Here is a 60,948-nt window from a genome sequence, read left to right as displayed (position 1 = left end):
CTATCTCAACCAAAAACCAAGACACGTACCGGTGATCATTCATTTGAATCATGTGCACGCCGGATATGGAACACTCTACCTCGTGACATAGGGAAGCTGGTACACTCCAGCTTTTCAAAGCAAATCTGAAAACATACCTGTTCAAGTAGTTTTTATCATGCTCTTATCCAATTGTCATGACATATATTATGCTCTGTATTAGTTTATGGTTCATGTACCTGTATATATTCTTTTGTAAAGCGCTCCGTTCTTTGCGGGGAGCTCAATAAATGCCTATTATGTTATGTTATGTCATAATACTGTGGTAGTTCTTTTTGCTATCTTCTGTAGATATCCTAATACTGTGGTTGTTCTAATTGCTATCTTCAGTAGATAGCATAATGCTGTGGTTGTTCATATTGCTATCTTCAGTAGATAGCATAATTCTGTGGTTGCAAGTATTGATATCTTCAGTAGATAGCATAATTATACCGTGGTTGTTGTATATTTGTTATCTTCAGTAGATATCATAATACTGTGGTTGTTCATATTGCTATCTTCAGTAGATAGCATAATTCTGTGGTTGCAAGTATTGATATCTTCAGTAGATAGCATAATTATACCGTGGTTGTTGTATATTTGTTATCTTCAGTAGATATCATAATACTGTGGTTGCACGTATTGCTATCTTCAGTAGATAGCATAATGCTGTGGTTGTTCATATTGCTATCTTCAGTAGATAGCATAATTCTGTGGTTGCAAGTATTGCTATCTTCAGTAGATAGCATAATTATACCGTGGTTGTTGTATATTTGTTATCTTCAGTAGATATCATAATACTGTGGTTGTTCATATTGCTATCTTCAGTAGATAGCATAATTCTGTGGTTGCTCGTATTGCTATCTTCAGTGGATAGCATAAAACTGTGGTTGCACATATTGATATCTTCAGTTGATAGCATAATACCGTGGTTGCTAGTATATTTGTTATCTTCAGTAGATATCATAATACTGTGGTTGCATGTATTGCTGTCTTCAGTAGAAATAAAAATACTGTGGTTGCACATATTGCTATCTTCATATCATAGATATCATAATACTGTGGGGTCACATATTGCGATCATCAGTAGATATCATAATACTGTGGGGTCACATATTGCTATCTTCAGTAGATATCATAATACTGTGGTTACTCATATTGCTATCTTCAGTAGATAGCATAATACTGTGGTTTCTCATATTGCTATCTTCAGTAGATAGCATAATACTGTGGTTGCACGTATTGCTATCTTCAGTAGATAGCATAATACTGTGGTTTCTCGTATAGCTATTTTCAGTAGATATCATAATACTGTGGTTGCATGTCACCCTGCCCAAATCATAATGATATAATATCCTGGCAGAACAAAAGAGAGGCAAACCACCTTGATATTGGTTTAAGAATATTCAAATAAATACTGTTTTATTCATCTGAAAAGGCACATAATACATAGGAAGACATTGATGAAATAAATAATTATGATGACTTGAAAAGATAACATAATTGTCAACATTTGACAAGATACAGGGTGTTTCACAATACTGCAACTTTAATATATTGTTATGAGTAATATTGCAATGTCAAATTCTTAAACATTATTTTACGTCCAGTGGCATACCAGTCTATTTCCAAGGGGAGGTAAAGTTGCTTAGTAATCCTGCTGATCTGAGAATTACTGTGTGATATGTGACACAATCTGCTCCATGGGGGCCAAAGGAGGGATTTTTGAAAATTGTGCTATTAGGCTATCATATACTGAAAATATCAAAGGTCTAGCATACTTAGTTCTAAAGTTATGAGGTTTTGTGATGTGTATTTTCTTATGTATTTTATTGTTTTTTACACCATATTGTTGCCTTTATCTCAAATTTGCCGCCTTTGGCCCCCATGGACCAGATCATGTCACATATAGGAACAAATGCACGCCAAACATGTGAAAATGTACAATTTTCATGCTACGAGGGTCATCCAAAAAGTTCTACCTCCATCATCACATTTCTGTTATTTTACGTACCAGGCAATTGAAATTACCCACAATTATACGGTATTATGCTATCTACTGAAGATAGCAATACAGGCAACCACAGTATTATGCTATCTACTGAAGATAGCAATACAGGCAACCACAGTATTATGCTATCTACTGAAGATAGCAATACAGGCAACCAGATATGCTATCTACTGAAGATAGCAATACAGGCAACCACAGTATTATGCTATCTACTGAAGATAGCAATACAGGCAACCACAGTATTATGCTATCTACTGAAGATAGCAATACAGGCAACCACAGTATTATGCTATCTACTGAAGATAGCAATACAGGCAACCACAGTATTATGCTATCTACTGAAGATAGCAATACAGGCAACCACAGTATTATGCTATCTACTGAAGATAGCAATACAGGCAACCACAGTATTATGCTATCTACTGAAGATAGCAATACGGGCAAACCACAGTATTATGCTATCTACTGAAGATAGCAATACGGGCAAACCACAGTATTATGCTATCTACTGAAGATAGCAATACGGGCAAACCACAGTATTATGCTATCTACTGAAGATAGCAATACGGGCAAACCACAGTATTATGCTATCTACTGAAGATAGCAATACGGGCAAACCACAGTATTATGCTATCTACTGAAGATAGCAATATGAGCAACCACAGTAGTATGCTATCTACTGCTGAAGATGGCAATAAGAACAACCACAGTATTATGCTATCTACATTTCTGACGTATAAAATTTGTATTCACATCTTAACAACCAAAAATCAGATTTTAATCAAATAATTTGTAGCCAATATTTAAAGGAAATCTGTACCATAAACTAATCAATGGCTAATATAGTTATATACCCCTAAATTAAACATACCAGACGGTCTATATGAATTTCGGAATATTCCTAACAAAGAAAAGGCACTTTTAATCCTTCGTTACTGCGATTCATGGAAGCCGCCATGATAGCTGCTTGCTAATCATTTCTGCCACAAGCAGTAGCGTAACCTTTCACACAGACCCACGGCGAGCAAGGTGTTGCTATGGCATTCGCGACCCCACTGCGAATTTTGGTTTTTAGTGCTATTTTTACCTTTCGTTCTCAAAAGACATTGTTGATCATAAATATTACTTAAAATACATTTTTTTATGTTTTTCTGTAGTTTTATGGGTAAAAATTGTCGCATTTTTTTTTGAACGAATGTTGAATCTGAACTTTGGTAGTATTAGCTTCGTGTCACCAAAGTTCACGAGGGACGAGGCTTGTGGCACAGATTTCGCTGGTTTCAATATCGGGGTACCGTTAAGAAAAAAAAAAAATACATCGGGTATCAATATGGCCGCCGCCATGGATTGCAAAATGACCGTTGATCGTCGAAGGAATTAAGAATTTCTCCTTTATTTGTACGTATATAAGCTTGGGACTTTTACTGTTTGTCGTTTTTATTATTACTGCAACTATATAGCCATTGATTAGTTTATGGTACAGATTTCCTTTAAGAGTATAATCATGGGTAATTTCAATATCCTGGCACATAATTATGATAACAGAGATGTGATGATGGAGGCAGAACTTTTTGAATAACCCTCGTATAATGGGCTAAAATAATACGGCATGGAACAAGCCAAAAGCACATTGCAAAGTTTGCCCATCAAGTGTTTGTTGAAATTGGAGCAACTTGCCCCCCTCCCACCTGTCTGTATGCCACTGGTTATGTCAAATCATATTATGTTGGTTCTCTATAACGTTGGATTACCACACACTGTTGAGTTAGACTTGGCTCTTTCTGAAGCCCATATAAACAGGGAAATAGTCCCAAGTACTAAAGTTCTAACAGACAAATTAATTATTTCATTAAAATATATTTCATAATACCATAATGTGCTTACTATCGAGCGCTTTTAAAACCTGTAACCACGAAGAGCCTCATCCACAAAAGTGTAAAGGGTTTTGAGCAAATCATCGATACACATAGTTATATATGAACAAGTAAACCTGCAAATTAGCTCAGTTGGTAAAGCGCCGGACTATGGTACAATTTCATGTTTTCAAAAGCACTTGATAGTAAGCACATATGCTAAATATCGAGTTTTTACGGTAATAAACATTTAAAAGAAATGGAAAGAAATAATGTACCACCTAAAAAATGGTAAAATTGCAAGGATGAAAATATATGTGGCCTACTATGGATAAATGAGACATTTCCAAATCTAATAGGATCAGAAACTGATATAGTTGGTGAGCCAGATAGGTTGGGCGGTACCTCACAAAGTTGCACTGCTACCAGAGATAGTTGGACATAGTAGAACTTGAGTAGCATTTGACAGGAAAAGGCTATCAAACTTTACACAGGATCAAAATTCAAACTTGCTCAAAATGTGTCAAAAAGCATACCAAGATTTTCACCTAGAAAATGCAGTTTGACCTATCTAGGATGTACCATTCTTGAGTTATTACAAAAAAAGGTCAAAGGTCATATCTTTGGCTCTATGGGGGTAAAACACATGAAAATGCTCCTATTTGGATTACAAAAGTTTCATGTTACTTTTAATATAACAGTTCAAACAAAGATAGGTTTATGGTCTGGCACCATATTTACTAAATATTATTTGTAACCAGAATCTTCAGATCATGTCATACTTGTTCCCAAATATCAAAAGTACAACCAAATTTGAAATGCCTCATTTACCATTTTGCACACAATATTAATTATTATTATTTATATAAGGCTTTTTATCGATATATTTTATCTGTATATTTTCCGAATTTGTCTTTGGGGAAGGAAATAGCAGAAAACAAGAAGGTCAAAAGGTATGCTTACATTAATTACAACAGGCCTACGCATTGGTTAGGCCCGGTGGCTAAGTAAGCTTAAATTTTCATTTTACCGCAGAGAGAAAGCCTGATATAAATAATAATAATAATAATATTGAATGGCTTATTTTCGTGTGATACAAGAATATATTGCACTCGATGGAAAAATATTGCACTTGTCTTCTATCTCGTGCAATATTTTCTTGTATCACACTCAAAAGCCATTCAATATCATAAAAATACACAAACATGATCTGTCATATCAAAGCATGTAGTTGTAAATCCATAGATAACCAAGCAAACACAAAACGTTTTACAGAAAACTTTCAAATGTCATGTTATAAAGGGGATGCTTGGGAGGGTTCTTAGTGGAATGTGTGACAGATTAAACGTGGGCTGTATTTTCAGCCATTTTCTTTAGATTTGAGGTGCATTTTCAGCCATTCTGGTTTACAGATGGCCCTCAATTTCATGAAAAAGAAATTTTCTTGAAAATGCGTCAACTTTTCATTTTCCAAAATATGGTATAATTTTGGTTGTTTTTCAATTTGGTTTAAATTCAGGTAATTTTTCGGAGTCCTATCTGCACATCCCCACTCAAAATAAAGTTAAGACCAAACACCCCACACCAAGGGGTAAGTTTGAAGACTTGCTTCAAAACATTTTTACATAATATTAGTTGTTGATAAAGTATTTTGCAAAAATTGTTGCCAAAAATATTTTACAATAATATTTTTAAAATGTTTTTGTAATGTTTTTTCATATTAAACATTTTGAAAATGTGTTCATGCATGGAAAAACAAAATTGTTTTTGCGGGGGAAGAAAATATATATGAAAACAGAGGAAATATAAGTGCAATCAATTATTTAAAAACATATATTAATATTAAGAGTTAAGAAATCTAAATGTACATTTTCAAAGACATCTGACATGTTTTAGTATGATGCATCAAAAGTTAGATTTAGAGTTTTTAAAACAAAGACGATACGGACAAAGAAAAGGCCGGTCTCAGAGACGACTGCCTATAATACCAGATACTATGAATAAATTTTCATTTAAAACAAATTTTTGCACTTATTTTTATTAAAAATTTGGTCCACTTTTTAACTACTAAAACTAACTTAAGGGGTACTACACCCATTGATTTTTTTTTTGCATTTTTTTTGCATTTTGTGAAGAAATTACAAAAAAAATTGGACAAAGTGGTATGCAAAATGAAGGGCAAATCTTCTCGCTTTATTGGTGGCATCGGTATCAACGTAGCTTACATGCTTTTAAAAGTAGAAGCCAAAAGGTGGTACATCACTGATGATTTAAATTCACTTCATTTTGGAAAGCTTAATATCAACGGATTTCGTTAAAATTTTGGATATGTGTTGCTAACACGTTAGGGAAATAAAGTTGATATGTAAAATGGGAATAAGTGGTTCCTGATTTCTTTTATGACTTCATGAACTTGGTGCTCCACAACTATCAAAAAAGGAACTGGTTAAAATGCTTCTATTTTCAATGTTGAGCTATATTTTGTATTTTTAACTTGCAACATTATTTCACTGAAACTTAATTAAGCCATAGGTAACAGGTTACCACAACCATACTACAGCAATGTTGAAAAAATTGTATTTCTTGTCACCTATACCACCATATTGGGTAGTTTTCCGTAAGCTTAGCTTTTGTGATTTTGGTAACTATTTTATATTTATTTGTGAAATCCATCTCAACTAGGCATTCTAAATTGTACTCACCATTTACATCCCAAGGTATATTAGTATATCCACCTTGCACTTCTCGATATATATCCAGTTAAAGACAGAATATCAAAATTATTCCTCATTATGATACATTTTGTATCACAGACTCTCACATGTGTATTCAAAATTGATGCTTAAATTTGACCTGAACCAATTGACCTATAACCTGACATACGGTGACCTAATAGCCTTTTCTTCTCCTAACAACACATCAATAACAACATCAATATCAAATTGACTAATGACTATGCATCTATTGTGTAAGTGTTTATTTAATTTATTCAGTGTTATATATTTTGCAAGCACCACTAGAATTTCTATAGAGAGTATAACAAAGGATTTAATGTATTCTATTCATGTACCCTACTTGAACATGTTGAAAAGAATAAATTATGGTTTGTTATGAAACACGCATCTGAGTTACCAGGATACGGTAAACAAAAAATATATGGGGCTAAAATGACTTACTATACAATGGTTTAAAAACACCTTTTTTATTTATTTTTTTTAATTTTTTTTATTTCACATGATCCGTGCATATATCGCCTCGCTATAAATGAAAAAATATTTTTTTAGACCAATCAAACCAATATATGGGTGTAGTACGCCCTTAATGATGGAATTTTCCATTCTTTGAGAGTGAGAAAAGTCCAAAAGAAAGGAATTTTGTAGAGCTGTGCATTAAAAACAAATTTATGAGAGGCTGTTCACACCAAAGAAATTGATAAGGAGAATGAGGACTTCCTATATTAAGATGGCGGTTGTGCAGACTCTCTGTTATCTATTTTTGTGATGCACACAGCTAGACAGACATTTTAGAACATAATATACCCAATGAAATAACAATTATAAGGAAACAATACACCAGAAGAATACAAGAATGCAGTGGAAGCAACATAGGGGCATTTTTCCTCCCTTGCACACAGTGAACACACACACATAATTAGGCCTTGCCGCCTAGTCAAAACAACACAAACATTGAAAATGTCACTATTTTGGGTAAAAGTTGTCAAATTTTTCTCCCTAGAAGTTCACTGCCCTTATACACCCGTCTGGAAAAATAATCTCTACATGTAGTGCTACCACTGCATGAATGTGACATTGAATTGAAATATAGAGACACTTATTTTGAAAACCAATATAATATAGGAATGAATTCAGAGGGTGTAAAACAAATACATAAACAATGGGCTATTCCAATTGAAATCCATATCCCCTATGAAAGACACAACCTTTATCTCCCACACAGAGGGTATAGATTTCAAATAGGAGTCACCCACTTAGATAACTCCATTTGAAATTCACACTCCCTGTGTAAGAAATTAAGGTCATGTCTTCCATAGGGGATGTATGGATTTTAACTGGTATAGCCCAATTGACCTTTTCTGAAATTTTCAAAATCCTCTACAAAGAAACTCAAACTGAAATGTCAGAGCACTACAGTCTGGCACCCTTTGACGTTACCAGGGGTGTATATGTAGCTTGGGAGGGGCTCCAGACGCTATGCTGGAGGGGACACCAAATTGCCCGATTTGTGTATAGCAATACAAATTTGAACAATTCGATACCCCCTCCATAATGAACGGCAAAAGACAAAATCTTTTGTTACTTCCAACACATTTCAACAAAAATTCAAGAAATGTGCATCATGCGTACACAGCTGTAGCAGATCCAGGGGGTGTTTATATAACGCAAAATCAGTCCAGTTTGGACAAATTTATTTTGGGGGCCTAACAGCTCCAGTTTTTCAAATCCTGGATAAGCCATTGCACAGAATAAGCATGGGTAGTATACCTGATACTACAATCTAGACACACTGAATTCACGTCATCAATGCGCATATTCAAACAAATGTGCAGACATCATTTTGATTTCTTTTGTAGAGAATTTTGCAAATTACCAAAATGGTCAATAAGTTGGTTACACAAAATTAAGAACCAAAGAGATTGATAAGACACAGAATATGACATACATCCAGTGGTTGGTTCACAAACATTCTTCCAGCAACTTTTTGTGCATTAAATATGTAAACCACTTTGCAGCTGGCTGTCATAAAGCACTGTGCAAACAGGTGTACAATATACAATCAGTACTTTCAACATGGGGGGAGGGTAACAAGGGTCAACATCCCAAGGGCTCCCAGCTGAAAGAAAAGGGCAAAATTGAGTCCACTTGCCTTTTTGGAGCACCATATATTGGTGGATTAAAAAAAAATAGAGCTCTGTATCGACCCTTTTCACTGTCACCTCAAAAGGAGGTTTTACCCTCAAAATGTACCTTGCATGTTCGTACGCCTTTCATACACATGTTTAATTACCGTGTGCATGCATTCCAAAAGCCTTGCAACATGTTGCCAGAAAAGTGTGAACAACAAAAATACACTTTGTGTGCATGCAATTGCAGGAATAATCTCGTTTTTAGAGTAAAATGTTGAATCCATGCAAGTGGTCACACACCTGTCCTCCCAAGCAAAAATGCAGTAACTGCCAGTAACTGCTAGTAAATACTTGGCCTGGATACTTCCTTTTACTTTTTAAGCAGTAAAAGGACTGTATATGATGTGTTAATTACTTGTGGAAACTGCAGTCTTATTTTGGAACTGACTAATTCCACAAACTGGAATAGCCCATTGCAAATACTAAGTTTGTGGAATTAGTCCATGGACAAAAAAGATAACAGACTTCGTACAAGCAGTCAAAGTCTCTGCATCACACGATAATGAGGGCGATAACAATGATTGTTCCAAGAAATGTGACAGGCAAAACTGCTATGCACTTACTGCATATTTTTACGGTCTATTGCTTAATCGTTAAGACACGCAATGCTCTAGGCACACAACACTGGCGTGATTGTTAGACACAGCACAATCGAACAATTGACCCTCATGAATATTTGTGAATTCACAGCATACAATACACGGGGACTGTTGATACATGGTCTGTAGTAGTCTGTGAATTAGTCCTAAAATAAAATTGCAGTATCCACAAGTATTTAACACATTAGATACTAGCCTTTGTTGCTTTTACTGCTTCAAAAGCAAAATCTGCATTGGGCTATTCCAGTTGAAATCCATACACCCCCTATGGAAGACATGACCTTAATATTCTACACAGGGAGTGTGATTTTCAAATGGGGTTACCTGAATGGGCAACACCATTTGAAATCTACACTCCCTGTGTGGAGGACTACATGTAGGTCATGTCTTCCATAGGGGGTGTATGCATTTCAACTGGATAAGCTTTAGCATGCAACGTAAATAAATCATATACGACGTGCACACAGTTGTATAACATGCTTTTTTGTTGTTGAACACACACACCTTTCCTTTCCTTTGATGCACAGATGAACTAAATAGAATAATTCCTGCCTATTATGTACTGACCAAATATGTTGCTTGAATGGGTTATTATATATACAGAGGTATCACCGCTTGTAACCAATATACTTGAATGATGTCAAATTTATGTCATAAGTATTTTAGAGTTGCATTGCAATTTACCTTTTTGGTAAATACCATAAGCCTTTGCTTATTGATGTGCTTATCCTTACTGCACACTTCATGGCATAGAAATGCGCAGTACAGAATGTTTGCTGAACAATATGAACATTGTCAGATAACATTATCAGGGGGTCTATCCGCAAAGGCTTATGGGCCTTATCGAAAACGTGAATCCACTGGTCCCTATTTTATAGTCAGGCCTAAAAAAATGTCAAATCAGGAAATTTCCAGTTCCAATTTCTCTTATACAAGAAATGGTGAGAAATTTTGCTACCTGCAATCTCAGAAATGTGTTCAAACACTTTACTCCAATTCCGATGTTCTTAGTATAGTGCGCACACAATATGATCATTGGAAACTAAGAATGATAATATAGTGTTCCCTTAATGTTTATCTTCCGCATTCCATACCCCTTCCCCCACCAATCAATGTTGGGAGAAAATATGGCGACATTACAACATTGTACAGAGGTAGAAGGGGCCATATTCAATTAGGCCTATTAAGGGGTCGGATAACAACATTTGCACAGTATTTTTTGTGGGACATGAGAGCACATCAGGCATATCGAATTGCATTCTGAATACAAGGAATGTCCTTCTGATATCAAATAATTTTGACTTTTTGAAATTGGCGATATAATACACATTTTATGGCAAATTATTAAAAATTTATATTTTTTTTAATTTTTCATTTTTAAGACTGGTCTGCTGTATAAATCAAATAAGTGTTGGCAGACTTCAAAAAATAATTTTTCTTCAAACTTTGTGCATGGATGCACCTTGGGTCGAAGTCAACAGGAATGACATTCATGTCGCCTCTGCACCTTTGGTTGCCATGGCAACCGCCAAAATGTAAATTTGCCCAATGTTCAGCATTTTCAGCATTTTAACATGTTACAAAATGTAGAAATATTAGGTCAGATTTCAGGATGAAGGAAATCATGTTCAGTACCCTTCTTTTATACAGTGAATAAGATATCCTTCTTCTCTATAAAAATCATGTAAACACAAACAAATCATTTTCAGAAGTGGGTGAAACCATTATGTAAAATAGGGTGTTTTTCATTATTTTCGCCATGCCAAAACTTGTGTTGGGAAAATTGATGTAACCCCAAAGTAACACTTTTCTCACAATTATCTGCTCAGGGTAAGTAGATAAGATGTTGGTCTAGTAATATCATGAAAAAAAAGTTTTTCTGAAAAGGCAAAGCTACTGGCAACACTGGTGTTGAAACCAATGCAAATCATATCACACCATGCACTTAATCCAAATCACAATACTATTAAATTTGCATTAAATTAACAAGAGAGTTGTCTGTTAAAATCAGCATTTCCATTGTAAATAAAATCTCAAACATAAAAAAAGTGAGGTTTCTGGCAACACTTAGGCAGAAATACTTGATACTCATGCACTACAGTTGGTAATGTCTTCATACTAATATCATAAAAATGCATCATCATCCCCTAGGTGGATAAAAGCCCCAGCAAACACAAAAACGTTTTAAAAACGTTTTAAATAAGTTATATTTTGGCTTTAGGTTTAGGTAAAAACGTTTTAATAACATTAAAATGTCGGGTTATATAAAGGTTATGATAACGTTTTAAAACGTTTTGTATGAAAACACACTACAACAATATTTTTAAATGTTTTGAAAAAATGTTATTGTAAACTATTTTTGCAAACATTTTTGCCAAATATTGTGTCAATACTTAAATAACATTATGTTCATATATTTGAACCCAGCAAACACAGAAATGTTCTTAAAATGTTTTTTTCAAAACCTTTTGATAACATTTAAATGTCGGGTTATATAAAGGTCATGAAACCGTTTTTAAAACGTTATTGAAAATATTTTGGGCAAACATTTTTCGTAAAATATTTTTTTCAACTCCCAAAATAACATTCTGTTTAGAATGTTTTGTATCAAGTTTTCAAGAATGTTTTTGGAATGTTATTAAAACTTTTTTATACCCTTTATATAACCCGAAATTTAAACGCTTTAAAACATTTTTGTTTGCTGAGCAGTAGATTATCAAAAATGTTTTTAAGGTTATGAAAACGCTTTTATAATCTTAATATACCCTTTATATAACCCGACATTTAAACGTTTTCTGACAACCTTTTATAACCTTTTGCGAATGATGTCGAAAACGTTTTGTGTTTGCTGGGGCCTTATTTTTCATAATATATTAAATTAAAAACCTGAAAATTGTGCAATTTTCCTGGCAACACTGCTACCACGTATTAAAATTACTTTATAACAGCACCTGAAAAGGCAACGCTACTGGCAACACTGGTGTTGAAACCAATGCAAATCATGTCACATCATGCACGTAATCCAAATAATAATACTAGAGTGTTGCATAAAATTAACAAGAGAATTGTCTGTTAAAATCAGCATTTTCCATTGTAAATAAATCTCAAACGTCAAAAAAGTGAGGTTTCTGGCAACACTTAGGCAGAAATACTTGATACTCATGCACTACAGTTGGTAATGTCTTCATACTAATATCATAAAAATGCATCATCATCCCCTAGGTGGATAAAAGCCCTTATTTTTCATAATATATTAAATTAAAAAACTGAAAATTGTGCCATTTTCCTGGCAACACTGCTCCCACGTATGAAATTTACCAAAACTTTTTTTTCATGATATTACTAGACCAACATCTTATCTACCTACCCTGAACAGATAATTATGAGAAAAGTGTTACTTTTGGGGTTACATCAATTTTCCCAACACAAGTTTTGGCATTGCCGAAAATAATGAAAAACACCCCTATTTTACATAATAGTTTCACCCATTTCTGAAAATGATTTGTTTGTGTTTACATGATTTTTATAGAGAGGAAGGATGTCTTATTCACTGTATAAAAGAAGGGTACTGAACATTATTTCCTTCATCCTGAAATCTGACCTGATATTTTTACATTTTGCTACATGGGAAAATGCTGAAACTGCTGAAAATTGGGCAAATTGACATTTTCGCTGTTGCCATGGCAACCAAGGGTTTAGAGGCGATATGACTGTCACTCCTGTAGACTCTGACCCAAGGTACATCCACACACAAAGTATTAAGAAAAATCATTTTTTGAAGTCTGCCAACATTTTTTGAAAATATCTGATTTTTACTGCATAGTGTTCTTAACAGCCCTCGAAGTAAAATTATAAATCTAACGATATTTGGGTAGAAATCATTTGAAAATTTTGACCTTTCATATTGAAGATGCATTTCTTTTTGAAAAAAATCATTAGATTTATAAATTTTACTCTGAGGACTGTTAAATGTCAAAAATATCCATTTTTAATTATTTGGCATAAAATTTGTATTACAAATTTGATATCAGAAGGATATTCTTCATATATCAGAATGCAATTCCATATGTCTCATGTGCTCTTAGGCCCCACAAAAAATACTGTGTAAAGGTGAATGACCGACCCCTTAAGTGTTTGAACAATATTTTCTGAGATTGTGGGTGGGAAAATTTGCTTAACTTCCACAGATATAAACGTTTTTTTCTGGGCCTGTTTATAGCTAAAATTCTACCTACAAATCACCAATATGTTTCTCATCATAGTTCTGACTTTGCCTCTTTCTTCTTATTAGATGTAGGCTTCTTCTTTCCTCGCAAATCTGCTGGGTTGGGTCGTTTCTGCTTGACTGTTTCTCCTTCTTTAATTTCTTTAACTTCAGGTTTTGAAGGTTTAGATCTGGTATCTTCAGGTAATTTACCAGTTTTTTTAGTACCTACACTCTGAGCGCAACGGAATCCTAGATTGTCTGACCCTGCATCGGCAGTGTTGCTCATCCTGGAAAACAAAATATAAACTTCTGCGTCAGCATACTAGAAGAACACAATCGCGCAAACTACATGACCGAACCTTGACCTTGCCTAGCAACAATGGTGTGATTGCTCAATTCTCAAAAGCTGTGTTTGCGTTGTACGATCAGTGACCTCACATCAACAAAATCACTGCTAGAGCTAGTAAGGTCCTTGGATTTGTGAGGAGAAATCTCCATTCTTGCCCACACGACCTTAGAGCCATGGCTTTCAAGACTCTGGTATGTTCACACATGGAGTACTGCTCCACGGTGTGGGACCCCCACACTAAGGATCTGGTAGACCAAATAGAATCCATCCAATGAAAAGGGGCATGTTTTGTTTTCAAAGATTACAGGTGGACAAGTAGTGTGACAGACATGTTGACCAAACTGGAATGGGCACCACTCAAGGAGAGACAGGGAACATCTAGGTTCACCATGCTGCATAAAATCAACATCAGTCAGGTTCTTGCAGCCAGTCCAGACGCGCAGCTCATCCCGGCTCAACCATAGTAAATCCTTCAAGAAACTAAGTGGCAGACCCAACTACTACAACTTTTTTTCTTTTTTTCCAAACACCATAAACAATTGGAACAGTCTACCAGAGCACATAGTAAACATAGAGGACACAAATATATTCAAGGAAACCCTGGCTAACTACATCAGCCAGCAAAAAGACCTGGACTAAATTATATTCTTGCACACACCATATTTTCTCAGTTGGCTTCGAATGAGAAGCATTGAGAATATCCTTCAGATTCAGATTCAGTTTTAGTGTCTGACTGCTCTTTCTGAGTATCGTGTAAAAAGAATTTGACATCACCTGGGTCATGTGATGCTATGCAGCTTGATCGGTGAATGAAGTGCCGATATGATGATGACATTATATATAGTATGATCAGAAATTCTGTTTTATGTAATGTTAGCCAAGGCAAAAAATCTTGATATCAGCAAGAGACCTCTGAGACTCCTACCAGCCTTCTTACCATTGTATTATCAAGGAGCTTATGGTTTTGAAAAATAATAGGTATACTGTATGGGGCAAAGTATATCCAATATCATTTTTAAAATCTTCATTTATTTCTTACCTTGTACTAACTCTCAGCTGGTGGTTAAATTTTCCATCTTTTGAATCTATGTAAGAACCACCACGTAAAACATAAGTTGAATTGGGGTCGTCTGCAGGACTTGTCTGTGCTGTTTCAAATCTGGTACTGGTCCATTCCCATGTGTTACCAACCATATCATGAAGTCCTATATTTGGAAAGAGATACAAAAATTAGCACCAATTGATAATTTTTGTGTATTTTTTGTGAGTATATATTTAAAATGGTACAAAATCTTTCACATAGAAATACCATTATCATCCACAGTGGCATAGCGTCAAAAGGGGTAAGAGGCAAATATGGCTGCCTAAAAGTGAAATTTTGGGAAAATCCCATTGAAAATCCCCATTAAAGTGAAAATCTGAAAAAGTCAAATTGAAAATTGCAGGTGCCCCAATCAGGCTCAGTCTCCCCATTGCATGACTCAGGCTATACCACTAATTGGGCTGAGCATGTGTATGCTTACATTGACTAGCTGTATCAAAATGATTGGTACCCATCAGTTTTCATTGATAATAGATGAGTCTGCACATCAAACTTCAACTTAAGATCCAAGTAATTTGCAGACTATAGTAAGAATTCCAATTGAATGAACGCAGCTTTCAACAGCTGTACTCGATACAACCGCGATCGTATATTGCGTATTTCATACTACAACGTGAAAGCACGACCTTACAATGCTAACCAATCACGAGTGCGTTGGCATGGTTGGATTCACTACCGCGTTATTCACGCAGTGTACACAAAAAAATCATCACGCTATTGAAAGCTGCGTTCATTCAATTGGAATTCTTACTATAATTGTATATGAAGTCAACTATAAACTACACATTCTGGACATTTCAAGAGTATCCAATATTGCATTTGCAAGAGGCAGGCTTTTCAATAAACATCAAAATTCATAGGTACCCACCATTTTGATACAGCCTGTATGCATGTGTGTGATATCACAGCTTTAGAATCCTGTGGGGACAAACCTGGCTGAACTAGTATCAGGTTGCTTGGTACCCATTCACATTTGAACAAACTTAATAACAACAAATGTGTACACACACCAATTTATAATGAATAATTTTGTCAATATTTCAAGAGATTACTGAGATATTGACTTGGAAAAAAAAGTCTGAAATTAATTGGCAACATCTGTAGATTAAATTCAGACTTCCGCTCTCCCCATGGTTCATTTAGAATTGGGTAAATGAATCATGAAAGTTCTCCGTCCTTCGGAAGGGACGTTAAGCCGTCGGTCCCGTGTGCAGAGAGCCATACCTGTACATGTATCTCACAGCCAGTTTCGGAAAGAGTAGGGTGTTAACCCCTGACTGTTCCCAACCCGTCCCGGTATTCAAATGGACCCCAATGGAAATAAGCTTCAATAGAAGCTTTCTTAGGTTATCCAGGGTTGTCAAAAATCTGAGCAAATAAATAAAAAAATACTGCATCTATACTTTAACCACTCTGCATAATCCACAAGAGCTTTGAGTCTAGAGATATTCATGTAAACCTGGAGACTCCAAAGTTTCTCCATGTACTACGATTTGAGGCCAAAATGGTAATGGCATCTGGCAGTAAAAAGTTGTCAAAGTCCCCCAACAGAAAGCCCACTGATCTCTACTTACCATACTCATTCTGTGGAGGATATGCATCTACAGGAGCCAGTCCATGGTAGCCATCATGTTTGGTATTCTTCTTAGGGAATTTCCCCTGCCATAGATTGAGTCTGTTCTTCTGCCATTTGTCACCCCATGGGTATGTTTTTCCTGATCAAAATAAAAGTAGTGAATTAAATAATTGTGAGTAATTAAATCATGCCGACCAGAAAAACTCACTTTTTGGTAAGATGTTATCACAGTTGTTGTGACCAAAACCTTCAGCTAGGTTGCTTAACGACCTGATCCCAACCATGTTACACATTAAATAAAATACTACCTCTCCTGTTGAGAAGTTACTTTGAACATGCAAAGATGCACCGCCTTTGTACCATAAAACATGCCATTTTTAAAGTAAAATACATGATTTAGTTAGTTTGTTGTTGTTAGTGTGACACACTTGTATCTTTTTGGATTAATCCTTTGGTTCCCTGTGCTGGTCAGTTGGAACAGAATTGAACAGTTTTACAATTTTTCTGTAAGTTATCTCAATCAGAGTCCCTTTCACTGACAATATGCTTTAGCATCCATGAAGCTAATATGTACAGCAGGAGGCACCCTTTCTTACCTTTTAAGCCTCCCCTGGCAGCAAACTCCCATTCTTTCTCTGTCTGTAATCTCCATCCTTCCCATTGAAAATAAACCTTGGCATCCATGAAGCTAATATGTACGGCAGGAGGAAACCTTTCTTACCTTTTAAGCCTCCCCTGGCAGCAAACTCCCATTCTTTCTCTGTTGGTAATCTCCATCCCTTCCATTGACAATAAGCCTTAGCATCCTTGAAGCTAATATGTACAGCAGTAGGCAACCTTTCTTACCTTTTAAGCCTCCCCTGGCAGCAAACTCCCATTCTTTCTCTGTTGGTAATCTCCATCCCTTCCATTGACAGTAAGCCTTAGCATCCTGGAAGCTAATATGTACAGCAGTAGGCAACCTTTCTTACCTTTTAAGCCTCCCCTGGCAGCAAACTCCCATTCTTTCTCTGTTGGTAATCTCCATCCCTTCCATTGACAGTAAGCCTTAGCATCCTGGAAGCTAATATGTACAGCAGTAGGCAACCTTTCTTACCTTTTAAGCCTCCCCTGGCAGCAAACTCCCATTCTTTCTCTGTTGGTAATCTCCATCCTTTCCATTGACAATAAGCCTTGGCATCCTGGAAGCTAATATGTACAGCAGTAGGCAACCTTTCTTACCTTTTAAGCCTCCCCTGGCAGCAAACTCCCATTCTTTCTCTGTTGGTAATCTCCATCCCTTCCATTGACAGTAAGCCTTAGCATCCTGGAAGCTAATATGTACAGCAGTAGGCAACCTTTCTTACCTTTTAAGCCTCCTCTCTGGCAGCAAACTCCCATTCTTTCTCTGTAGGTAATCTCCACCCCTTCCATTGACAGTAAGCCTTAGCATCCTGGAAGCTAATATGTACAGCAGTAGGCAACCTTTCTTACCTTTTAAGCCTCCTCTGGCAGCAAACTCCCATTCTTTCTCTGTTGGTAATCTCCACCCCTTCCATTGACAATAAGCCTTAGCATCCTGGAAGCTGATATGTACAGCAGGATAATGCATCCTTGATTCTATGCCGGAACCTTTACCTTCAGGCTGAAATATTATTTAAAATTCTATGATTAGTATGGATTAGTAAATATAAACTAGTGCGTTGTCGACATTGGCACGTATCCCGACATGTTGACATTTTTACCACAATTCTAATTTTTTTTAAAGTTGAAAATAAAGAAGAAACAGGCCCTAAATTTACTTTTGCTTCTATTGAACAGCCAGGGACCACTGAATTTTCTGGTTAAGCATGCATTGCTAGCAAAAGTAATTAAAAATATACAACTTTATCAAGATTTGAAAAAAAACCCATTAGAATTTTGAACGTTTTTTTAGGAGCAGTGGTTCTCCATCAGTTCCAAACTTGAATAACAAGTAAATTTAAGGTCTCTAATTTCTTTATTTTCAACTTAATTTTTTTAAAGAATTGTACATATTTTTTTTGGCAACATACTGTCGACATTGGTACACAAAATATATCGACATAGTTCTAATGGTGCAGACGATGGCACTAATATAAACTGACCATGTGTCACTTATGATTATACCGTGTGGTTGCTATTAGCATAGTGCATTTTATTACATTTTCACTCACTCAAAACATTAAGACAGGGGTGTGCCGCTGGATTTTTTTACCAAAACAAAACGGCTGATTTTACAGTTTTCGACCAATTTTTCTCAAATCGGAAATCATAGGGAGTTTTTTCTCAAATCAGGACCCATGTTTGATTTTTTTTTTCACTTAAAAAAATGGAAATGGAAATAATTTCTTCTGTTTCCTATTGTTTTGGAAACCCTTCAACTGCTAATATCTTTGGAACAAAGTGTCCAATTTCAATGTTTTTTTTCCAAAATGTAGCTTTGGTAATACTTTATACATCCAAGTAGAAAAATTAAAATTGAATATGCCCGACTTCAGACTGATTTTGCTTGATCACACCACACCTGTCCCAGAAGCAAACTGCACATCCAAAATGATTGGTGGATGGATAGCTAGCTGACACCCTGGTAACATACCTGTCTCCAATATGCTCTTTTTACTGGTATCCAATACGGTGCTCCCTGAAATGACAAAAATAAATGGAATCAAAATAATTTTGTGAGTATACAACTAAGCTGATTGTCAAAAGCCTCGAAATCCACGCTGGTGGCGACGCCGCTCCCAGAAAAAAATTGAAGTCTCAAAAAAATTGTTTTTTCTTTTAATTTCTAAATTTTTTTAAAAAGTTTTCGGCGAAAAACCACTGGACCTATTCTACATTTCAAGAAGGCCTTATCACTAATAGCTGCCCTACACACACACATTTGCTGATTTATGCATTCTATCTTGTATATTATAAAACGATGGCAGCTATTGCAGATGAGGCCTACTCACACTAACCCTTTGATTCTCCATACAATACATACCTGAATTCTTTCTGGTATTTCATTTTTAATTTCTTCTGGTACAAAATCATCAAATACAAAACTCCACTCGTATTTCTCTGCATCTGTTTTGTACTTTTTGGCTCGTACAAATTCCCTTGGATAATAATGAGACAAAGAAGAAATTAAATAATTGTCAATGCCAACGCAAGACGCACACTTAGCGCGCGACGCGAGGTAGCGCGTAATTGCTGTCTCTACCGCATACGCGATCAGCACAGTTTACAATACAACGCGGCTATGCAAGCCCGTTAATTGCCGGTACTGATAAAGAGCTGAATAATACGGCTATATACTGTACGGTAATTTATCAACACTGAACAATACAAAATTATATTATTTGGCTATTAACCAATAAAATGTCGTTATTCATGTCTACTGAATGATAAGATATGATATGATATGATATATTGAGGATGTCCTGCTGTTGTCGTCATCAAATGTTACAATATGACATTACCAGAAGAGAAAACAGTAATGTTGACCTCGTACCGTCATGCACCATACACCACAATCTATCGCCATATTGATTAAGCTACCTGAACTACTTTTGCATGTAAACTACTTTCAAGTTCAAGGGCAACTAAGGCTGGGAGTAATATCTTGGAAACAATTTTACACTTTACTCAGGTATCCGCCAATAAATTACATAGGGTACCTGGACACAAAATGGGCTCATCCATTTAAAATCCACACTACCCCTGTGGAAGATTTGGAAATATCTGCCACAGGGGGAATATGAATTTCAAATGGAATGAGCACATTAGGCAGTTCCATTTGAATTTCATACACTCTTTGAGAAAGATTCAACCCGAGTCTTCCCCTGAGGGAGAGTGAGTTTCAAATGGAGCTGCTAATGTGTTAATTCCATTTGAAATTCCTACTCCCCCTATGGAAGATATTTCCAAAGTCTTCCACAGGGGTAGTGTGGATTTTAAATGGAATAGCCTGCTTTTGATATTCCCTTTGACTCACCTGAATGCATAATTGGTGACAGGATATTTGCTAATCTTGAAGGGTTTCACTTTCTCATCATGGGTTGGGCCTTCTCCATCTTTGGCATTCCGGGCATCTGTTCCCATGGTGAATTCTCCACCTGGTATATCTACCATTTCTTCATACTTGGTGTAATCTGTGTGTTAAGATGATAAAGGATAAAAAGAGTGGCTCACATAGCATGAATGACCAGTGATACTGTTACAAGGCAGACCTTCGTTTCTAAGGATCGTGGTGGCACTGGCGCTCCTAGAACGCTCGTAAACTGGTAATCGGGAGCGCAATCGGTAATGCTCCTTAAATTTCCTACCTGGTTAAACCCCCGAAAAATTGTGGAAAATTAAATTGAAAATGCTCCCTATTTTGAGCATCGTAACCCAGCTGTCAATCAGAGTATACACAATAGTTTGTTGTGAATTAATATTCATTACCCCTACATAGTGAGGTTTCAGCCAATCACATCGGCTATATACATCATCTGATTACGCCTCCTTTCTATATACCGCAAATCTGGGAAAGATTGACCTTTGGAACAAGGTCTGGTGAATGCGGAAAGTTGCTTACTTCACCGTGTATAGAGTACAGTGTACATATTTTCAAGGCTCGCACTGCGCCTGTCGGTACTCCGCGCACTACGCGATAGCGCACCGCACGTGATACGCACCGCGAGCACGCGTTAGCGCGCCACGCGCACGTGATAGCGCGTGGACAGAGGGACGGACGGACGGACACGCCATGATTAGAAAAGAAATTTGCAATTTTTGTAATCACTACAAATGTAGAAACATGATGAGGTAATCCTTAAATTTCCATTATTTACTACATCATCTACCCCTACAACTAAGAAAAACTGCTGACTATGATCAGCAGGGGATGTCAGACATTTTGAGAGTTTCAATTTTGATTATTTCCATCTTAATTTTCAGATAATTGACTTTTTTTATGAAATGACATCCATGGGTATTGGGCCTGCAATTTAGGGATAACACACATTGCAGTACTACAGTCCAGATAATCCAATTGCTTGAGAAATCTAACCTGCTCACCGATAGCTTCACATTCGAGGCTAGAGACCATTGCATTTGAAATCTAGTCGGATTCGCTGCCAAAGCAAAGCATGCCACCGTGTAAAGCAACGGAACTTCAGAAGCAAACACAGCTGATCAACGATGGGTGATCACATTAAAAATATTGCTAATTGCATTTCAACAAAATTTTAGACTGAATTCAAAATATGCAAATTTTACAAAAAAGATACAGTTGACTGACATGAATCATCGAAATAACTTTCATGCAAATTTCAACATTTACACAATAAATAATGTCAATGCTAAAATAACAATAACAATAAAAAATGTCAATACTGTCCGACCGAAACACGATATCAACAATGCAACATACTCTAGCATTGAAAGTGTATAAACTATCGTGTGCAAACTCGCAGCTAGAGCTCTCGAGTAAACGATATATGTGACTCCTCGCCACAACTGAGCCCGGATGTCGCCAGTGCCACTATTGAGATATGCTCCATCGAACTTAACAATAAACAATAGGAAACAAAGGATTTATTGACTGTTTTATTGATTTTTCACTACTTAAATGTCAAGTACTATAGACATGATATACATCATTTTAAAGCTAATTTAAAGCAGAATATTTTGGTTGAATATCTCAAAAATGATGATTGGCGACTTCCGGGCTCAGTTGTGACGAGGAGTCACATATATGTGAAAATAAAATGTTTGTGAAAATACGGTGCTAATTACAAATCCATAATGAAACAATGACTACTCCTGATTCCAAAAAATACAGCACTATTTTTTTTGGAATTAAAAACATATGATCTTGTTTTGCCAAATGAAAAATAGCTAAATCTTAATCCTTTAGTTACAATGTAGTTCTAACTGGTAATAAAAGTCCAATTTTAATATTTTTGTAATTGAAGGGAAAATGATTTGGCATAAGTCTAAGCATTCAAAATCTTGAGTATAGGCCAAGTGTTAGCTCACTTTAGTATGTTTTGTTATTTTTTATAATTGGTTATGAAAAGGATTAGAAAATGTGTTTTCCAAAATTAGAATGCATAACCTGAAATTAGTCTTTGCACAAGTCTTTGGGCTTGATAGTTACTTACTGCATATAAAAAAAAACACTCTAAAAGTGCATGTTTTTGGCCCTTATTTCCAAAAATTGACCAAACATTAAAATTTGACTTTCATTGTCAGTTACAACTTATGAAAGGATTAGGATTTAGCTATATTTCAGTTGACAAAACATAATATTTTTTTAATCCAAACAATTTTGTGCTGTATTTTTGCTGCTGCCGATGGATACTGTCTACTGTATACATAATATATATACATGTAGTATAAATAAATAAATGGAAAGGTCATATAGCGATTTGACAAATTATTTACATAAAAATATGCATGGGATGAACATATATACTTTCGTGCCAATCCTACTCCGATTGGAGCAAAGTACACTTGTTGGGGTGTGCGATGTACTGTTGCCATATGGTTTTTAAGTAGCTTCATTTGGGCTACTTTCCTTTCATGGACTTTTAAAATTTCTGGTTCTGAAATTAACAGTAAAAAGCGCAAACATAATCCTTTGCAAAAATGTCACAAAATACAGTATGTCTACAATGATCAAAATGCCTCAAATATTACATTGGAACCTAACATATTTTCAAAACAAAACAAATTGTTTCTTTATTTATTTACTTATTTAATCTTTCTTTAACCAGTGTTCCCCTTCAGTAACTGTTTTAGTGGGGTTTTTTTGCAGCACAGTTTGCCAAAACATTGGGGCTGCTACATGTATCAATTGGGCTGCTGTCTACATGTACATGTATCCATTGCCCAAAAGTTTTCGGCAATACAATTAACTGTATAGCGATTAAAAGAAACATTGCTAAAGCTCCCCAACTAAATTTGTCAGCCACAGTGCTTGTAATGTTGCCTTTTTCGCTTGATGACCACTTTACGCAACAACAATAAAATGGCTGCTACACCATCTGCAAAAGGGCAAGAAGATTTTAAAGAAGAGTTCTTAACCTGCTCTATCTGTGCCGAGCTGTATGACAGTGCGGAGCGCAAGGCCAAATTCTTACCATGTTTGCATTCTTTCTGTAAGTCATGTTTACACAAGCATGCCAAGAAACGGCAGATATTTGACTGTCCCCTGTGTCGAAATGAAGTACATGCACCAGATGGCAAGGTGGATAATCTACCAGCTAATTTTATCATAGAGAACCTGATGGCGTACAAAGATTCCTTCAAATCTTCAGTTTCTTGTGGCAGCTGTGATGAGGAAGGAACTGTGGCTGAAAGCTTTTGCCACAATTGTAAGTGTTTCTTGTGCCATGCGTGTGTTCAAAGTCACCAGAAATTGCACCTTCTACAGGACCACAATCTGGTGACAATGGAGGAGCTCAGAGAAAACATGTACAACCCAAGAATTCAAATTGTATACTGCCAAAACCATCCAGAGAAAAAAGTTGACAATGTTCTGTTCTCAAGAAAAGTGCAAAGTACCAATATGCGATATTTGTGGACATATTGATCACCGTGGACATAACATAACTAAGCTTGCAATCTCTGATATCGTCAACATTGTCCTGCAATCATGTGCACGGTCACAAGACAGAAATCAAGAACTAATCAAAAAGCGAACAGTTGTTAAAGCGCTTAAAGAATCGCTGACAAAAAACTTCAACAAGAAGAAGAAAGATTTGGAAGAATCAGAACAGAATCTCCACAACAAGATACACGCCCGATGCCGTGATGCCCACAAAGAGCTGCAGCAAATGTATGACACAGAAATGCAAAACATAAACAAGAAAATAGAATCTATTGACTCTCTTTCCACCCAGATGAGTAGTGCTTGTGAGTTTGCCACCAAGGCCTGTGATAGGAGTGCCCAGCTACATGTACTATCCACTCACAAGCAAATAATGAATCGACTGAATGAGTTAGAAAATACGCAGCTACCTGAAACAGAATCTCTTAAAATGGACATAACTTTCACAACAGCACACTATACCATGATGCTACTTATTACAGTGTTTTTGTCCCACCTGTGGATGTTGAATCTGCGACCACTATCTTTGAGAAAAATGTACTGGAAAATGGTTATGGGTGCCATATTATTAGTATTTCTCATTCTTGCAAGCATTTACTTTCCTACAGCATCAACAAATTTTCTGCAAGTTGATCCTGCTCATAGTAAAATAGTAGCTGAAACTATAAATGGGAAGCATATGATAGAAAGCCCTAGTTATCAGGATGATCGTATAGTACCTGGCCCTTCTCAATGCTCAATTCAATTGCATCAGAACAAGCGTGAAGTGGAAGGGTGGATGTTATATAAAGCCACTTTGCAGACTGTTGACTATTACGGCAAGCATATTACTACTGGAGGAGCAAGGATAGATGCTTCACAACTAAAGTTTCATCTTGATGTACAAGATAATAATGATGGCACATATGAGTTTGAGTACTATCCCTCCTTTGGTGCAATTCATATTAACATATATGGTAAACCCATGAGGGGAAGTCCTGTCAATGTTTTGTTAAAACTTGAACCAAAGCTGTGTACAATTCAATCAGAATCAATAGGATACCAAGGCTATCGTAGAAAAGCTATTGTACAAACTGTAGATTCTAGTGGGCATCCTATGAAGACTGGTGGTGCAGAGGTAACAGCTACAGACTGTATGAAATGGGACCTTATTGTGGAAGATAACAAAGATGGTACATATGAGTTTTACTATGATCTTAACTGCCGCGTAACTGTAACCATTAATGGGGAACATATCAAAGATAGTCCATTAGAAAGAGGAGTAACACACTTCTCTGTGTTAGAAATGGTAGACTCTTTGCTCACTAAATACCGGTATCATTAACACCTGCCTCAAAAGGCCCCATGCATGCACTTTTATTAAAGTGGTTGTTTAAATGCTAAAATAATGTGCAGCAGGGCTCAAAATACACAGGACGGGATGGGACCGGGGGTGTTAGTGGTGACTTCAGCTTTTACAAAGTAGACCCTCTAAACAATATTTGTCAAGGGCAAAAAAGTTTAGGTTTAATGTTATTAAATGGAATTGAACAAATGTTGTTTAACCCTAACACAGACCATGGTTTTTCGCTATCGGAAGGCAGAGAAGGAACAAAAGAGGAGAGAAGATGAACAAAGATTAACTTGGTACCCCCAGGATTTGACCCTGGGACCCCTTAGGTGCCATGCACATGATCACTGACCTCATGCAGCACGGGTTTCGCTGGCCCGGCCAGCAATGGCATCATGTGGTATGCATACACATACGCGCATTGCTTTTCCTTGTAAGCTTTTATAGCATTAGGGTTAATATATGTGGAATAATGTGACTCCTGGGGACATTAGGGAGAATACAATACATGCTTCATTATATGTGTAAGGTGCACTATCTAATGCAGGCCCTCTCAACAGGCAGCCCGTGCGCCACTTGTGCGCTTGGAGTCAGTCGAAGTGGCGCACTGTAATTTTCATAATTTTTGCACATAAATCTTGAACAAAAAAGGGGTGAAAAATACCCAATCTGGGCCTTTAAAAAACCTTAAAATCCATACCATAAGCTTCCGGGGGTGCTGCCCCTGCACCCTGATAAAGCACTGGTCACTGCACCTTACCCACTATGGGCTACCTCGCAGAGTCCTCCCTTGACATGTTGGCACTTCATGATCACTAAACTTTACCAGTTGACACTTCAAAAGAGCTATACTGCGCCAATAAAGTATCCTTACATTTGGAATTTTAAAAATAATCACAATTTCAACACTGAACAATATTGGGGTAAATTTATTTATTAATAGATGCACTATCTAATCCTGCACATAAAGACACCACATTTAATCCAATGTGACCTCAAGAAGTAAAGTTACAAGCAATTGAACAGACGAAGGTCCAGTTTTAAAAGTGACAAACTGGCCTATACAAAGCGCAAAAAGATTCCAACAAGCGAAACAAAGAGACAACAGAGTTTCTTCAATGAAGCGTTATTTAAAGCAGTTTTTATTTCAGTTTTTACCTCTCTGTATTTTTCAAAACTTTCATTTTATTTGTCAGTTCTTTTGTTTTAGTTTTCTTTTGTTCCCCTTTGTTTTAAATTAAAGCCAAACGCATAAATTAGCCATTCACCACTCTCAAACCAGATGTCTAGTCTGTGGAGTTTTGAATAGGCCAGTTTGTCACTTTTAAAACTGGACATTCGTCTAATCAAATGCTTGTAACTTTGCTTCTTGAAGTCACATTGGATTCAATGTGGTGTCATAATGTGCAGGATTAGATAGTGCATCTATTAAAAAAACAAATTGACCCCAATATTGTTCAGTTTGGAATTTGTGATTATTTTTCCAAATGTAAGGATACTTTATTGGCGCAGTATAGTTGAGAAGGCCTGATCTAATGCTTCTGACTGGGGTGTACATTTCTGTACACAATCGAATCATTACAAACTAATTTCACATGAATCAACATAATAGCATTCCGATTGAAATTAGGAATGCCAACTCTCTTGCCGATTTCAAGCGTTTATTGAAGACTTATCTTTTTAAATTTCCTACTGTATAGTGCAATACATTTGTGCTGGGAATTGTATTATATTGCATGCCCTTTTTAAAATCTTGCTACTGATCTGTACCATTTTATATGTTGTATTTTTAACATTGAACTCAACTGTGTATTATAGACGCTTGTATTAACTGGTTTTTAACATGTTTTTAAGATGTAGTTTGTAATAGGTTATCTTTTTAAAAGCGTACTTTTAAGCTTGTATTTCATTCTGATATTAATTATGCATGTTTATAATTTGATTTTGCTTTGATGTTTTTTTTTATTGTACAGCGCTTAGGGGCCTCTGGGCATCAAGCGCTTTATCAAATGCTGCTTTATTATTATTATATTATTAATTTATGTGACAGACATGATCTGATCCAACCTTGCCAAAGGCATTGTGAAATTGAGATGCAAGCAAAATTGGGAAGCAAAAAAGTAAAGCAATAAAATACATAGAAAAAAATGAAGATTGTAAAATCTTGTTATTGTTAGGGAACAACCCAAAAGTTTGATGAAGTCCTATAAACGAAAAAGAAACTTGGTTTATACAAGTCACTGATTGGCCTTTTTAAAGTTATGCAAATGAGGTGAACTTGTAGTTTAATATCTGGAGTCTTTATATATTTGAAGTCAAAACAAGAGGTTGGTTCTTTTAATTGTTTTAATTAAACTGAACAATTGTGATGTCTGGGTGTGATGTCTTTCATGTCAGCATGTTAAGGTGTAGCGTAAGTGACATCACACCATAATTATGTGACCTTATCTAAGTAAACATTTTTAGGGTGGTTGTTGCCTCCACTTTTCAAATGTATTAATATTTTTTGCCAACACACTGAGATTTTAGCATGAAGAGGTCCTTTTAGCAGTTCAAGTAGTAGTATTGTATTTTGCTCAAATTTTGACAGAAAATTTTGTAACGTGTCATTCTGTGTTTCATAAAAGTACATCAACTAGGGGTTAAACCCTATCAAAGTATACATTTTTGGGTGGGCCATTGCCTCTACTTTGCACTAATAAGGTTGTTTTTTTAGATAGGTGCTATGCTTTGGATGTTACATGTTTTTAAGGAGGTGCTACTTTTTGACAACTTTTTCATGCATATTTGGATTTGCACCTGCTTTAGACTTACCCCTACTGAAAATTAGATGCCATATTTGGAAAGATTGGACTTTTTCCATTTAGAAAATGTTTACTTTTGCTATAAAGTTATGAGTGTTTCAATGCAAAATGATGCATGATCCTTCAAATTTACCAATGAAACGCAAAGGAACACCACTTCATGACACACGGCCATATTTTATTGCATGCATAGCTGTCCGGGATATTTGTGTATGACAGGCAATGCATTGAATACTGGTAAAAAGCAAAAAAACATGATAAAAGTTAAAAGTCTAGTGCCGCGGGATTTTATGCACCTGTCAATTTAAGGCTATCTTGATGATAACCCAATGACAATGTTAACTACGGTTTTGCATGTTTTGTGCTTAAAGTGATCTAATCATTGATAGATTCTTGAAGTTAAGATTTTTTTTTTTTTACATGTACATTATACATGCATGCATAAACTTGCGGACAGTCATGAATGGATTGAACTGCTCAGACAAAGTCAATCATCAATCTAGTTGTAGTAACTACAAATTTCAAGCGTTTGAGGACTTGTTCCAGGGGTAGACATAAAGAGCAATAATCTGCTGGCCTTGGGCCAGCTGGGAAAATTTCGGCTGGCCCAAGGGCAAATCCACTGGCCCAGATTCTACTTCATCGTGTTTCTAATATATTGTAACATGTTATGAATTCATAATTATGCCAAAATCCCAACTGGCCCACTGGGCCATCCAGACGAAAAATCTCCTGGCCCGACAAGAAAACCACTGACCAGGGCCAGGGGGCCAGTGGCTTTTTCTAATGACCCCAGCTTATTCTCAAGTTGTAGATACTCCCATAGGGTGCCTCCAGGTTTTATTTTGGCAAGTTTGCATTAACTAGTATATCTAGTAGAATACAATGTACCGGTACTCACTTTAGAAACCTGTCATTGATGTATATTATCTGTGATTGCTCAACTTATTCTACGCATCAGCTTTTGTCCAAAGAAATATTTAAAAAGATGATTTTTGAGTGATTTTTATGAGCAGAGAAAAGTCCACTCCACGACTAGTCTACACCCATCGAATGTGTGTCATCACCCCTCAGATCGGCCCTCAGACACACACACACAGGCATAGAGTTATGCAGTAGCATGTTTTGTTGACATTTTTTGTCAATGTTTACATCAATGACAGAAGTACTCCCATAATTGAAAACTCAAATTATACAATAGGACATCAGTTGGCAATCTTAATGTTATGCAATCAAGTTTACAACACATCAGTCTTACAATGGGCAGAAAGTCACTGAGTCATGCCATTCAAGTACCAATATTGATTACTTCAAGTGGCCTACAGATATAACCCTGTGTGATTTCCATGTTATTTTGCAATAACAAAACCATGTTTTCCTTGATTTTGGTATGAAATTGAGCAAATAGAATTCAATGTCATGTCAATTTGGAGTTATTAAGGGCAACTAAAACTGATGTGAGGTAAGTTTTATCTGTTTGGAATCTGTAAATTCTGAAGGAATTACTGCATTGATGTAAACAAACCAACTCATGGCCCATATGAACATTGTGTACTTGTTTTCAGACTACCCTGTTTTCCATGGGTGACTGTAGGAACCCATGGATTCGATCATATACGACTAGTCTATATATGAATATGGCGATGAATGCACATTAAATTGCGGCGACACATACACGTAGCTCCTTTGAACTCACGGTCGGAGCCGTGAGTTCCAATTATTGGAACTACATGTATAAATCATAGGCCTTCAAACACAGGCCTATGATGTAATACATGCATTGTCATGATTCTACATAACAAGCACGATTTGAGGTTGGTGATTCGGCATATTTTTTGAGTTCCACAGGAACAAGAAACAGGATCAAGAAACACAAAAAAGTATAAAAAAATATAAAAAATAATAAAAACCAAAAAGCAATAATATAGAAGAAAACAATTCAAAAAGCAAATTAAAATTCATGAGCCACAGCAACAGGGGAACAAAGCAATTAAAAACAAATACTGTTTCACTAAACCAGCAAGAAGAAACAGTGCCAGTGGCTGACAACTTTAACAATAAAAATAAAAGAAATTGAAAGACCATTGGAAACAATGGAAAAATACTTTAAAAAATCTTCATGAGGCATGGAAACAGGGGAACAAGGTAAATAAAAAGAAATAAAATTAAAATAAATTTAATTAAAAAAAATCTGTCAATGATTGTAGTAATCAGAAAGACACTGTTGAAAGACATGCATGTTTAAGCTTACCTCTGCTGCTGGAATCCGAATCATTATCTGCAGCATATACAACAAGTAATTGAATGATTGTGAAGACAAGTACAACAGTGAGGCAAGCATATTTTATTGCATCCATTTTTAACAATTGTCGAGAAATAAAGATATCAGAAACTTTATGTTACACGTAAATTAATGATACGTTGCAATACTGCAACAGCTTGCGGAAACTTTCAATCATGAATCAGCCTGGGCCTGTGAATATAATTAGCATCATCTCTAGAAGGCAAAGTCTAGAACGCGCAATTTGCATGCACGGAACGATGCAGAAGCTCAGTAGCTGGTGGATGATACTAGTTATAGGCAGCTTGTAGTCAATTAAAGGAGAATGACTCGATTTCTTCGGAAGGGAGTCACTGTTTTTTTTGTTTTTTGCTCCACCAAACAGAGGGGATCATAATTTTATTTCACAAAGAGTGGAGGCGGGGTATAAAATGACACATAAACCGGGTTTGTGACTATTATTATTAAATGCCATGTAAAATATTGATCAAAATTTACATCGGGCCGTAGGCCCTATAGGCCTAAATAAATGTTTTGGTTCTCGCCCACATGAGGATTTTTATGAATAAATGACGGAGGAGGGAGTTTTTTTTAATGTGAGATTCTGAGAGATACCAGTAAACTCCCTAGAGTAGGGCCTACCATAAAAAGATTAGGAAGTGATCCTCGTTCTCCAATAAACTTATACAGTCTTACATTTCTTGAAAAATATAAAAAATATCTGACAAATTCCAGAAATTGAGGCGGGAGGGGACGAGAACCAATTTTTATTCGGCTTTAGTGCTTACTAGTTTAAAAATCATGATGGCCGTAGGGGCCTACTAGATCAGTGGGGAATAATGGATATAGGCCTAGGCCTACCCATATGGGAATAGGGACCCGGGATGGGGATCTTTAACATAGGTCTCCTTTGAATTTTTTCAAAGGAGAACCAAAGTAAGAGGAACACATTTATAGCCTGAAATCACATTCTTCGCGCTCCTGACAATAAGGGATGTGCAATGATAATTATGAACCCGGGGGTACCGTAAAATTTCCGAAGGGTATGCCAAAAAAATGCCTCTCTCGCCCTGCCAAAAATTGCTTGCCTCCCCCAACCTGAAAGCTCTGAACTTCCTCTCCCCTGATTTTGCACATTATTTAAGCGTTTCCATACTCTTTTCCGAAGCCTTTTCATGTTTAGAGAATTTATTTAAAAGGCGCCCATGAATGTGTGCCACAAGCGATTGCCCCCTCTCAGCTTACTAAAAACTGCTTCCCCCATTTCAAAAATATTCTTTTCCCCCCCCCCCATGTTACCCATCTATACGGCACTGTATAAAAAAATTTTAATTCCATATTTTGTGGAATGCATGCGGTTTTTCCCCTTTTTAAAGTTTCTTTTTTCCCCGACTCAGTATAAAATAAGCTTGAGTTGCTCGGAACTTTCACACCTTACATCTTACGCACATAATGAATAATATCTTTCTAATTTTAAGTGTTAATCATATTATTCTACCAGCAAAACTTTTAATTATATTTCCCACAGATTTTCCAGAAGGGATCGTTGAATAGGAAGTAATTCATCAATGCGCTATCTATTGCTGATTGTAGGCCCCGTTGTAGGCATAGTCCCTAGGAAGTAGTCCATCAATGTTCTACCTATAGGTATACCATGCCTACACACAAAAAACAACGGGGTCAAAATTTGACCCCGAAAGGGTCGTTTTTGACCCCGCTTTCCAAGTCAACTATGATTGTGGTTACAAATGACTATATTTAGGGTCCAAAAATGATTTGACCTCTAATATAGTCAGTTGAAAAATAACCATATTAGTGTCAAAAAATGACTATATTCAGGGGTCACAATTAAAAAATGACCCCTAACGTGGTTGAAATGACTCCATTCAGGGGTCCCGATTAGAAAATGACCCCGGAACGTGTGTTGAAAAATGATTATATTTGGGGTCATTTAAAATAATGACCCTTTTAAGGGTCAATTTAAAATGATGCCAAACAACTGAAAATGACCCCGACCGTAGTTGATTTTAACCACGAATAGGGTTAAATAAAACTGACCCCGTAAAAGGGTTGATATATTGACCCCGTAGTTTTTTGTGTGTACTACTGGTAGAAAGTAGTTCATCAATGCCCTCACAAATATAGTCCCTAGCAAGTAGTCCATCAATGCTCTGTCTACCATGACTACTGATAGAAAGTAATTCATCAATGCCCTATCTTTGATCTACTGCTGATAGCAAGTATAGCAAGTAGTCCATCAATGTTCTATCTACAACTTATAGAAAGCAGTCCATCAATGCTCTATTTACTACTGATAGAAAGTAATTCATCAATGCAATGCCCTACTGCTGATAGCAAGTAATCCCTAGCAAGTAGTCCATCAATACTCTATCCACTATTGATAAAAAGCAATTCATCAATGCAATAGATAGCTACTTCATTAATACCGCGTTATCAGCAGTATATAAACTATAGTAGATAGCTGCTTCATCAATACTCTTATCAGCAGTAGATAGCTACGTCATCAATACCGTTATCAGCAGTAGATAGCTACATCATCAATACCGTTGTCAGTAGTAGATAGCTACGTCATCAATTTATTTTATTTATTTATTTACATAACTGGCTAAAATACATCAAAAATACACAAAGCATGTCATAAAATAAAAATTATAAAATATTGTCCCGGTAGGCTAGCCAGGAGGAGCCAGGGGCGCGAACACTATCACCCGTGGGGTGAGACACCTCCAACCCACCGAGACAAGTGAACTCAAAACATAAATATTAAATATTGCACATTATAATAAATAAAATTATTACACATTACACATATTTCATCAACAATAACATAAAATTTAGGAGTCCAGCTCCAGCTCTTGCATAGTCATTTCAATCAAATGTGTTTTAAGGTGGCTTTTGAATGGCCTCCGTTATCAGCAGTAGATAGCTATATCATCAATACCGTTGTCAGTAGTACTAGTAGTAGATAGCTACTTTATCAATACCTTTATCAGCAGCAGTAGATAGCTATTTCATCAATACCGTTATCAGCAGTAGAAGATAGCTACTTCATCAATACCGTTATCAGCAGTATATATACTATAGTAGATAGCTTCTTCATCAATACTCTTATCAGCAGGAGATAGCAACTTCATCAATACTTTTATCAGCTGAATAGCTGTTCAAAAATTTAGAAATGTCCACGAAGTTTAAATGAGAATATGCCTGTATAAACTAGATAGGGAAATCTATATACTTTCTATCAGTAGTAGATATAGCATTGATGGACTACTTGTTATAGGGACTACTTGCTATCAGCAGTAGATAGGGCATTGCATTGATGAATTACTTTCTATCAGTAGTAGATAAGAGCATTGATGGACTGCTTTCTATTAGGGGCGCACCATTAGATTTCCAGGGGGGCATGGGAGTTTTTGAAAAAAAAACTTTGCCCACTAGTGAGAAAAAAAAAAAAACTTTGCCCACTAGTGAGACAAAAAAAAAATTTTGCCTCACTGATGAGTAAAAAAAAAAAATTTCACCCACCCAACTTTGTATTAAAATGTACATTAAAATTGAATGGGCTGAGATTGAACGTACCAGCCCAGAGGATGATTTAAGGAAGGCCCATCATGCACTGTAAAAGTGTTACCACTAGAGTTTCAACTGCCACTATATTTTTCAAATCCCATTGAACTCTGTGCAAAAGATGTTGTTTAAGAATTGTCCGTGTGTCATAATTACTTGGTCGATTTCAGATGTAAAGTGATGTATGCATGAAGGATAAATCACACCTTCTGTAGATAAGATAACATAAAATGTGAAATCGACCAACTTTTTGAAGGTGTTTTTATTGTAAATATATCTGTCCAAATTCAAATTGAACCATGCACGTGTACGTGGGTATGGAGGGGGCGGGCAGTGGTGTCATGTTCACCCCACAGCTATGCTAACCGCACTGACTTGCTGGGAAGTGCTTAATTCATCCTCTGGTACCAGCCGTGGGACGTGCAATACATCCTCCCCATTTTGGGCCCGTGCTCCATAGCCAAAATTATCAAAAAGTATCATTATCACCTTCAAAACATGCGGAATCTTCAATTACATGCTTATGAAGCTTGCATATTTTCAAAAGAAAACACAGTTAACATGAATGACACATAGCCATGATTACCATCATCAACTCTATTGTACACCTTTCTGTATTTCTTAATAAGGCAAACAAATTCGTGTACATTCTAATCTTGATATAACTGTATGACTACAATCATCTCACTTATATTTGCATCCAATTTTGTAAGTATATTTTGTTATTACTATCAATAAACCATCAAGAATTTAACAACAATTGTGTATATCTCTGTCTTTGAGTCACATCATACCATATCCAACTTGGACCTCGGGGACAGGGGGGCACTCAACTTTGGAAGTGACGGGTATGTGCCTACCGGAGCCGCGAATAATAGGGGCCTATCGGGTACAAAGCGTTATTTTTAAAACTAAGGGGTCATTGGGTACAAACAAAATAAAAAGGGGGTCATCAGTATAAGATTGAAAGAAAGGGTCATCGGGTAGAAAATTGTGAAAAAATGTAGCAAAATTTTGAAACTTTCGGCATAATTTGGAAAAAATGAAGCAAAATTGGACAGTTTCGGCATTTTTTAGTTGCATTTTGATGATGCTATTATAGAAAAAATGGGGTTATGGATAGCCGCAACCAAAGAAAGGGGTTCATTGGGACGGCCGCAACTAAAAAAAAAAAAAAAAAAAGGGGGGTCATCGGGTATGGATTGTAAAGTCCATTTTATCACGTTAAAATTGGGACAATTGTCCCGCGAATTTATGGCTTTGGAAAAAACTGAAGTCTAAAAGATAATAGAATCCAAATTATATGAGTTTGGTCTTGTTGCGATAAACAAAATTAACATGTTTCACGTCTTCTTTGTTTCCTTTGTTGAGGTTTCTTCAATTAAATTTGTATTTTGTGAAAGTCAGTTATTTTAACAAAACAAATATTCTTCCTATAGCCTTGCTAATAAACTAGAAACACTTTAGGAATGTTTTGAGATAAATAAGGGGTCCTATATGTCAGTATAACAAATAAAAAGATTTCTCCTCTTTTGTGCAGACATAGTGTATGCTAGAATAACTATAATTATGGGTATTCACGATTCTGCTCTAAAAAATAAAATGCCCTTTCCTCCACCTTGTTTTGAATAAGTCGGATGTAAAACATGTTGTTTATTATTGAACTTGGCCTTCACTATATAATACATTAAAACATATTAGAAACACTTTGACCAAGTTTCAGGGCAAATTTATGCAAAATAAAAGTACCCCGAACAATCAACAATATCATTCGGAATCCGGCAATCGTTTAATATAAGAACATCAAGAATGTAGCAATGGAAACAGGCCTTCCTGTTGAAGTCAAATGTTTATTGCTTCGGAATGACAATGGGCTGAGATTGAACGTACCAGCCCAGAGGATGATTTAAGGAAGGCCCATCATGCACTGTAAAAGTGTTATCACTAGAGTTTCAACTGCCACTATATTTTTCAAATCCCATTGAACTCTGTGCAAAAGATGTTGTTTAAGAATTGTCCGTGTGTCATAATTACTTGGTCGATTTCAGATGTAAAGTGATGTATGCATGAAGGATAAATCACACCTTCTGTAGATAAGATAACATAAAATGTGAAATCGACCAACTTTTTGAAGGTGTTTTTATTGTAAATATATCTGTCCAAATTCAAATTGAACCATGCACGTGTACGTGTGTATGCAGTGGGCGGGCAGTGGTGTCATGTTCACCCCCACAGCTATGCTAACCGCACTGACTTGCTGGGAAGTGCTTAATTCATCCTCTGGTACCAGCCGTGGGACGTGCAATACATCCTCCCCATTTTGGGCCCGTGCTCCATAGCCAAAATTACCAAAAGTATCATTATCACCTTCAAAACATGCGGAATCTTCAATTACATGCTTATGAAGCTTGCATATTTTCAAAAGAAAACACAGTTAACATGAATGACACATAGCCATGATTACCATCATCAACTCTATTGTACACCTTTCTGTATTTCTTAATAAGGCAAACAAATTCGTGTACATTCTAATCTTGATATAACTGTATGACTACAATCATCTCACTTATATTTGCATCCAATTTTGTAAGTATATTTTGTTATTACTATCAATAAACCATCAAGAATTTAACAACAATTGTGTATATCTCTGTCTTTGAGTCACATCATACCATATCCAACTTGGACCTCGGGGACAGGGGGGCACTCAACTTTGGAAGTGACGGGTATGTGCCTACCGGAGCCGCGAAGAAGGGGCCTATCGGGTACAAAGCGTTATTTTTAAAACTAAGGGGGTCATTGGGTACAAACAAAATAAAAAAAGGGGGTCATCGAGTATAAGATTGAAAGAAAGGGTCATCGGGTAGAAAATTGTGAAAAAATGTAGCAAAATTTTGAAACTTTCGGCATAATTTGGAAAAAATGAAGCAAAATTGGACAGTTTCGGCATTTTTTAGTTGCATTTTGATGATGCTATTATAGAAAAAATGGGGTTATGGATAGCCGCAACCAAAGAAAGGGGTTCATTGGGACGGCCGCAACTAAAAAAAAAAGGGGGGGTCATCGGGTATGGATTGTAAAGTCCATTTTATCACGTTAAAATTGGGACAATTGTCCCGCGAATTTATGGCTTTGGAAAAACTGAATTCTAAAAGATAATAGAATCCAAATTATATGAGTTTGGTCTTGTTGCGATAAACAAAATTAACATGTTTCACGTCTTCTTTGTTTCCTTTGTTGAGGTTTCTTCAATTAAATTTGTATTTTGTGAAAGTCAGTTATTTTAACAAAACAAATATTCTTCCTATAGCCTTGCTAATAAACTAGAAACACTTTAGGAATGTTTTGAGATAAATAAGGGGGTCCTATATGTCAGTATAACAAATAAAAAGATTTCTCCTCTTTTGTGCAGACATAGTGTATGCTAGAATAACTATAATTATGGGTATTCACGATTCTGCTCTAAAAATAAAATGCCCTTTCCTCCACCTTGTTTTGAATAAGTCGGATGTAAAACATGTTGTTTATTATTGAACTTGGCCTTCACTATATAATACATTAAAACATATTAGAAACACTTTGACCAAGTTTCAGGGCAAATTTATGCAAAATAAAAGTACCCCGAACAATCAACAATATCATTCGGAATCCGGCAATCGTTTAATATAAGAACATCAAGAATGTAGCAATGGAAACAGGCCTTCCTGTTGAAGTCAAATGTTTATTGCTTCGGAATGACAATGGGCTGAGATTGAACGTACCAGCCCAGAGGATGATTTAAGGAAGGCCCATCATGCACTGTAAAAGTGTTATCACTAGAGTTTCAACTGCCACTATATTTTTCAAATCCCATTGAACTCTGTGCAAAAGATGTTGTTTAAGAATTGTCCGTGTGTCATAATTACTTGGTCGATTTCAGATGTAAAGTGATGTATGCATGAAGGATAAATCACACCTTCTGTAGATAAGATAACATAAAATGTGAAATCGACCAACTTTTTGAAGGTGTTTTTATTGTAAATATATCTGTCCAAATTCAAATTGAACCATGCACGTGTACGTGTGTATGCAGTGGGCGGGCAGTGGTGTCATGTTCGCTCACACAGCTATGCTAACCGCACTGACTTGCTGGGAAGTGCTTAATTCATCCTCTGGTACCAGCCGTGGGACGTGCAATACATCCTCCCCATTTTGGGCCCGTGCTCCATAGCCAAAATTATCAAAAAGTATCATTATCACCTTCAAAACATGCGGAATCTTCAATTACATGCTTATGAAGCTTGCATATTTTCAAAAGAAAACACAGTTAACATGAATGACACATAGCCATGATTACCATCATCAACTCTATTGTACACCTTTCTGTATTTCTTAATAAGGCAAACAAATTCGTGTACATTCTAATCTTGATATAACTGTATGACTACAATCATCTCACTTATATTTGCATCCAATTTTGTAAGTATATTTTGTTATTACTATCAATAAACCATCAAGAATTTAACAATAATTGTGTATATCTCTGTCTTTGAGTCACATTTGTATACCATATCCAACTTGGACCTCGGGGACAGGGGGGCACTCAACTTTGGAAGTGACGGGTATGTGCCTACCGGAGCCGCGAAGAAGGGGCCTATCGGGTACAAAGCGTTATTTTTAAAACTAAAGGGGTCATTGGGTACAAACAAAATAAAAAGGGGGTCATCGAGTATAAGATTGAAAGAAAGGGTCATCGGGTAGAAAATTGTGAAAAATGTAGCAAAATTTTGAAACTTTCGGCATAATTTGGAAAAAATGAAGCAAAATTGGACAGTTTCGGCATTTTTTAGTTGCATTTTGATGATGCTATTATAGAAAAAATGGGGTTATGGATAGCCGCAACCAAAGAAAGGGGTTCATTGGGACGGCCGCAACTAAAAAAAAAAAGGGGGGGTCATCGGGTATGGATTGTAAAGTCCATTTTATCACGTTAAAATTGGGACAATTGTCCCGCGAATTTATGGCTTTGGAAAAACTGAATTCTAAAAGATAATAGAATCCAAATTATATGAGTTTGGTCTTGTTGCGATGCATTGCACTATTACACATGTTCTTATACCAACAAACAGCAAAATAGATAAAAATTAATGAGACTGATTGAGACTCTTTTTATGGTTTTTACAACTAAACTAAAAATTTGATACGATTGATTCTAAATATATTACAAAAAATAAGGTCTCTCGTCCCAACGCGCAGTCGGGCTTTCTTGTTAGAACGAGGCATTCCCTCATACATTATGTTTAGTCGTGCATTGTGTTTAAGTAAGGAACACTGCGAGTTCTCAACTATGAGGTCTATACCTACACGCAAGTGTGTCCATTAATTACGGAACACTGCGAATTCTCAACTATGTCCACGCCGACTGCGGCGAGGTCAAAACCTACACGCAAGTGTGTCTATGTCCTGTTAAGAAGCATGCTGTTTTCAAAGCCCCATATCGAATTCAGAACTACGTCTACGCCGACTGCGCCAACATAAAACCAAGACCTATAAGCCCTCTATCGAATTCAGAACTACGTCTGCGCCGACTGCGCCAACATAAAACCAAGAATTGCGTGCATATCCTATTTGGACATGGACGCACTTGGTTAATGGCCCATGGTGCGGAACCTTGGACTGCTCAAATAATGAGTTTTCAACTGCGTGTACGCCGAATAATACCTTATGGCTAAATCGCCCTCTCTGTGTACAAGTGTGTTCGGTTATTTGTCCAATTACCAGAATACAAGACATTAAGACGTGACTGTAGGGGATTATTTGTCCAACTACTAGATAGATGGCGCTTCGTTGAAGACACTGCGTCTACGCCGACCAACACCGTCGGGCTGTTTTCAATCAACACGCCCTCTCTGTCTGAAATTATTTGTCCAAATACCAGAATCCAAAAAGCCATGTTGTGACTGTAGGGGGATTATTTGTCCAACTACTAGATAGATGGCGCTTCGTTGAAGACATTTGTCCAAGAACCAAAATGTAAAAGAAATTATGATGTGACTATAGGGGGATTATTTGTCAAAATACAAGAAAATATCAAATTGAGGGGGCTATTCCCTTCGAAGCAGCTCGGGGCTGTGCCCATGGTGTGGTGGGTATTGTGTAGTTATGCCGATTATTGATTATTGAAGTGCCTTATTTTATAGATATACGCACGATTTAGGGCAAGAAAAAAAAACCCGGGACACTTTTAGAGACATCATCATCATCCTCATCATCATCATCATCATCATCATCATCATCATCATCATCATCATCATCATCATCATCATCACTTTCTACATTTTTTCTAAACAACATACTGTTTTAATAAGATTTTTTTCTTAAAATGCATGTAACTATAATTATTGTTTAGAGCGTGATGAAATAAAACATCACGATTTTCATCACAAAACAAATATAATGCATAAGAAATCGTTTGTTTTAGAGCGTGATGATGAAATAAAACATCAGGGTTTTCATCACGAAACAAAGTAATACATAAGAAATCAATTTTTCGTGAGTGATGAAATAAAACATCACGATTTTCATCACGAAACAAAGTAATACATAAGAAATCGTTTGTTTTAGAGCGTGATGAAATGAAAATTGAAAGTGTTATACAACTCCCGGATACATCTTAAAAAACAAATTTCCATCTCATGATTGAATAGGAAGTTTGGTCAAACAGAGTATAAGGCATGATATTGATAATAAATACATCAGTCTTATAGTAGGGATAACCATCAAATTTTCATGTTGTCCCTATTGCTACAAAAGATTGTTTTCTGGATAGAACGCATCAATAGAAGTATTTTGGTGGTTAAATGGTCAAAATCGGTCAAAAACTTTTCGAATTATGAATTTTCAAAGTTTCCCATTCTGACCGGTCATTGGAACGAAATAAAATGACAAGGTCCAAAAATAGCAATTGGGAGTAAAATTGGCATAAGCATATATTTGCCTTTATATTTCTTTATTTTAACATACGGTATATGCAAACATGAAACAAGCATATTGTGAAAGTATCAAAGGGGTTTCTTATGAAATGGCACTTTACTAGTCAATGGCATCAATTATTTTTTTCAAACCGAGGCATTGAAATCATGCATTTAGAGAATATTTGCCAAAATCATCCAAGATAGCCGATATGGCACAAAATCAAAATTGCACTAAGTCCAGGTGAACTTTTGTTTTCACAACCAAAAATTTCAATGTTATTGGGTTTATATGACCAATTAGTAGGTGTATGCAAACAAAATCTTAATTGTCATTGAAGGTCATTGACTCATTCACAACAATAGAGGTTATCCACTTCACTCATCATGCTCATGTGTGACTTCTAACAAAAGGTGCTGGTTCCTGTAGTATTGCTCATTCAAAACAATTCAATGCATGACCTCGGAGTTACCTGTATGACTTTCGCGGGCTATTTTGAAACAGTTATGGTTGCACATTCAGGTACTTCTTTTGAAAGTTCTAAACAAGGTATAGCCAGCAGCAAGTTGTAGATGGTGTAGGCCTAAATATAAGAAAACGTTTAGGGTTGACATCAGGTGAACAATACATCGAATGAGCACGAAACTTCATATTTATGTTCAGAAAGGTATCGTCTTAGCATGATTCGAAAGGAATATGGAAATTCCAAAGGGAAGCTGGTGATTTAATTTGTAACTCGAGATCTACTTGTTCAATTTTTTAACATTTTTACAGAGGGTATGATAGAGGTATTACTGGCAACTCTGCCAAATTACAGCTCAGTATGCCACGTTGTTCACCTGATCTTATTGACATGAATATTTTGTGCCATTCTTGAGCAGTGCTGAACTCAGCCACTGGCAATTAAGCGCACTGTGGCGATGGACCAATTTTGACTCGCACTTACAGGAAAATGAAATAAGTTATGTTGCTGTAATTTGCAAGATAGTTACAAAATATAATAGGCATTAACTTCCCCAATTTTTACAGAAAAATATTGAAAAATAAAAGAATGAGATTAATTTAGAAATGTCTATGCAAGCAGTGCACAGTTGAGCTCCATGCATGTCTATGGGAGTGTTCTAATCAACATGATCAAGTTGATGGTTCATTGGTCATCCCTACTTATAGTCTTAGGAAGCAAAAACATTGTTTAAAATTTCAACCATTTACTAGAAACATTTTACCTTCATTTGTAAATATTTATAAAAACGAAATATTTGAAGCAAACATCGTTTTCAAAATATTTTTTCAACTCCAAAATAACATTATGTTTAGAATGATTTGTACAAAGTTTTCAAAAATGTTTTTGGAATGTTATAAGAACGTAAAACATTTTAATAACATTTCAATGTCGCATTATATAAAGGTCGTGAAAACATTTTAAAAACGTGATTGTAAATACTTGGACAAACATTTTTTTTCAAAATATTTTTTCAACTCCAAAATAACATTCTGTTTAGAATGATTTGTACCAAGTTTTCAAAAATGTTTTTGGAATGTTATAAAACGTAAAACATTTTAATAACATTTAAATGTCGCGTTGTATAAAGGTCGTGAAAACATTTTTAAAACGTGATTGTAAATACTTGGACAAACATTTTTTTCAAAATATTTTTGCAACTCCAAAATAACATTCTGTTTAGAATGATTTGTACCAAGTTTTCAAAAATGTTTTAGGAATGTTACAAAAACGTTTTTACATTGTTGAGCAACGATAATGCTGTAGGATGTAAAACATATAGCCCTTAAGTTAGGCCAAATAAACAAAATTAACATGTTTCACGTCTTCTTTGTTTCCTTTGTTGAGGTTTCTTCAATTAAATTTGTATTTTGTGAAAGTCAGTTATTTTAACAAAACAAATATTCTTCCTATAGCCTTGCTAATAAACTAGAAACACTTTAGGAATGTTTTGAGATAAATAAGGGGTCCTATATGTCAGTATAACAAATAAAAAGATTTCTCCTCTTTTGTGCAGACATAGTGTATGCTAGAATAACTATAATTATGGGTATTCACGATTCTGCTCTAAAAAATAAAATGCCCTTTCCTCCACCTTGTTTTGAATAAGTCGGATGTAAAACATGTTGTTTATTATTGAACTTGGCCTTACAATTAAAACATATTAGAAACACTTTGACCAAGTTTCAGGGCAAATTTATGCAAAATAAAAGTACCCCGAACATTTATGCATGGATTTTTAGCAAACTATTGGCAAAAATTATATGTTAATGAGCTTCTCCAGTACATGTTGTTTATTATTGAACTTGGCCTTCACTATATAATACATTAAAACATATTAGAAACACTTTGACCAAGTTTCAGGGCAAATTTATGCAAAATAAAAGTACCCCGAACATTTATGCATGGATTTTAGCAAACTATTGGCAAAAATTATATGTTAATGAGCTTCTCCAGTCATTTTAGCTTATTGACTTGATTGATTATTGATAAAGACAATACGATACAAAGAAAATATAAATTGATGTATTTTGAAAACCGTAGGCCTATGTCCGATTGATTCCAAAGAAAAGGCATATTGATCAGTGTACTTTGGTCTACTCAATTAATCTGTTTAGAGCACTTTTATAATGCCTGCATAACCACCTTAAACAGCTCAAGACACAAAATGTTAGGCAGTAGTCCAGTTTAAATATTATTTTCTTCATGTATTAATTTGTAAGTATTTAGTGGTGGAGGGTTTTATGTAATGTTATTCTTCTATTTTGTACAGAGCGCAGTAAACATACGAACACATTGTTCACCCAATTGTAATTAGGTAATGTAAAACAAAGCTTTAACGTAGAACTTATTATGTGTTACAATCAACAATATCGGAATCCGGCAATCGTTTAATATAAGAACATCAAGAATGTAGCAATGGAAACAGGCCTTCCTGTTGAAGTCAAATGTTTATTGCTTCGGAATGACAATGGGCTGAGATTGAACGTACCAGCCCAGAGGATGATTTAAGGAAGGCCCATCATGCACTGTAAAAGTGTTATCACTAGAGTTTCAACTGCCACTATATTTTTCAAATCCCATTGAACTCTGTGCAAAAGATGTTGTTTAAGAATTGTCCGTGTGTCATAATTACTTGGTCGATTTCAGATGTAAAGTGATGTATGCATGAAGGATAAATCACACCTTCTGTAGATAAGATAACATAAAATGTGAAATCGACCAACTTTTTGAAGGTGTTTTTATTGTAAATATATCTGTCCAAATTCAAATTGAACCATGCACGTGTACGTGTGTATGCAGTGGGCGGGCAGTGGTGTCATGTTCACCCCACAGCTATGCTAACCGCACTGACTTGCTGGGAAGTGCTTAATTCATCCTCTGGTACCAGCCGTGGGACGTGCAATACATCCTCCCCATTTTGGGCCCGTGCTCCATAGCCAAAATTATCAAAAAGTATCATTATCACCTTCAAAACATGCGGAATCTTCAATTACATGCTTATGAAGCTTGCATATTTTCAAAAGAAAACACAGTTAACATGAATGACACATAGCCATGATTACCATCATCAACTCTATTGTACACCTTTCTGTATTTCTTAATAAGGCAAACAAATTCGTGTACATTCTAATCTTGATATAACTGTATGACTACAATCATCTCACTTATATTTGCATCCAATTTTGTAAGTATATTTTGTTATTACTATCAATAAACCATCAAGAATTTAACAATAATTGTGTATATCTCTGTCTTTGAGTCACATTTGTATACCATATCCAACTTGGACCTCGGGGACAGGGGGGCACTCAACTTTGGAAGTGACGGGTATGTGCCTACCGGAGCCGCGAAGAAGGGCCTATCGGGTACAAAGCGTTATTTTTAAAACTAAGGGGTCATTGGGTACAAACAAAATAAAAAAGGGGTCATCGAGTATAAGATTGAAAGAAAGGGTCATCGGGTAGAAAATTGTGAAAAAATGTAGCAAAATTTTGAAACTTTCGGCATAATTTGGAAAAAATGAAGCAAAATTGGACAGTTTCGGCATTTTTTAGTTGCATTTTGATGATGCTATTATAGAAAAAATGGGGTTATGGATAGCCGCAACCAAAGAAAGGGGTTCATTGGGACGGCCGCAACTAAAAAAAAAAAAAAAAGGGGGGTCATCGGGTATGGATTGTAAAGTCCATTTTATCACGTTAAAATTGGGACAATTGTCCCGCGAATTTATGGCTTTGGAAAAACTGAATTCTAAAAGATAATAGAATCCAAATTATATGAGTTTGGTCTTGTTGCGATGCATTGCACTATTACACATGTTCTTATACCAACAAACAGCAAAATAGATAAAATTAATGAGACTGATTGAGACTCTTTTTATGGTTTTTACAACTAAACTAAAAATTTGATACGATTGATTCTAAATATATTACAAAAAATAAGGTCTCTCGTCCCAACGCGCAGTCGGGCTTTCTTGTTAGAACGAGGCATTCCCTCATACATTATGTTTAGTCGTGCATTGTGTTTAAGTAAGGAACACTGCGAGTTCTCAACTATGAGGTCTATACCTACACGCAAGTGTGTCCATTAATTACGGAACACTGCGAATTCTCAACTATGTCCACGCCGACTGCGGCGAGGTCAAAACCTACACGCAAGTGTGTCTATGTCCTGTTAAGAAGCATGCTGTTTTCAAAGCCCCATATCGAATTCAGAACTACGTCTACGCCGACTGCGCCAACATAAAACCAAGACCTATAAGCCCTCTATCGAATTCAGAACTACGTCTGCGCCGACTGCGCCAACATAAAACCAAGAATTGCGTGCATATCCTATTTGGACATGGACGCACTTGGTTAATGGCCCATGGTGCGGAACCTTGACTGCTCAAATAATGAGTTTTCAACTGCGTGTACGCCGAATAATACCTTATGGCTAAATCGCCCTCTCTGTGTACAAGTGTGTTCGGTTATTTGTCCAATTACCAGAATACAAGACATTAAGACGTGACTGTAGGGGGATTATTTGTCCAACTACTAGATAGATGGCGCTTCGTTGAAGACACTGCGTCTACGCCGACCAACACCGTCGGGCTGTTTTCAATCAACACGCCCTCTCTGTCTGAAATTATTTGTCCAAATACCAGAATCCAAAAAGCCATGTTGTGACTGTAGGGCGATTATTTGTCCAACTACTAGATAGATGGCGCTTCGTTGCAGACATTTGTCCAAGAACCAAAATGTAAAAGAAATTATGATGTGACTATAGGGGATTATTTGTCAAAATACAAGAAAATATCAAATTGAGGGGCTATTCCCTTCGAAGCAGCTCGGGGCTGTGCCCATGGTGTGGTGGGTATTGTGTAGTTATGCCGATTATTGATTATTGAAGTGCCTTATTTTATAGATATACGCACGATTTAGGGCAAGAAAAAAAACCGGGACACTTTTGGAGACATCATCATCATCCTCATCATCATCATCATCATCATCATCATCATCATCATCATCATCATCATCATCATCATCATCACTTTCTACATTTTTTCTAAACAACATACTGTTTTAATAAGATTTTTTTCTTAAAATGCATGTAACTATAATTATTGTTTAGAGCGTGATGAAATAAAACATCACGATTTTCATCACAAAACAAATATAATGCATAAGAAATCGTTTGTTTTAGAGCGTGATGATGAAATAAAACATCAGGGTTTTCATCACGAAACAAAGTAATACATAAGAAATCAATTTTTCGTGAGTGATGAAATAAAACATCACGATTTTCATCACGAAACAAAGTAATACATAAGAAATCGTTTGTTTTAGAGCGTGATGAAATGAAAATTGAAAGTGTTATACAACTCCCGGATACATCTTAAAAAACAAATTTCCATCTCATGATTGAATAGGAAGTTTGGTCAAACAGAGTATAAGGCATGATATTGATAATAAATACATCAGTCTTATAGTAGGGATAACCATCAAATTTTCATGTTGTCCCTATTGCTACAAAAGATTGTTTTCTGGATAGAACGCATCAATAGAAGTATTTTGGTGGTTAAATGGTCAAAATCGGTCAAAAACTTTTCGAATTATGAATTTTCAAAGTTTCCCATTCTGACCGGTCATTGGAACGAAATAAAATGACAAGGTCCAAAAATAGCAATTGGGAGTAAAATTGGCATAAGCATATATTTGCCTTTATATTTCTTTATTTTAACATACGGTATATGCAAACATGAAACAAGCATATTGTGAAAGTATCAAAGGGGGTTTCTTATGAAATGGCACTTTACTAGTCAATGGCATCAATTATTTTTTTCAAACCGAGGCATTGAAATCATGCATTTAGAGAATATTTGCCAAAAATCATCCAAGATAGCCGATATGGCACAAAATCAAAATTGCACTAAGTCCAGGTGAACTTTTGTTTTCACAACCAAAAATTTCAATGTTATTGGGTTTATATGACCAATTAGTAGGTGTATGCAAACAAAATCTTAATTGTCATTGAAGGTCATTGACTCATTCACAACAATAGAGGTTATCCACTTCACTCATCATGCTCATGTGTGACTTCTAACAAAAGGTGCTGGTTCCTGTAGTATTGCTCATTCAAAACAATTCAATGCATGACCTCGGAGTTACCTGTATGACTTTCGCGGGCTATTTTGAAACAGTTATGGTTGCACATTCAGGTACTTCTTTTGAAAGTTCTAAACAAGGTATAGCCAGCAGCAAGTTGTAGATGGTGTAGGCCTAAATATAAGAAAACGTTTAGGGTTGACATCAGGTGAACAATACATCGAATGAGCACGAAACTTCATATTTATGTTCAGAAAGGTATCGTCTTAGCATGATTCGAAAGGAATATGGAAATTCAAAGGGAAGCTGGTGATTTAATTTGTAACTCGAGATCTACTTGTTCAATTTTTAACATTTTTACAGAGGGTATGATAGAGGTATTACTGGCAACTCTGCCAAATTACAGCTCAGTATGCCACGTTGTTCACCTGATCTTATTGACATGAATATTTTGTGCCATTCTTGAGCAGTGCTGAACTCAGCCACTGGCAATTAAGCGCACTGTGGCGATGGACCAATTTTGACTCGCACTTACAGGAAAATGAAATAAGTTATGTTGCTGTAATTTGCAAGATAGTTACAAAATATAATAGGCATTAACTTCCCCAATTTTTACAGAAAAATATTGAAAAATAAAAGAATGAGATTAATTTAGAAATGTCTATGCAAGCAGTGCACAGTTGAGCTCCATGCATGTCTATGGGAGTGTTCTAATCAACATGATCAAGTTGATGGTTCATTGGTCATCCCTACTTATAGTCTTAGGAAGCAAAAACATTGTTTAAAATTTCAACCATTTACTAGAAACATTTTACCTTCATTTGTAAATATTTATAAAAACGAAATATTTGAAGCAAACATCGTTTTCAAAATATTTTTTCAACTCCAAAATAACATTATGTTTAGAATGATTTGTACAAAGTATTCAAAAATGTTTTTGGAATGTTATAAGAACGTAAAACATTTTAATAACATTTCAATGTCGCATTATATAAAGGTCGTGAAAACATTTTAAAAACGTGATTGTAAATACTTGGACAAACATTTTTTTTCAAAATATTTTTTCAACTCCAAAATAACATTCTGTTTAGAATGATTTGTACCAAGTTTTCAAAAATGTTTTTGGAATGTTATAAAAACGTAAAACATTTTAATAACATTTAAATGTCGCGTTGTATAAAGGTCGTGAAAACATTTTTAAAACGTGATTGTAAATACTTGGACAAACATTTTTTTCAAAATATTTTTGCAACTCCAAAATAACATTCTGTTTAGAATGATTTGTACCAAGTTTTCAAAAATGTTTTAGGAATGTTACAAAAACGTTTTTACATTGTTGAGCAACGATAATGCTGTAGGATGTAAAACATATAGCCCTTAAGTTAGGCCAAATAAACAAAATTAACATGTTTCACGTCTTCTTTGTTTCCTTTGTTGAGGTTTCTTCAATTAAATTTGTATTTTGTGAAAGTCAGTTATTTTAACAAAACAAATATTCTTCCTATAGCCTTGCTAATAAACTAGAAACACTTTAGGAATGTTTTGAGATAAATAAGGGGGTCCTATATGTCAGTATAACAAATAAAAAGATTTCTCCTCTTTTGTGCAGACATAGTGTATGCTAGAATAACTATAATTATGGGTATTCACGATTCTGCTCTAAAAAATAAAATGCCCTTTCCTCCACCTTGTTTTGAATAAGTCGGATGTAAAACATGTTGTTTATTATTGAACTTGGCCTTACAATTAAAACATATTAGAAACACTTTGACCAAGTTTCAGGGCAAATTTATGCAAAATAAAAGTACCCCGAACATTTATGCATGGATTTTAGCAAACTATTGGCAAAAATTATATGTTAATGAGCTTCTCCAGTACATGTTGTTTATTATTGAACTTGGCCTTCACTATATAATACATTAAAACATATTAGAAACACTTTGACCAAGTTTCAGGGCAAATTTATGCAAAATAAAAGTACCCCGAACATTTATGCATGGATTTTAGCAAACTATTGGCAAAAATTATATGTTAATGAGCTTCTCCAGTCATTTTAGCTTATTGACTTGATTGATTATTGATAAAGACAATACGATACAAAGAAAATATAAATTGATGTATTTTGAAAACCGTAGGCCTATGTCCGATTGATTCCAAAGAAAAGGCATATTGATCAGTGTACTTTGGTCTACTCAATTAATCTGTTTAGAGCACTTTTATAATGCCTGCATAACCACCTTAAACAGCTCAAGACACAAAATGTTAGGCAGTAGTCCAGTTTAAATATTATTTTCTTCATGTATTAATTTGTAAGTATTTAGTGGTGGAGGGTTTTATGTAATGTTATTCTTCTATTTTGTACAGAGCGCAGTAAACATACGAACACATTGTTCACCCAATTGTAATTAGGTAATGTAAAACAAAGCTTTAACGTAGAACTTATTATGTGTTACAATCAACAATATCGGAATCCGGCAATCGTTTAATATAAGAACATCAAGAATGTAGCAATGGAAACAGGCCTTCCTGTTGAAGTCAAATGTTTATTGCTTCGGAATGACAATGGGCTGAGATTGAACGTACCAGCCCAGAGGATGATTTAAGGAAGGCCCATCATGCACTGTAAAAGTGTTATCACTAGAGTTTCAACTGCCACTATATTTTTCAAATCCCATTGAACTCTGTGCAAAAGATGTTGTTTAAGAATTGTCCGTGTGTCATTATTACTTGGTCGATTTCAGATGTAAAGTGATGTATGCATGAAGGATAAATCACACCTTCTGTAGATAAGATAACATAAAATGTGAAATCGACCAACTTTTTGAAGGTGTTTTTATTGTAAATATATCTGTCCAAATTCAAATTGAACCATGCACGTGTACGTGTGTATGCAGTGGGCGGGCAGTGGTGTCATGTTCACCCCACAGCTATGCTAACCGCACTGACTTGCTGGGAAGTGCTTAATTCATCCTCTGGTACCAGCCGTGGGACGTGCAATACATCCTCCCATTTTGGGCCCGTGCTCCATAGCCAAAATTATCAAAAAGTATCATTATCACCTTCAAAACATGCGGAATCTTCAATTACATGCTTATGAAGCTTGCATATTTTCAAAAGAAAACACGGTTAACATGAATGACACATAGCCATGATTACCATCATCAACTCTATTGTACACCTTTCTGTATTTCTTAATAAGGCAAACAAATTCGTGTACATTCTAATCTTGATATAACTGTATGACTACAATCATCTCACTTATATTTGCATCCAATTTTGTAAGTATATTTTGTTATTACTATCAATAAACCATCAAGAATTTAACAACAATTGTGTATATCTCTGTCTTTGAGTCACATCATACCATATCCAACTTGGACCTCGGGGACAGGGGGGCACTCAACTTTGGAAGTGACGGGTATGTGCCTACCGGAGCCGCGAAGTAGGGGCCTATCGGGTACAAAGCGTTATTTTTAAAACTAAGGGGGTCATTGGGTACAAACAAAATAAAAAAGGGGTCATCAGTATAAGATTGAAAGAAAGGGTCATCGGGTAGAAAATTGTGAAAAAATGTAGCAAAATTTTGAAACTTTCGGCATAATTTGGAAAAAATGAAGCAAAATTGGACAGTTTCGGCATTTTTTAGTTGCATTTTGATGATGCTATTATAGAAAAATGGGGTTATGGATAGCCGCAACCAAAGAAAGGGGTTCATTGGGACGGCCGCAACTAAAAAAAAAAAAAAAGGGGGGGGTCATCGGGTATGGATTGTAAAGTCCATTTTATCACGTTAAAATTGGGACAATTGTCCCGCGAATTTATGGCTTTGGAAAAAACTGAATTCTAAAAGATAATAGAATCCAAATTATATGAGTTTGGTCTTGTTGCGATAAACAAAATTAACATGTTTCACGTCTTCTTTGTTTCCTTTGTTGAGGTTTCTTCAATTAAATTTGTATTTTGTGAAAGTCAGTTATTTTAACAAAACAAATATTCTTCCTATAGCCTTGCTAATAAACTAGAAACACTTTAGGAATGTTTTGAGATAAATAAGGGGGTCCTATATGTCAGTATAACAAATAAAAAGATTTCTCCTCTTTTGTGCAGACATAGTGTATGCTAGAATAACTATAATTATGGGTATTCACGATTCTGCTCTAAAAAATAAAATGCCCTTTCCTCCACCTTGTTTTGAATAAGTCGGATGTAAAACATGTTGTTTATTATTGAACTTGGCCTTCACTATATAATACATTAAAACATATTAGAAACACTTTGACCAAGTTTCAGGGCAAATTTATGCAAAATAAAAGTACCCCGAACAATCAACAATATCATTCGGAATCCGGCAATCGTTTAATATAAGAACATCAAGAATGTAGCAATGGAAACAGGCCTTCCTGTTGAAGTCAAATGTTTATTGCTTCGGAATGACAATGGGCTGAGATTGAACGTACCAGCCCAGAGGATGATTTAAGGAAGGCCCATCATGCACTGTAAAAGTGTTATCACTAGAGTTTCAACTGCCACTATATTTTTCAAATCCCATTGAACTCTGTGCAAAAGATGTTGTTTAAGAATTGTCCGTGTGTCATAATTACTTGGTCGATTTCAGATGTAAAGTGATGTATGCATGAAGGATAAATCACACCTTCTGTAGATAAGATAACATAAAATGTGAAATCGACCAACTTTTTGAAGGTGTTTTTATTGTAAATATATCTGTCCAAATTCAAATTGAACCATGCACGTGTACGTGTGTATGCAGTGGGCGGGCAGTGGTGTCATGTTCACCCCCACAGCTATGCTAACCGCACTGACTTGCTGGGAAGTGCTTAATTCATCCTCTGGTACCAGCCGTGGGACGTGCAATACATCCTCCCCATTTTGGGCCCGTGCTCCATAGCCAAAATTATCAAAAAGTATCATTATCACCTTCAAAACATGCGGAATCTTCAATTACATGCTTATGAAGCTTGCATATTTTCAAAAGAAAACACAGTTAACATGAATGACACATAGCCATGATTACCATCATCAACTCTATTGTACACCTTTCTGTATTTCTTAATAAGGCAAACAAATTCGTGTACATTCTAATCTTGATATAACTGTATGACTACAATCATCTCACTTATATTTGCATCCAATTTTGTAAGTATATTTTGTTATTACTATCAATAAACCATCAAGAATTTAACAATAATTGTGTATATCTCTGTCTTTGAGTCACATTTGTATACCATATCCAACTTGGACCTCGGGGACAGGGGGGCACTCAACTTTGGAAGTGACGGGTATGTGCCTACCGGAGCCGCGAAGAAGGGGCCTATCGGGTACAAAGCGTTATTTTTAAAACTAAGGGGTCATTGGGTACAAACAAAATAAAAAGGGGGTCATCGAGTATAAGATTGAAAGAAAGGGTCATCGGGTAGAAAATTGTGAAAAAATGTAGCAAAATTTTGAAACTTTCGGCATAATTTGGAAAAAATGAAGCAAAATTGGACAGTTTCGGCATTTTTTAGTTGCATTTTGATGATGCTATTATAGAAAAATGGGGTTATGGATAGCCGCAACCAAAGAAAGGGGTTCATTGGGACGGCCGCAACTAAAAAAAAAAAAAAGGGGGGTCATCGGGTATGGATTGTAAAGTCCATTTTATCACGTTAAAATTGGGACAATTGTCCCGCGAATTTATGGCTTTGGAAAAACTGAATTCTAAAGATAATAGAATCCAAATTATATGAGTTTGGTCTTGTTGCGATGCATTGCACTATTACACATGTTCTTATACCAACAAACAGCAAAATAGATAAAATTAATGAGACTGATTGAGACTCTTTTTATGGTTTTTACAACTAAACTAAAAATTTGATACGATTGATTCTAAATATATTACAAAAAATAAGGTCTCTCGTCCCAACGCGCAGTCGGGCTTTCTTGTTAGAACGAGGCATTCCCTCATACATTATGTTTAGTCGTGCATTGTGTTTAAGTAAGGAACACTGCGAGTTCTCAACTATGAGGTCTATACCTACACGCAAGTGTGTCCATTAATTACGGAACACTGCGAATTCTCAACTATGTCCACGCCGACTGCGGCGAGGTCAAAACCTACACGCAAGTGTGTCTATGTCCTGTTAAGAAGCATGCTGTTTTCAAAGCCCCATATCGAATTCAGAACTACGTCTACGCCGACTGCGCCAACATAAAACCAAGACCTATAAGCCCTCTATCGAATTCAGAACTACGTCTGCGCCGACTGCGCCAACATAAAACCAAGAATTGCGTGCATATCCTATTTGGACATGGACGCACTTGTTAATGGCCCATGGTGCGGAACCTTGGACTGCTCAAATAATGAGTTTTCAACTGCGTGTACGCCGAATAATACCTTATGGCTAAATCGCCCTCTCTGTGTACAAGTGTGTTCGGTTATTTGTCCAATTACCAGAATACAAGACATTAAGACGTGACTGTAGGGGATTATTTGTCCAACTACTAGATAGATGGCGCTTCGTTGAAGACACTGCGTCTACGCCGACCAACACCGTCGAGCTGTTTTCAATCAACACGCCCTCTCTGTCTGAAATTATTTGTCCAAATACCAGAATCCAAAAAGCCATGTTGTGAAATTATTTGTCCAACTACTAGATAGATGGCGCTTCGTTGAAGACATTTGTCCAAGAACCAAAATGTAAAAGAAATTATGATGTGACTATAGGGGGATTATTTGTCAAAATACAAGAAAATATCAAATTGAGGGGGCTATTCCCTTCGAAGCAGCTCGGGGCTGTGCCCATGGTGTGGTGGGTATTGTGTAGTTATGCCCAGGAAGGAATATAGCATAAGTAGGATTCGTTCCCCCAGAAAAGCAGGTTTTTCATTAATTTGCCAAGGGAAATAATTTCTTTTGTTGCATATTGTTTTGAAAAAACTTCAACTGTTCATATCTTTGGAACTAAATTAATGTTCAATAACTAGGATTTTGGGTCCTAAAAGGGGGATAAAAAAATTCAGTCCTTAATAGAGGGGATCAAAAAATTCGAGGGTAAAATTCGGGAGTAAAATGTACAAGAAGGCATGTACATTCCAAAATTTTGCACGCTCCGCGCTTTTGAATGTTAAGTATTCAATTTTGTAATCTCAAGCTACAAATCAACAAAATGTGCGCACTTTACAATTTGGGTGTAACACTATGACTCCAATGAGTAATAACTCCAAACGGTAATTTAGCTAATGAGTTAATGACGGTAGATCCGGGGTGGGGGATAAATCCCCAATATATTGTTAGGGGATGGTCCATATCCCCTCAAAATTGACGCCTGTATAATGGGTTTCTATCCAAAATTAACCCCATATTTGGTCATTTTAAAATAAAAAAGTGCCCATTTTTGTGCGCTTCGCGCAAATTAATTCCAAGACTGCGCTGCGGCTTCGCCCCTGGACCCCACCTGTCCAATAATTGTGTTCATACTCGCGCTCCGGCTCCACGCTCGCAGAAAATATTTCAAACAACAGTTCACGTTCCCAGAAAGGAAATTATTTTTCGCTGCCCTGCAATCAACTGACAGACAACGCTGCCAGCGCCATCAGTTATGAGAATACCAAGTATGAGTAATATCAGTTGATGGCAGCATGCATTAAAAATTGATCTACCTGCGATCTTAATCTCTAAACTGCATTGACGTACCCGGTAAAACAAACGGGGAAAATCGGGGAGGGGAGGAGGAAAATTGCAAAAGTCGTTCCGCTTTTCAGAATTACATTACGGTGATGAATGTGCGCGAAGCTCGAGAAAATTGGCAATTCTAGCGCTTATAAATGCAGGGAATCATTACAGATGAGGACAAAATTAAGTTAGAAATCGCAAAAAAGTTTTGGTTGTCCCGGGGTTGTATATTTTGAGCCGGGATCAAGTTGACCCCCTGCACATTTGATTTTTAGGGGGGGCATGGGAGTTTGTGTCAGGCGGATTTTGTTTTTCAATTTTAATGTATATCTTTATACAGAGCTGAGTGGGGAAAATTTTTTTAAAAAAAAGCTCATTCATCCAGCTAGTGGGCATTTTTTTTTTCTCAAAAAACTCCCATGCCCCTGGAATTGGGCGCCCCTACAGGGTGAGTAAAATGGGCATTAAGGGGACGGATAGCAACGTTTGAACATTATTTTTTGTCGGTCCTGAGAGCATAACAGACACACCAAATTGCATTCTGAATATAATTTTTTCCTAAAAAGACCAAAACATTTTAGGGCACACCCCCAGGGCAGCGCACCTAAAATGTTTTGGTCTTTTTAGGAAAAAATTATATTTTCAATACAAAATGTAAAAACTTTCAAATGATCGGCGTTTCCTCCCAGCCACATACATTTTAAGTACACATCACTAGATTTATCAAGTCTACTTCGAGGATTGCTGAATGCCAAAAATATAAAAAAATTAAATTTGTAATAATTTGCCATAACATTTGTATTATAGCGCGAATTTCAAAAAATCAAAATTATTTGATATCAGAATGACATTCCTCATATTCAGAATGCAATTTGGTGTGTCTGTTATGCTCTCAGGACCGACAAAAAATAATGTTCAAACGTTGCTATCCGTCCTAATGCCCATTTTACTCACCCTGTAGGGGCGCCCAATTCCAGGGGCATGGGAGTTTTTTGAGAAAAAAAAAATGCCCACTAGCTGGATGAATGAGCTTTTTGAAAAAAAATTTTTTCACCACTCAGCTCTGTATAAAGATATGCCCCCTAAAAATCAAATGTGCAGGGGGTCAACTTGATCCCGGCTCAAAATATACAACCCCGGGACAACCAAAACTTTTTTGCGCTTTCTAACTTAATTTTGTCCTCATTGATTCCCTGCATTTATAAGCGCTAGAATTGCCAATTTTCTCGAGCTTCGCGCACATTCATCACCGTAATGTAATTCTGAAAAGCGGAACGACTTTGCAATTTTCCTCCTCCCCCTCCCCCGATTTTCCCCCGTTCGTTTTACCGGGTACGTCAATGCAGTTTAGAGATTAAGATCGCAGGTAGATAAATTTTTAATGCATGCTGCCATCAACTGATATTACTCATACTTGGTATTCTCATAACTGATGGCGCTGGCAGCGTTGTCTGTCAGTTGATTGCAGGGCAGCGAAAAATAATTTCCTTTCTGGGAACGTGAACTGTTGTTTGAAATATTTTCTGCGAGCGTGGAGCCGGAGCGCGAGTATGAACACAATTATTGGACAGGTGGGGTCCAGGGGCGAAGCCGCAGCGCAGTCTTGGAATTAATTTGCGCGAAGCGCACAAAAATGGGCACTTTTTTATTTTAAAATGACCAAATATGGGGTTAATTTTGGATAGAAACCCATATACAGGCGTCAATTTTGAGGGGATATGGACCATCCCCTAACAATATATTGGGGGATTTATCCCCCCACCCCGGATCTACCCCTATGTCATTAACTCATTAGCTAAATTACCGTTTGGAGTTATTACTCATTGGAGTCATAGTGTTACACCCAAATTGTAAAGTGCGCACATTTTGTTGATTTGTAGCTTGAGATTACAAAATTGAATACTTAACATTCGTGCGCGCGGGAGCGTGCAAAATTGTTGGAATGTACATGCCTTCTTGTACATTTTTCTCCGGAATTTTACCCTCGTATTTTTTTGATCCCCCCTCTATTAAGGACTGAATTTTTTTTTTATCCCCCCTTTTTAGGACCCAAAATCCTAGTTATTGAACATTAATTTAGTTCCAAAGATATGAACAGTTGAAGTTTTTTCAAAACAATATGCAACAAAAGAAATTATTTCCCTTGGCAAATTAATGAAAACCTGCTTTTCTGGGGAACGAATCCTACTTATGCTATATTCATTCCTGTCACTGGCGTTTAGTTTTATTTATCAGTTATCGTCGCAGAAAGTTCGCAGAAAATATTTCACGAGTATAATCGTGTTCACAGAATATTTTCAGAGCTTCAGAAAAATGATACTAAAGATTATTTTTCCCGTCTTGATTTTTTTCTGCGACTCTGATTTTTTTCTGGGAACGCCGGTACCACGATACCGGGGATTTCGTAGCCCTGCACACCCCCCTCAAACACCCTCCTTGGTGCGCCATTATTTATATTTTCTACATCAGCCACTGACTGCCCACCCTTTTAACTGTTTAAAATCGTTTCGCCGCTTCTGAGCAGGGCAGCGAAAAATAATTTCCTTTCTGGGAACGTGAACTGTTGTTTGAAATATTTTCTGCGAGCGTGGAGCCGGAGCGCGAGTATGAACACAATTATTAAACAGGTGGGGTCCAGGGGCGAAGCCGCAGCGCAGTCTTGGAATTAAGTTGCGCGAAGCGCACAAAAATGGGCACTTTTTTATTTTAAAATGACCAAATATGGGGTTAATTTTGGATAGAAACCCATATACAGGCGTCAATTTTGAGGGATATGGACCATCCCCTAACAATATATTGGGGGATTTATCCCCCACCCCGGATCTACCCCTATGTCATTAACTCATTAGCTAAATTACCGTTTGGAGTTATTACTCATTGGAGTCATAGTGTTACACCCAAATTGTAAAGTGCGCACATTTTGTTGATTTGTAGCTTGAGATTACAAAATTGAATACTTAACATTCGTGCGCGCGGAGCGTGCAAAATTTTTGGAATGTACATGCCTTCTTGTACATTTTACTCCGGAATTTTACCCTCGAATTTTTTTGATCCCCCCTCTATTAAGGACTGAATTTTTTTTTATCCCCCCTTTTTAGGACCCAAAATCCTTGTTATTGAACATTAATTTAGTTCCAAAGATATGAACAGTTGAAGTTTTTTCAAAACAATATGCAACAAAAGAAATTATTTCCTTGGCAAATTAATGAAAAACCTGCTTTTCTGGGGAACGAATCCTACTTATGCTATATTCATTCCTGTCACTGGCGTTTAGTTTTATTTATCAGTTATCGTCGCAGAAAGTTCGCAGAAAATATTTCACGAGTAATCGTGTTCACAGAATATTTTCAGAGCTTCAGAAAAATGATACTAAAGATTATTTTTCCCGTCTTGATTTTTTTTTTCTGCGACTCTGATTTTTTTCTGGGAACGCCGCGATACCGGGGATTTCGTAGCCCTGCACACCCCCCTCAAACACCCTCCTTGGTGCGCCATTATTTATATTTTCTACATCAGCCACTGACTGCCCACCCTTTTAACTGTTTAAAATCGTTTCGCCGCTTCTGAGCAGGGCAGCGAAAAATAATTTCCTTTCTGGGAACGTGAACTGTTGTTTGAAATATTTTCTGCGAGCGTGGAGCCGGAGCGCGAGTATGAACACAATTATTGGACAGGTGGGGTCCAGGGGCGAAGCCGCAGCGCAGTCTTGGAATTAATTTGCGCGAAGCGAACAAAAATGGGCACTTTTTTATTTTAAAATGACCAAATATGGGGTTAATTTTGGATAGAAACCCATATACAGGCGTCAATTTTGAGGGATATGGACCATCCCTAACAATATATTGGGGATTTATCCCCACCCCGGATCTACCCTATGTCATTAACTCATTAGCTAAATTACCGTTTGGAGTTATTACTCATTGGAGTCATAGTGTTACACCCAAATTGTAAAGTGCGCACATTTTGTTGATTTGTAGCTTGAGATTACAAAATTGAATACTTAACATTCGTGCGCGCGGAGCGTGCAAAATTTTTGGAATGTACATGCCTTCTTGTACATTTTACTCCGGAATTTTACCCTCGAATTTTTTTGATCCCCCTCTATTAAGGACTGAATTTTTTTTTTATCCCCCCTTTTTAGGACCCAAAATCCTTGTTATTGAACATTAATTTAGTTCCAAAGATATGAACAGTTGAAGTTTTTTCAAAACAATATGCAACAAAAGAAATTATTTCCCTTGGCAAATTAATGAAAAACCTGCTTTTCTGGGGGAACGAATCCTACTTATGCTATATTCATTCCTGTCACTGGCGTTTAGTTTTATTTATCAGTTATCGTCGCAGAAAGTTCGCAGAAAATATTTCACGAGTAATCGTGTTCACAGAATATTTTCAGAGCTTCAGAAAAATGATACTAAAGATTATTTTCCCGTCTTGATTTTTTTTCTGCGACTCTGATTTTTTTCTGGGAACGCCGGTACCACGATACCGGGGATTTCGTAGCCCTGCTTCTGAGTACTAACAGAGTATAATTTTAAAGGAACCTGTTCTGCCAAGTTGTACTTCTGAGTTCTGAATAAATCCTTGCCAACAATTTTTCTGATTTCTTTGTTGGGAACTTGAAAAAAAATCGTACTGGTTTTGATGAACATTGTGAGTCACCAAATGATAACCTAGCGTTTCTCAATGTGTTGCTCAATGCTCATACCTGCTTTCAATGATGCACGTAGTGCTAAATATGTTGATGAATGCTGGTGTGAACTAGACCCTACTTTGATCATGGAAGAAAGAGCTCTTTCTTCCATGCTTTGATTAAGAAAATAGCATGAACCCGACGTTACAAAATTTTTGACGTCTATCGCATATATCGTAATTTCAGAATTCTGACATCCGTCGGAATTCTAGAATTACGACAGTTCAAAGATTTGACGCATGCACCCTTAAGCATGTTAAGTTTTTGATAAAAGAATGTCCTATTTGCAGTTTCTAGGAAAGATGACAGAGCTGGTCAATGGTCAATGTCTCATTCATTTGAAATCTGAAGAACTGAAAAGTTCAAATTGGTTCGGAAATAAAGATGACTTCTTTGCCTAAAGGGAAATGTCATTCTTTTGATTTGCCAAAATCGCGATATAATACAAAATAATACACAAAGACTGTAAAAAGGGAAAGAGGAGCAACAAATATTTTTTTAAAGACCGTTTAAAGGGGGGGGGGGGGTGGTTAAGTCGAAGGCTCCAACGTTTCCACCCTCGTCCCACCAAAGTACATTCTATAAATCCAAATTTGATTAGTTCTAGTCGTTTTGACCAGAATCTATCATGTCTATTCTTGCTTAATTTACCAGATCTCCGCAGAAATCTGTGTTCCCCTCTAATTAGTTTCCCTAAAATCCTTGTCAAATTTGACAAGTTTCTTGTATATGCACTCCAAGAACACTCCCTAGGCCTACTGTCTTACATTCATCTTATTGCAGGGCGCAGGATCATTATTTGGCCGTTTTTAGG

General features: G+C 36.3%; 1 protein-coding gene across 1 annotated transcript; it reads right to left on the bottom strand.

Moving 5' to 3' along the window:
- Positions 1–13,457: 13,457 nt before the first annotated feature.
- On the bottom strand, positions 13,458–30,810 carry LOC140168066 (inactive C-alpha-formylglycine-generating enzyme 2-like). The gene is made up of 8 exons (XM_072191370.1): positions 30,610–30,810; positions 20,619–20,775; positions 19,626–19,740; positions 19,236–19,280; positions 18,113–18,263; positions 16,638–16,778; positions 15,001–15,166; positions 13,458–13,899 (listed from the first exon to the last, which is right to left on the bottom strand). The coding sequence occupies exons 1-8, from the start codon at positions 30,713–30,715 to the stop codon at positions 13,662–13,664; spliced, it is 1,119 nt and encodes a 372-aa protein (XP_072047471.1). The 5' UTR covers positions 30,716–30,810; the 3' UTR covers positions 13,458–13,661.
- Between the last annotated feature and the right edge of the window lie 30,138 nt (positions 30,811–60,948).

The sequence above is a fragment of the Amphiura filiformis genome, chromosome 13 (assembly GCF_039555335.1).
Source record: "Amphiura filiformis chromosome 13, Afil_fr2py, whole genome shotgun sequence".
Classification (NCBI taxonomy): Eukaryota; Metazoa; Echinodermata; class Ophiuroidea; order Amphilepidida; family Amphiuridae; genus Amphiura; species Amphiura filiformis.
Note: the sequence above shows the minus strand (reverse complement) of the source record. Positions and strands in the feature narration are given on the sequence as shown.

What these genes read in the sequence shown, in the direction of transcription:
- LOC140168066 (XM_072191370.1), bottom strand. Translation starts at nt 30,715, where the DNA reads ATGGATGCAATAAAATATGCTTGCCTCACTGTTGTACTTGTCTTCACA. An exon ending in TTCGGATTCCAGCAGCAGAG is followed by an intron (nt 20,776 to 30,609) that starts GTAAGCTTAAAC and finishes CTTAACACACAG; the next exon opens with ATTACACCAAGTATGAAGAA. An exon ending in TCCTCCACAGAATGAGTATG is followed by an intron (nt 15,167 to 16,637) that starts GTAAGTAGAGAT and finishes TTCCAAATATAG; the next exon opens with GACTTCATGATATGGTTGGT.